The sequence below is a fragment of the Chenopodium album genome, chromosome 14, assembly GCF_948465745.1.
Source record: "Chenopodium album chromosome 14, dcCheAlbu1.1, whole genome shotgun sequence".
Taxonomy (NCBI): domain Eukaryota; kingdom Viridiplantae; phylum Streptophyta; class Magnoliopsida; order Caryophyllales; family Amaranthaceae; genus Chenopodium; species Chenopodium album.
Window position 1 is genome coordinate 25,259,648 of NC_137847.1, and position 72,089 is coordinate 25,331,736.

General features: G+C 36.1%; 3 protein-coding genes and 1 non-coding gene across 6 annotated transcripts; all 4 read right to left on the reverse strand.

The window, feature by feature from the left end:
• Nucleotides 1–18,851: 18,851 nt before the first annotated feature.
• On the reverse strand, nucleotides 18,852–19,697 carry LOC145577931 (uncharacterized). The gene is made up of 2 exons (XM_081635348.1): nucleotides 19,514–19,697; nucleotides 18,852–19,414 (listed from the first exon to the last, which is right to left on the reverse strand). The coding sequence occupies exons 1-2, from the start codon at nucleotides 19,695–19,697 to the stop codon at nucleotides 18,852–18,854; spliced, it is 747 nt and encodes a 248-aa protein (XP_081491474.1).
• Nucleotides 19,698–23,178: 3,481 nt separating this feature from the next.
• LOC145577932 (uncharacterized) lies at nucleotides 23,179–23,751 on the reverse strand. The gene has a single exon (XM_081635349.1). The coding sequence runs from the start codon at nucleotides 23,749–23,751 to the stop codon at nucleotides 23,179–23,181; it is 573 nt and encodes a 190-aa protein (XP_081491475.1).
• Nucleotides 23,752–25,378: 1,627 nt separating this feature from the next.
• LOC145580176 (uncharacterized) lies at nucleotides 25,379–45,338 on the reverse strand. Of its 3 annotated transcripts, none has more exons than XM_081637565.1 (20): nucleotides 45,051–45,338; nucleotides 44,805–44,883; nucleotides 42,904–43,007; nucleotides 40,070–40,156; nucleotides 39,888–39,963; nucleotides 39,723–39,797; nucleotides 39,511–39,564; nucleotides 39,358–39,417; nucleotides 37,398–37,514; nucleotides 37,215–37,309; nucleotides 36,725–36,927; nucleotides 35,141–35,238; nucleotides 31,807–31,910; nucleotides 31,568–31,733; nucleotides 31,358–31,483; nucleotides 30,531–30,613; nucleotides 29,788–29,926; nucleotides 27,363–27,392; nucleotides 26,634–26,704; nucleotides 25,379–26,263 (listed from the first exon to the last, which is right to left on the reverse strand). In XM_081637565.1, exons 2-20 carry the CDS (start codon nucleotides 44,841–44,843, stop codon nucleotides 25,648–25,650), a joined length of 2,343 nt encoding a protein of 780 aa, XP_081493691.1. In that variant the 5' UTR covers nucleotides 44,844–44,883; nucleotides 45,051–45,338; the 3' UTR covers nucleotides 25,379–25,647. The 3 variants fall into 3 exon arrangements, with proteins under 3 accessions (XP_081493691.1, XP_081493692.1, XP_081493693.1); XM_081637566.1 differs by having other exon boundaries at nucleotides 44,805–44,892; XM_081637567.1 differs by having other exon boundaries at nucleotides 31,358–31,480; nucleotides 45,051–45,337.
• Nucleotides 45,339–59,274: 13,936 nt separating this feature from the next.
• Nucleotides 59,275–59,379, reverse strand: LOC145580340 (small nucleolar RNA R71). Its single transcript, XR_014099405.1, has one exon. It is a non-coding gene; the product is annotated as a small nucleolar RNA R71 (small nucleolar RNA).
• Between the last annotated feature and the right edge of the window lie 12,710 nt (nucleotides 59,380–72,089).

The following is a 72,089-nucleotide window of genomic DNA, read 5'->3' on the forward strand; positions in this document are numbered from 1 at the left end:
GGTGGTGGTTGTAATGGGTGAGATGGAGTTGTGGGCTGCTTTGGGAGGTTGGTGTGAGGAGTTGTAGCAGGGAGCAGGGGAAATGGTGAGCAAAGGTGAGGTGCAGGTTTAGGAATTTGTGTGGTGAAGGTTTAGGGGATAGAGTGGTGATGGTTAATGGGCAGCAACAAAAGGGTGAGAGGTAGCGGCTTGTGGTTTGACACCTTTGACTCGAACCTCGGACCTCCGAACACAATCCTACACAACCAAATATACACAAAGGAGAATCAGGAACAAAACAAAAATAAAATAAAGATAAAATTAAAGTAAAATAAAATAATAAATTTAAAAGAAATAATAAAATCAAATGAAATTAAATAAAATAAAGAAAACAAACTTGAAAATAAAAGAAAATAAAAGGAGGAAAACGAGAAGATTATTATTAACTAGAACCAAGACATAAAACATTAGAGAATAAAAAACATAAATAAATTACAAAAATAAACTAAAATTTACTAAAAATTACCAAAATACTCAAATTAAAAGACAAATGACGAGAATAAGCAAATAAGTGAAATAAAGACTAAAAAGAGAGAAATTATTCAGAAAATAACTAGAAAACAACACTGAAAGGACCTCTAAAAGTGACATAAAAGTCACTTATCAAGGGTGAAACGTTGTACTCATCTTAAGTGTTGTACCAAAATTTTCCTGTACACTTTTCCAGAATTTCGAAAGAAACCTAGAATCTCTATCAGACACAATATCTTTTAGAACTCCATGTAACCTCACAACATTTTTGATGTAGCTTTTGCAAGTTGCTCCATGTTCCAAGTTTCTTTCATTGGTATGAACACTACAGATTTTGTAAGTCTATCCACCACTACCCAAATGGTGTCATTTCCGCTCTTTGACTTTGGGAGGCAAGTCACAAAGTCCATTGAGATACAATCCCACTTCCATCCAGGAATTTTCAATGATTGCACAGTTCCCTGTGGTCTCTTGTGTTTTATTTTCACCTTTTGACAAGTCAAACACTTTGCTACAAATTCCGCAACTTCATTCTTTATTCTAGGCCACCATGCAATACACCTTTTTCAAATCCTTGTATAGCTTGTCCCCTCCTGGGTGCACTGAATATGGTGTATTGTGAACCTCTTCCATTAATTTTCTTTTAACTTACTCACATTTCTGTGGTACACACCATCGACCTTTGTACCTTAAACTCCCGTCTTCATGAATTTTGAAATATGTAGCTTTTCCTTGTTTTATTTTCTCATGAATCCTATCCAACTTCACATCTCCTGCCTGATTTTCCCTTATCTTATCGAATATTGTTGGTTGGATGGTTAGGTTCGCAAGTATGCCTGCTGGCCCTCCCCATTCTATAACTTCTAGGTTCATTTTCCTCATTCCTCTACACAACTCATCGGCCACTATCAAAGTATTCAATCCATGACTGGTTTTACGACTTAGAGTATTTGCAACTACATTTGCTTTCCCTTCATGATACTGTATGTCTAAGTCATAATCCGTCTTATATTCCAACCATCTTCTTTGGCGTGAGTTTAAATCCCTTTGAGTGAAAATATATTTTAAACTCTCATGGTCTGTATAAATCCTACATTTCACTCCATACAAGTAATGCCGCCAAATCTTTAGTACAAAAATGATTGCAGCTAATTCCAAGTCATGAGTTGGGTAATTTACTTCATAAGTCTTTAGCTGCCTTGATGCATACGCAATCACCTTTCCATTTTGCATAAGCACACATCCCAAGCCATTCTTGGATGCGTCACTATATACATCATAGATCCCACTATCGTCTAGCAGTGTAAGCATCGGTGCTGTAATTAACTTCTGTTTCAAGAGTTGGAATGCTTCCTCACACTTGTCATCCCACTCGAACTTTTATCCATCTTCATTAGAGTGGTCATAGGTTTAGCAATCTTCAAAAAATCCTTCACAAAATGCCTATAATACCCAGCTAAACCTAGGAAACTCCGAACATCAGATAATGTTTTTGGCATAGGCCAACCCTTCACTGCCTTGATCTTTGCTGGATCTACTTCTACTCCATCTTTGGACACAAAGTGACCAAGAAATGCTACTTTCTCCAACCAAAACTCACACTTAGAGAACTTTGCATAAAGATGGTTTTCTCTTAGTGTTTGTAGAATTGCCCTTAGGTGTTCTGCATGTTCTTTCTTGCTCTTCGAATACACCAATATATCATCTATGAATACTACTACAAACTTTTCCATAAATTGATGAAATACCCTGTTCATCAAATCCATAAAGATTGCTGGAGCATTTGTCAATCTAAATGGCATCATTGTAAACTCATAATGTCCATATCTTGTTCTAAATGCAGTCTTAGGAATGTCTTCATCTGCTATCCTCAATTGATGATATCCAGACCTCAAATAGATCTTAGAAAACACTGTTGCGCCTCTCAGCTGATCAAACAGGTCATCAATCCTTGGCAATGGGTGCTTGTTCTTTATTGTTACCTTATTCAGCTCCCTGTAATCGATACACAGTCTCATACTTTCATCTTTCTTCTTAACAAACAAGACTGGTGCTCCCAAAAGGTGATGCACTTGGTCTAATGTATCCCTTTTCCAATAAGTCTTGCAATTACTCCTTTAACTCACTCAATTCTGCAGGTGCCATTGATGAGCGTCGTTTATGGCGCTCAAAAGAATAAGTTTTAGGTTCATTTTCTTTATTTTCTTTCATCATTTTCATATAATTCTCTTAGTTTTATTTTATTTTCCATTTTTATAATTTACTTTAGTTCTCTATTGGTTTTTACGAGTTTTTCATATTTTTAGTTGATAATTCATAATTTTAGTTTTAGTTTTACTTTTTTATGCTTTCTCTCTTTGTTTTATTTGTGTTTTGTAGGTGAATAATCAAGTCAATTTGCTCATTTTGGGACTGCCTTGTTCGCGGGTATCATCTCGAGTGCACTGATGATGGGGATGCTCGGGAGTGCGGAATTTGATCAAGTAAGCGAAGGAGCCAAGGCCTAGTGCACCGCACAGGGGTGCGTGCGTGCAGACCCAGCTGTGCACGCGCGCGGCTGGTCTGTGCGTGCGCACGGCCTGTGCGGCCCCCTTTGCTCGATTTTTTTCTTATTTATATCTTAGAGGACGACTTAACTTTGTACTAGAGAGAGAATTTTTCCAGAAATAGTAGAGAGAGAAGCTTAATATTTACTTGTTTGTACTTGAATTTGATCTTAGATTTCAATTTGATCTTGAAATTCCTTCTTCAATTCAATGACTGTTTGTAAGATTTCTTTCCCTTGATTTACTTTTAATGCAATTCCTTCTAGTTTCATGGATTTTGATTGAGATTACATTCCTTGCTTTAGAATTTGTTGATTGATTAATTTTCTTTTAATTAAGCTTTAAATGAATATGAATTTGATTGAATTTGTTTTGTTTCTTAATTTCACCATGTTTAGTGAGTAGATTAGTTGCTAGGGAGAAGGGGAAGCATGCTTGATTGATGATTTTTGCTAGTTGATGATGCTAAATTGATTTGAATGGTGCAATTAAATTGGTTGACATAGTTGTGCATGTGATTAATTAGACTAGGAGTGATCAACCTATAAAATTAATCTAGATTGCATTGCAAATTTCAATGACATGAACTCTTGATTTGAGAATTGCTTTAATTGATTGAATTTGATTGTGATTTTCCTAGTTAGCCATTCATAGTGAACCCTAGCTTGGATTATAGGAGATAGCCCTTGAACTCCTTTGATTGCAACTATTGTTTGTCCTTTGCAATGTTTGAATTGATTGAGTGATCCTTCAATTAGCATAATCATTAAGCTTGCATGTGGAACATATATCCCTGGTGTTTAGTATATTGAATTTCTCGATTTATCTAGTTTTCTCGATACCTTAGTTACCAATCGCATCTTCCCACAATCTTCGAAGTAGCTTGACCTAGGCTATAGCTTGCACCTACTCATTCCCTTGGGTTCGACCCTTGACTTACCATATACTAGGAAAGGGTAGAGAACGACCTACATTTTCCTCTTGTCAGCCATTCGATATGGTGCTTTGGAAATTGATGTTGTCCCTAGGACTAATTCTATTGTGAAATCAATTGCCCTCTTAGGTGGCATTCCAGGGATCTCTTCTGGAAACACATCCAGGAATTCATTCACCACTTCTATATCCTCTGGCTTAGTTGTCTCCTCATGATCCATGTTTCTTACACTACAAAAATACACTGGATGTCCCTTCTTAATGTACTTTGCCAACTTTGGCACAGATATCAACCTTGGGCACTTAGTCTCACCATGTTGGGTTTCGATGAGTCTAACTCACAGCGGAAGAAAACCCGAGCCAAGACCACAACCACAATTAATATAATCACAAGACATAATTAACTTAAACAACAAGAATTAAGGAAAGATTAATACCTTTGACGCGTGCTTCGCTCGTAACCCGAGCTCTTACTTGGGAAATCTTTTAGTCTCGCTCGCGCGAAGATCTCCTACGGAAATCCACCCGCAACTCGACCCCGACTAGGTCCAATGCTTAGAGGTTAGCTAAGCCCGACCTAATACTCGAGTAATTATGTGTTTAAAGGTTTTCTCAATAGAAATGCTTTTCTAACACCTTACTCAAGTGATTTTTCCCATACCCCAACTTGGGTATTTATAGGGAAAATCATGAGTGAGAATTTCTCTTCTATCAATGTGGGAGAATTGATTATTCCTTTTATTTTTAAATCAAAAATAAAATTAATTATCAAACAAGTAATAAATCAACAAGTGGCACATTTAGAAGAAGAGTTAGGTGAGGACCAAAAGGAGTGGAGGAGACCAAACTTGATCCCCAAGGAGCTCCAAATAGCAGGCCACCTACACCCTTCAATCACCAATAGCCGGCTGCCATGTGAAACCCCAAATGGAGCACCAAGGCAGCCGGTTGGGCTGCTGCCAAGGCCCAGCTAGCTGCTGCCTTGGCGCGGCTTGCGGCTACTACCGTTGGCCGGCTGCCGTGGCTAGCACCATGCTAGCCATGGTGCGCAGCACGCACCAGCCAGCCTAGGCTCGCCTTGGTGCGTTTGCTAGCCACCTCGGCTATACCAAATGCCCCTAGGCATCAGTTTGCTCGGGGCATTCCGATCCTAGGGGTATTTCGATAAATTATTGATTAATTAGTAATTTTACTGTCTCGTCCTTATTATTTCGACTCGACTTCCGACGCTTGAATTCGACGCTCCAAGCTCAAATTTCCGACGTCTAAATATTAATTACTCGAGTGACTCATTAATTACTTCAGAATTAATTCGTCGCGTCGTTTCGTTAGTTGCTTGGGTATGACCCAAACGGTTCAGTCAAGATTAAGCTGTAATATTAATTATACATTAACATTACTGATTGGAAGCGGACTCCACCTAGGCATTCCGATCACTTGACCTCACTGAATAATTAGCTTTCTAATAATTCCGAACCCTCTGTCGGAATAATACACTTGTTCAAAGGACACAATTCCTATCACACCATGCATCCAATGTGTTACCGACTCACTTTCGCTCGTACTTATTTTTACTTTCTATGATCGACAACTGATTTTCGTACTATACTTGCTCAACCAATCCATTCCCAGAATGAGATCAAAGTCACTCAATCCAAACTCGATGAGGTCAGACATAAATGCTTTTCCTTTGATTTCTAAAGGCACATCCCTAAAGGTTTTGGTATATTACACTACCCCACCCATAGGAATGGTTATAGGCAAGTCTACTACCTCTACTACTTTCAAACAATCTTTAAGTTTCGAAACAATGGTCTTTAAAATGAAAGAAAAAGTTGCACCAGAATTAAACAAAACTTAAACAGGAATAGAGTAAAAAGTACCAATGATGACATCTTAAGTGGAATCAGCCTCATGCCTACTCATTACATTCAACTTTCCTGCAGCTCCACCTTTCTGTTGGTTATTCCCATTGCTATTGTTGTTGCCCTTTGCTCCATTCTGCTGCACTCCTTTATTCCCAGAATAGTTGTTATTCCCTTGAAAGTTCCTTTAGGACCCTCCTGAATTATTATTCTGCTTATTTCGATTAGGATCCTTGGAGAAACACTCATACTCTATATGCCCCAGCTTATTGCAAGCACAACACGTAACCAGATTGCCATCACAATCTTACCCAGGGTGGTTATTCTTGCACCTCTTGCAAAAAGAACGTCTTCCATCCTTGTTATTCCCTTCGTTAAAGTTCCTAGCTCCTACTTTGAAATTTCGTCCCCCTTGACGATTGTTACCTTAGGAATTATTGTTGTTGTAGAAGTTGTTGTTGTTGTTATGGTGGTATTTCTGCTTCTTAAAGCCGTTCTAGTTATCCTGTTGGTTTCCAATATTTTATCCCACCTCTTTTCTCTTCCCCTTCCCTTCTATCTCAGCTAGTTCTTTCTTCTTCTACACTTCTAGTGCATAAAGGTGTGCGGCTCTCCCATACACTTCATCCAAGGTTTCAAATACTTTCCCACACAACTTTAGCTGCAAATCAGTAGTTAAGCCACTCTCAAATTTCCTAGCCTTTTCTTTTTCTGTAGCAACAGACTCCTCAGCAAAACGAGATAACTCGATAAACTTTGTATAATACTCACTGACTGATATCTCTTCCATTTTAAGGTTTTAAACTTCCTCAGCCTTTTGCTTCTATAAGAAACTAGGGTAAAACTTATCTCTCACTTTCTCTTGGAACTTAGTCTAATTGAATCCAAGTAATCCTTAATGGTCGCATCATTTTTCTGCCACCAAAGGTCAGCTTCACCTCTCAGGTAATAAGTAGCAAAACAAACTTTAAAATTCTCTGGGCACCCAACTACCTCAAACAGTTTCTCGAACTCCCTTAACCAATTTTCTAGTATGGTTGTGTCAGGTTCCCCCTAATAGGTTGGTGGCTTTCTTAGTACCATCTTCTTGAAAAGCTCTCCCTGAGCATCCCTATTGTTGGTTGAATTCCTTGACAACTGTTGGGCAACAGCTGCCAATTGCCTCACAACTTCACTCAACTCTCCTCCATCATTGTTGTTACCACTTCTCCCTGCCATCTTTCTTCGCCTGAATTAAAACAAGGGTCTATATTAAATATGTTCTTGGTTAGCTCTCAAGGTATACACTCATCTTGAGTGAGGATTGGCTCATTGGAAATAGTGACATGAAATGAATAATTTTGAGAATGAAACGAATTAATTGTTAACGAAATGAATTAATTGACAAACGAAATGAATTAATTGACAAGGAAATAAAATGGAATTTTATTAATAAGTAAGAAAATGAATAGTATACTGAAATAAAATGAGTTCTAAAAACTTATGCATCTAAATAAGCTCACTTACTCATTGTGGACATGCCACTTATTACTTTACTAAAACTGAAAGGAACAATAGGCAGAAACGAATCTAAGAATCCCTAAAAGAAATGAAACTACAAAGATCTAGTCCTTCCGAACATTATCCCTCTTATCTGTGGACTGTTTATAGCTTCCAGGATCGAATTCAGGATCATCTACCTCCTCCATTGGTTTAGGTGACTCCGGTTCAGGCTCTACTTGAATGAATTCTCCCTCTTCTTCATCATTAGATGAAATATCGATTATAATCGGGGTTGGAGGTGGATTTGGATCAGAAATTTCCATAATGGAACTGTCAAAAGTTTTGTTACTCTCTTCCATCACCTCTCCCTCTTCTTGCTCTCCATTCGCCCTTGCTTAGTTTCCCGTGGAAGAAGAACTACCTGACTGGTGGTTAGAAGAAAGGGAATTATTCCCTACTAGATTATCATAATAGTAGTCTGGATATGGGATATATATGCGCTGACAATGGAATTTCTCGACCTTAATGACATGAGTAATTAAATAGTGATAGTCCGGATACTATTGACCAAAATAATACTTACCCTTGTAGTAGTTTGGAACGTCCCTTGGAAGATAGAAATCAGAGAACCTTACTTTAACAGGGAGATATGGAGGCTCATCCGGAAGACAATGAATAATCATGGCAGAAATACGGTCGGGAAGGTCATAAAATTTGTTTCTTAGAACATTACTCATGTAAGAACAGTAGTAGCGAATTTTCTCTACATAATCATAGGGTGTTCATTGTCTTTCTTAATAAGAGTACTAATTTGGGTGTATTTGTTAGGAAGAATCGGCATCCTGCAAAGGAAAAGACTTAGAAAAGAATTCCCTTCCCAAAGAAAACTAAAATAATACAGTTCTTGCATGAATTAGGTTTAATGTTCAATCAAACAATCTCATCTATTTCTAATCATAAAATCACATACTTTTCAATCAAACCAAAGATTAAAAATCACAACCTAAATATTAATGCATACAAGAACATAATTATTTGTAACTTATATGCCCAAATTCTTTCCTACCCAAACTCACTAACATGCTTTTAAAAACTTTAAACACATAATACTTTTCTCAATCCTTGCTTTCCTGCAAAATGAACAAACTAAAAATATTTTTGACTCCTCTTCTTAAAAACAATGTCGAAAATAACCTTCGAAAAAAGGGCCGAGAAAAATCGGCCAATCACAAAAAAAAATTTCGACATCCTTTAAAAAAATTAAGATGTCCCAATTTATAAAAATAAAAAAAAAATTCGGACCTCATCCCCTAAAAAAAAATTCGGATTTTTAAAATAATTAAATAAAATATTTGATCTTCAATTCTTAAAAAAAATTAAATAAAAGAACTCACTTTAGAAATCACACAATTAAATAAGAACTTGGCCAAGTTTCAAAACAAAACACTTCAAAACACATTTTTGACTTTAGTGGTAATAAAATCTCAACCTGGCTCTGATACCACTTTGTAACACCCTATAAATTCATTTCCTTTAAAATACCTATTTTTCTCTTTTAAAACTTAAAATAGGAAAATCTAAGACATTACCGCCACCGTGAAAACGGCTAAGGCAACTATCAAAGACACACAGCGGAAGAATATCTTTAAAAACATTCAAAACAATACAACTTTAAAAGTCAACCAAACGAAAGTAAAGTCAAACCAAAATAAAACGAAGTCAATTTGCAACTTGGAACCATTGTAGGCCCTTATCAAAACCAAACCAGCTTAAAACCTTTGCGTTAGTCCCATAAATATATTATAATAAAATAATCAAAGCAATAAACCACATCATAAACTTATAGAAACTAAGCATGATTCGCTCTTCACTCATGTAAATCATGAATATGCTTCATCACATGAAAAGTTTCTCTCTACTTGTCCCCACTATTCTCCATTAGAAATGAGTCATCGTAGGGCCAAAATAAAGACATGGCCAAACAAACATACAAACACACAATCAGCAATGCTGAGTACATAAGCGTAATTAAAGCACACTAAATTGCTTTCACCTATCATCACACAACTTACCTTGTTGCACCTGTTTACAAGCATACAACATACAACACAACCCTCAAATAAATAAATAATTGATTCATTCAACATTTATTACACATCGAATGGGTTTCCCCCCTAACCTGCCCCAATAAAGGGGTATTAAAACGGGAGCTAACCGTGCCAGTATAAAAGAACCACTCGTAAGTGGCGGAATTCCTATGCATAATAATAAAAATATTCAACGTCCTGTACTCCCAGTATAAGTTATGGTTAAATATAAAACCCCATAACTCCCCCCATATGTTCATACTCAAGGTATATACTTTCCAAGAGTTTTGGTGTGTAATCTCTTTCACATTACATTATTTACATAATATTAGATTTGGTGATGACTCTCAAACCATAACACAATCAATCATAATATTTATTCAAACAATTAAACATACCAATTTAATTCTTGAATAATTAGTGAACACATAATATTTAATGATGAACCCTTTTTAATCTACCTCGGTGTCAAAGACACCTTAAACACATAATGCGCCAAAATTCCTATCTCTTAGTGTAAAAAACACCTTAAGTGCACTAATGCACCAATATATAATTTAATCCTCCTATATATATTCACTTAAATAGCTCTTTTCTCATGCTTATAGAATCAATAAAAATTATATGAACCTTAATAAAATTCCTTTTTAATATTCCAAACCAAATTAAACATTGAGTTTAATTAAACATGCTCTCTATCATGCCAATAATAAAAGTGTGGTTCATATACAACATACCAAATTAATTATTTTCATTCACTGATCCATCACAAATAATCCATGCTTCATAATTCAATCACCAACATCAACCAAATAATAAATTCCAATTAAAATCTATCATGATGCTATTTGGAATCAATTATTCAAAGCGTAGCATGTTCCTGCATCACCAAATAAATACCAAGTACGCGAACGTACCTTAAATACGATCTTAAAAGCGCTACAACTATATGAAATCACTCACTTGGAAGTCTCCTACAATCCAAAATTACAAAGAGGCATTAAAATCTACTCCACACAAATTTCCAGCAATATATACCCTCATTAAATCACTCATAATTTATTTAAAACAAGCTGAAAATTAATTTAAAACCCCTTACTTTAATCCCAATTAATGGGTAGTCGAAATTTCCTTCAAGAAACTTAATTATAACTTACTAACAAAATTTTCAGCTTTATCAAATCATAACCTTGTTGTAAATATGTTTTAAAACCCTCAAATCAAAGATATAAACCACCCTCAATCAAATTCCTTTAATATACAATAATTTAGAAACCTAGGGTTTTCAATTTGGGACTTTTTAATTAAAAATCAAATCTTAAAATTTATTTACATACTACCTATAATCAAACATCATTAAAATCATCACAAAACCCATAATTAATAATTAGATTAAGGAATTAAAGCAAAAGAATTAAAAAAAATATTTTTTTTTCGGAAACCGCAAGCAACAACAACCACCACGACACGCGGGTGGGCTGCCGCCGCGGCTGCTAACGCTTGTGCTGGTGGCTACGGTGGTCGGACGGTTGTGCGTGGTGGTGGTGTCGGCCGTGTAAAAAAAGGGGGAAGGGGAATTAAGAAAGAAAAGAAAAATAAGAGAGAATGGAGAGAAAATTACCTTGGGTATTCTCCACTCTGGGCAAAGTTTAATTTGTCCATGTGTTGAATATTTATACCCCCTTTTTCTCTAAAAACCCTCCTAGACTTAAATTCCTTTTCTATCCTTACTAATCCCTTTCCCATTCAAACTTGTTTTTGACTTTGACTTTATAAAAATTTCCTTTTATAAAACTTTCCTTTTATAAAAATATTCCCAAACTTAATAAAATAAATAATTAAAATGCCATAAATAATTCATTTCGAATTATTTAAATACTTCACAAAATACTTATATAAATTAAAATATGTATAAAAATACGGGGTATTACAAGTATAGAATTCCCTGTACCATTTCTTGTAATTTCTTTTCATAAAATAAAAAAAAAATTAAAAAAAAAAAAAAACAAGTTGCACACAAACAATCCCACCACACCTAGCCTACAATAACCTACTGCTACTCTTCCCTAAAAAGCCATGGAAACCCATCTATAGACATCTGATTTGTCTCCCAAAAACAAAACTAATCAGTGATGAGTACCTTTCATGTTTTGATTGATGAGTTTGATAAAGTGTTGTAGAGTCTCGCAAAGTTCTTTAAGCTTAGAAATAGGTGCACCACGCCTATTCTTTTGAACGTTTAGTGAAAAAAATCTGAACAATTGCAAATTTTGAACATTTAGTAAAAAAAAAAAAAAAAAAAAAAAAAAAAAAAAAAAAAAAAATCTAAACATTGCAAATTTTGAACATTTAGTAACAAAAATCCGAACAAACGCAATGTACCACGCCTATACTTTTGAACATTTAGTAAAAAAAAATCTGAACAATCACAAATTTAAACATGTAGTACACCAATTACAAGTATATAACACTATATAATAAATAGGGGTGTAAATGAACCAAGCCGATCAATAAACTACTCGGATTCGAGCTCGGTTGAAGCTCGTTCATGTTCGTTTACTTAATAAATGAGCCAAGCTTGAACAAAATTTAAAGCTCTTTTAATAAATGAACTTGAACACAAACATAGGTATGCTCGTTTAGATAAGTTCATGAACAACTCATTTATTTATGTTTGTGAACCACTCGTTTATTTATATTCATAAATAACTTATTTATTCACAATTGTTAATTTAATTTTTTTTTTTTTTTAATAATTAAGATTTAATCCCTAGGTTTATAATTAGGATTTAATTATTATGCTAATTTTAAGATTTTTCAAATACCAAAAGTACATAGCACAATTATTAGAGAAGCTCGTTTATTACTAAGCTCGTTCATGAAACGCTAGTTTATCAACTCGTTTAATAAATGAGTTGTTCAAGAACCATTCGCGAACATACAATGTGCTAAATGAGCCGAGCTTGAACAGATTTTTGAGCTCGCTTGAAAGCTCAGAATCATGCTCGAACTTGCCTAAGTTAAATGAACTTGAACATAAACACGGTAATCCTCGGCTCGGCTCGGCTCATTTACACCCCTAATAATAAACATCAATTTTTTAAAAGAAGTTTTTCAGACTTGTAATCATTCAATAGTTTTGTAATATAAACTAAACATTTACTGCATATAAAATGAACATGTCTTTATAAAATATGAACATATAAATTGCAAGTTTATCTTCAATTTTTGTGACGTATTCATATTTTTTAACTAAATGTTCATTTTTTGTAAAGTGTTCAAATGTTTTTTTACTAAATGTTCAAAAATATAGATGTGGTGCACCTATTTCTTGGTGCACCATGGTGCACATAATAACTATTGTAGAAGGTTGGGTAACCATTACCATTACCTAAGGGTTTGTTACCTCTCAAAAACTTAGGATAACAAATACCCTTACCCTCCTCACATATAAACAAATGGAGTAAAGTTTAACTAATTTCTTTCCATGGTTAAACCAAACAAATGAAAAAGTAATCATTAAATGATTCCTTTTCTCCCTCTTATTTATTTCCTTTCCATTTCATTTTCATTATGTGAACCAAACGCCCCTTAAAAACTTTTAAGATAACTTTAACCCGTTTTACAATGAATTAACATAAAACCGCTTTTTTGGAGAATTTGTGCAATGCAAAATCAACAATATTATTACGTTCACATATTTATTGAAACAAAAAACTCAAAATTACTTCAAATTTTACAATTGTGACGAAGATGATTACGATAAAAAATGCTACAATTGTTCATGTTCAGATCCGATTGCCCGTATCCGAGATCTGTGAAGACCCTATCGTCCGGCTAAGCACCAACACAGGAAGAGAAGATTAGCTAACCCTGGGGTGAATCCGGGGATAACCACTCCGATGATAAAGTTAGAATGTGTTTAAGAAAAAAGAGACGACGGTATGAAGAGAGAGAAATATAGAGAGAGAAAGAAAGAGAGAGACTAATAAATGCTACCTTTTTTATGGATAATCTTACCTATTTATAATAACTTCGATCGACAGATGGCTGCATGCCATGCAAACCCCTTTTATGCCAAGTGTCGATTAATCAACGTCACGTGCTCAGTTTTAAGAGGGGCCGATATGTATGACGTTATATGACGATGCCGATATTGGTATTATCACTAAAAACCCAAACCCGTTTAGTCTATCAAAGTTTGGTTATCGACACTATAGCCGTTATCGGTATCCTCCCATACAACTAGCCCCCCAAGTGAGGACGTTAGAGAAGTTAATGTTCTCACTTTTAAACGAAGCTTGTAATTTTTGATGGATTTGGACGAGCAAGCATGTGTCATATGTTTCTTGCACTCTGTTTAGCATTTTCGTGCTCGGTTTATGTTGTGCACACTTTGGTTTGTTGAAGTGTGATTGTGATTATGTTGATTTGTTTTTCTGGTGGACATTTTATGAAAGGAGCGAAAAACTCCGTTTTCCCCCTAAAGTGACCTTGTTTGCCAACTGCAAACAAGGTCTACTTAATACAGGAATAGGAGCGAAAAACTCTGTTTTCCCCCCAAAGTGACCTTGTTTGCCGACTACAAACAAGGTCTACTTTATACAGGAACGGGAGCGAAAAAATCCGTTTTCCCCCCAAAATGACCTTGTTTGCCGACTGCAAACAAGGTCTACTTAATACAGGAATGGGAGCGAAAAACTCCGTTTTCCCCCCAAGTGACCTTGTTTGCCGACTGCAAACAAGGTTTTCTTATTACAGGAAAGAGAAAAAAACTTCGTTTTCCCCCCAAAATGACCTTGTTTACCGACTGCAAACAAGGTCTACTTAATACAGGATTAGGAGCGAAAAACTCCATTTTCCCCCCAAAGTGACCTTGATTGCAGATTGCAAACAAGGTCTTATTGATACAAAAAGAAAAGTATGCTCAAATTTATTTTATGTTGTTCGCCGATTGCAGGCTGGAACATGAATCGTCCAAGTAAATGAGCGGGAAACCTAAAAAGCACTTTGACACGTGTCAACAATCTGACGCTCTAATTTCGAAATCACAAAATTACCCCCGCCGTTGGATTTCTGACGGGGTGGTCACATCAAACGTCACTTTTTAAAACCCCTTAAATTCTGGTTATCCTTACCTTGTTTTCATTTTTACTCTTATTGCAAAACGAAATTCAAGCAAGTTTGTGAGAGGTTTTCATCGTTTGCACAGCAATCACCGTTCTTTTGAAGCGAAATCGGATTTCATTCGGGGGACAATTGCATATCTTTGCTCTGGGCTAGTCGTCTAAGGTATTTACAAACCCTCAGTTTTTAATTTGCATGTTTTCGATTTTAGTTTATAGGTTGCTGCATTAGATGTCTGGTAGTAGTATTGAAGAAGAACAACCCACCCTTAGCACTGTTAGGCGCCATCTTATAAGGCAATCATTGGGAAAGGATATCGGCAAAAATAAAGGAACTGCTTCTTCTCTTTCTAATAATATTGACAACCCCTTTCAGTCGTTATCTGCGAAAGAACAAAAAGAAGCCTTTTACCGTCATAAGATATTGGTAGACTGGGAGAGAGCGGTTCGGCCCACTAACCCCAATTTGACGAACGATATTGAAGTTCTCGATATTGAGTCAGTTAGTGTTCGATATCATTTACGCAGTTTTGCTGACAGGCCCGTTATTCATCAATACGGCTCAAACGTTGGTAATATTCAAGTCTACACTACTGCAATGCCTAGGGTTAAGCAAACAAGTTATCAGCCTCAAGCTGCTGCCGATAGAGCTAAGCCTAGCAGAAGGCCTGGGCAAGCACAGGTTGTGAGCTCCAATAGCTCTGAGTCTGAGAAAGGTTCTAAATCTCCCGTGCATGAATCTGCCGTCAGGTTTGTACTTAACGATGAGGACAACCACGGTGAAGAGGTTAACCAGGAGGAGAATGCCGATATCGAAGAAAGGGCCGAAATGGTCGAGCTTATGGCACAGGTTACTCATGAGGAAATTCTTGACGAGGAGTATAAATCTGAGACTGATAATGTCGGTTATCGGCATCCCCTCAACATTCCTGCTAACAGCAAGGTTGTCGAAGCTAAGGTTAGCGACAGTTGGTTGCTGCTGGAAAAGGAGAAAGATTATTGTCGGCATGCTAAAAGGTTCTACAAGTTGCCGGATGGGTATGAGCTCACACTTCCTCCTTCATCTTCTACTGTCCTTGACTGCCCAGACGGTCATGTCGCCATCTATGCCAAGCATTTTGATTTCGGCATTCGTTTTCCTCTTCATCCTTTCATCGTTAAAATTCTTAGGGCTTGGAATGTCTGCCTTGCTCATTTTACTCCCCCTACTATCCGAGTTGTCATCATTCTAGTATGGGTTATGCTATTTAAAAATTTTCCGTTAACCCTGAATTTATTTCGAAGACTGCTATCTCTTAAACGTGATGGGTAATCCGAGGGATGGTGGTCACTGTACACAACATCACATAAATATACCATCAACCCAAAGCTCACAAGCTGTAAAGGTTGGCAAGATATGCGTGTCCCTTGTGATTTCCCTATCAGGAGAGCATTCTTTCGGCCCCACCCCCGTTTTGCACATATTTCCAATAGGGAGCTTAGCGTGCAAGAGCGTAAAGCTTTTGACTATTTTGACGCTGAGAAAATTAATATCGGGGGTGGCAAAACACAAATTGTCCCTAAAGTGTGGCTGCCGAATGTGAAGTATATTCTCGGTAATGCTCCGTTATCATATGTCAGTCTATGCTGGACTGATAATTATGGTACTTGCCTCATATTTTAACTTGCCTTCATACATTACGGCTATATCTCAGACTTACTTATCGTTATTATTTAACATGCATATATATATATATACTTTACTCATGTGTCTTATTATTTTTATATATATGTATATTATTTACTGCTACATATCGTCATTTATTTTTATTATTACCCCTCTTTTTTTTTACTCATGGACATGTTTCTTCCAAATGCAAGTGTCGATAAGCTAGATAAGAAAGCCCTGGGACTTTCTTCTGACGGCAAGAAGGTTATCAGGCGTTGTCCTCAGTCACCTAAATCCAGCTACGATACCTTGTGACATTTTGCACCCGTGCTCCTACCCGTAACCCAAAAAGGAGAGCTGAAGATATGGCCGACGAAAATGTTAGACGAAACAGACGTCTGGTATCTCTCGCCAATCGGTGCGGTGGTTGGACAGCTGTCGTTACCTCTAGAAGGGATGATGAGCAGCCATCTAAACGGCCTAGACCGAGCTCCGGGCCGTAAGAACCTCCATCTCCCTCCCCCCCTCCAACAAGCTAAGCATGTAAAAGATGACACTAATGTCGTGACGACAAGGAGAGTCGTTCCAACCGGCATTGTGGTAGAGGACATCACTGAATCTCCGCCTCAAGCCTAGGTTGCAGCCGGGATCCCTCTTCAGCCTCGAAATGTCGGTCCAGTCGGCTCCGATGTTAGCATCCCTGGTATTACTTACCGGGATAATCAATGGATAGAGCGGCCAGAAGGGAAAATTCCGGATAAGGTCGTTAAGAGAGTTGCAGCCCTAGAGGGTCGTTCTCAAGACCGGTGGCAGCCTGAGATGGATGTGCTCCGTAACGAATCTATTTTTACCGATGACCCCCTTCGAGGTGGAAACCTGGGGTATCGCCTTCTGCGGAATGTGGCCACTCCCGTTGATAGGCCCACTGGGCTTATCGGCCCTGTTACTGCATAGCACATGCACGACCTTATGAAGGTACTTGCTTAAACTTGTTTGACACCTGCAACTTGTCAACTCCATTTCATCCTCTTTCCTTTTTTTTTTTTATATGTTTCGCTTTTGGTGTTTTTGCTTGTTTTGTTTTGTTATCTTTTTATTTCTTTGCTTTTGGTGAGCAGGCCATTGCCTCGAAGACTGAGCTTGTTGAAATGTACTGGTATTACCAAGAGCAGCATCATCTGGCTTCTAAAAACCGGGAATCACTTCAATCGGCTCTGTGTAATGCCGAGCAGGCCCTTAACGGTATTAAAGTAGAAAAGGCCAAGGATGATGAGGAGCTCAAAACTTTGCGGGATAAGGTTAACAAAGTTACCAACCTTGAAGAAGAGGTGAAGCTCCTCAAAACCCAACTATCTGAAAAGAGCAAGGCTGCTGACCAACTTCCTACTGTGCAAAACGAGCTTTCAGATGCCAAAAATACCATCAGCACTTTGGAAGCTAAGATTCAGAAAATAGAGGCTGATAAGCCAGGCGTGCGTCAGAGGGTCGTCAACCGATACTTGAACTCTACCGCGTTTATTGAGAGATTGCAAGATCGGTTTGACGGCGGCTGGACTGTTGCTCATGCTGCCGGCTGGACCAAGTCTGATTGGGCTAAGGTCGAGGCTACTTCTATCAACAAGGCCCACGCAAAGCCTTCCGGCTTTGAGCAACAGCAATTTGCAGATGAAGATATCCTCAACACTATGCCGCCCGAGACTGATACCACAGTGGACCCTAGCATTTTGAATTCTCCAACACTGGAAAAGGAGAGGACTCATGTAGCTTGAAGGGGCGGGCAATCATCACTGACATCCTTATGTGGCTCTTGTGTGATTGGGCCTTATTTTCTTTTTTTAGTTTTTTAAAAAACTTGTAGTTTGTGGTATGCCTTTTTTGTGGTATGCCTGTTGATTGTCATTTCAACATTTTTATTTTCGTTAGAAGGTTGCCTAGAACTTTGTTACTTAAAAAATACACATTTGCTTAATCACTTTTACTGCCTGTTATATACGTATATGCCTCAACTTTTAAATTTTAACTTGTCTTCTGCTATAGTTAAAAAGGAATTAGATAACACTTATTTAAATGATGTGACTTATCGGCGTCTTTATCAGCATCTTAAAAATTGGCTTAAAACAACTCATATTTCCTTTTCATATTTCCGTTGTTGATGTTATCTGTTTTAATCTTTATCGGCATATACCCACAAGATGGGGTATACTACTTCCTGCCCCCGCAGTGTATATATTTGCTTTGCTACTATATACACTGTTAATCTTTACATGTGCGTATGCATATTTCAAACAACAATGTGACACATTGTTGCTGTTTCAGAGTATAACATTGGTCACTCACTCCACCTTATACTTACGGTGAGCTGAGTACCCTTCTCGGTGATCATAATTATGGCTACGCCTCAAATCGGCATATACCAGTACATGATTTTCCGGTATTATATCTTGAACCAGCAACCTCACAAGTTAATGAATACAACTGATCAGGTTACAAGAGCACTAACATCATGGAAGCGGTTTTAAGCTGTCCATCCCATTTAACGATGGACTGTTAAATGGAGGATGCCCAATCAACTTATATACCAGAATTCGTACCTTGTATTATTTATCGGTACTATCTAACCAAGATAATTAAAAAGTATTACATATTACATCATACTAAACATAATATCTTTTCAAGACTGCCGAGTTCCATACATTCTTCAATGGCTTTCCATCCATCGTTTCTAAGTAGTAGGACCCTTGCATAACCATTTCTCTGATTCGGTATGGGCCCTCCCAGTTTGCCGATAGCTTTCCATCAATATTCCCCTTTCCAGTAGCTTCCGTCCTTCGAAGGACTAAATCTCCTGTATTCGGCAGGCAATGGCTTACCCTCTTGTTATACGCTCTGGACATCCTGTCTTTATAGGCTGCTGATTTGATTGCTGCCTTTTCTCGAAGTTCTGGTAGGAAATCAAGTTGCTGCCTTAGAAGTAAATCATTTTGCTCTTCAGAATAGTGCTGAATCCTGAATGTCGGCAACCCTACCTCCGCCAGTACCACGGCTTCTGTTCCGAATACCAGATTGAAAGGGGATTCACATGTTGCTTCTCTGGTTGTAGTTCTGTTTTCCCACAGTATTTCTAGCACGAGTTCTGCCCATAAGCCCTTTGCATCTTCGATTTTCTTTTTAATTGCCGTTATTATCTGTTTATTTGCGCTTCTGCCTGGCCGTTTGACTGTGGATGACACACCGCAAAATATGCAAATTTTACCTTGTACAGGACCAGAAGGTCTTTTACTGGCTTGCAGTCAAACTGTGACCCATGATCGAAGACCATTGCCATTGGCAATCCAAACCTTATGAAGATGTTTTTCTAAATGAACTTCTTCACTTCCGCTGTCGATATCTTTGCAACTGGCTCTGCTTCTATCCATTTTGTGAAATAGCCAATTCCTACCAAAAGGAATTTCCTTCCTCCTGTGGCTGATGGAAACAGCCCTACGATATCCATCCCCCATTGCGCAAACGGAACTGGATTCAGTATCGGCATCAAGTCATTCGGAGGGAGATTAATGGCTGGTGCGAACTTTTGACATTTTTCACACCTTTTCACATATCGGATAGCATCTGCATTCATTGTCGGCCAGTAATATCCTCACCTCATTGCCTCTCGGGATAAAGCACGAGCCCTAAGATGATTTCCACATGTCCCCTCGTGAATTTCCTCAATGAGTCTTGCAGACTCAAAATCTGTGATACATCTCTGTAACGGAAGTGAGAAGCTTATTTTGTACAGCTGGCCTTGGTGTATGATGAACCACACACTATCTTTTCTCAGCCTTCTTGACTCTCCCTTGTCAAGAGGCAATGCCCCATAAAGGATGTACCCCAAGATTTTGTCATACCACTGGCTGCCGTTATCTACACACAGTACCTGCTCCGAGGTTGCATCTATACTCCTCTGTTTCAAGATTTCCACCATTACTGTTCTTTCCGGATCATTGAAACTTAAGCTTGCCAATTTTTCCAAGGCATCAGCTTGTGCATTTTGCGTCCTTGGGACCAACTGTACCTCAAAGTGTTGTAGTTGCCCCGTTAGCTGATTGATGTTTTCAAGGTACTTTATCCTCGCGCTTCGTAATCTCCACTGTACCGGCTTGATACTATCTGTGAGTCGGTTTTCAATATCAAACGTTTAGCTTCTGCCGCTATGAATAACTAAATTCCAGCTACAGCCGCTTCATACTCTGCTTCATTGTTAGTAGCTTTAAATTTTAATTTTAAAGAATACTTAAAGATTGTACCATTCGGCGCTGTTATTACTATACCAGCCCCTAACCTAGTCGATGTTGCCGATCCATCTACTGTTACCTGCCATGTTCCTAACGACTCCTCCTCATCATTGTAGGTTGTTTCCACAATAAAGTCTGATAAGGCTTATGCCTTAATCGACACCCTTGGCTTGTAATGCAACTCATACTCCGATAGTTCAACTGCCCATTTCAACAGTCGACCTGATGTATCCATTTTCTGTAATGACCTCTCCAGGGGATTATTAGTTAATATCTCTATTGGATGAGCATCAAAGGAAGGGCGCAGTTTTCTTGCCAATATCACTACAGCAAGTGCCATTTTATCTATCACTGGATATCTGCGCTCTGCTGCATTCAACACATGGCTGACAAAATATATCGGCAGCTGCTGCTTTTTTCTTTCTACCAGCAGCGCTACAGCCACTGTTTTTGGTGAAGCCGATATGTACAACTGTAACTGCTCACCTCGTTCTGGTCTAGCAACCGTTAGCAATTTTCTTAGGTGGTTCCTTACCACCTCAAAAGCTTCACTTTGGTCCTTAACCCACTGGAAAGTCTTGTTCTGCCACAAAACTACAAAGAATGGGAGTGCCTTATCAGCCGACTTACTTATGAACCGAGTCAACCCTGCCATCCTGCCTGTAAGCCTTTGTATATCACGAATTGTTTTTGGTTGCTTCATTTCAAGGATTGCATTCACCTTGTCTGGATTTGCATCAATACCTCGTTCACTCACCATAAATCCCAAGATCTTTCCTGATCGGACCCCGAATACACATTTCTCCGGGTTTAACTTCATCTGATATTACCATAAATTACTAAAGGTTTCTTTGAGGTCAGCTATGTGATCTTCCTTCACCCTACTCTTCACAATCGTATCATCCACATATACCTCTACATTTCGACCCTTCTGCTTCTTAAAGATTTTATCAAACAATTTTTGATAAGTCGCCCCTACATTCTTTAACCCAAATGGCATGACCTTGTAGCAGTAAACTTCGGCATCCGTTATGCCGTTTTTTCCCTATCTGATTCATGAAGGCTGACCTGATGATATCCCGAAAATGCATCTAAAAAGCTGAGCATTGCATGGCCTAGTGTGGAGTCCACCAGCCTATCTATTCGGGGCAAGGGATAACAATCCTTGGGGCAGGCCTTATTCAAATCTGTGAAATCTACACACATCTGCCATTTTCCTGTCAGCTTTCTCACCATTACAAAATTAGCCTGCCCCTCAGGATATGTGATGGCTCTATGAAATCTGCCACTAGGAGTTCATTGATCTCAGCCTGTATTGCCTCAATCTTCTCTGTTGAGAAGTTCCGCTTCTTTTGCCTCACTAGCCTAAATTTTCTATCAACATTCAGCTTATGTACCATCATGTCGAGGTGTATCCCTGACATTTCATCTGCCGAGAAAGAAAACACATCCGCATTCTCCCGCAGCAAACTTATCAGATTACAACTCATTTCCGAATCCATGTCGGCTCCTATTTTCACGTCCGGATAGGATCACCTGGATGAAGTTCAACTTGCAATGTTTTTCCTCCTAGTGCCGGCCTTGGTACTGCTGCCGGCCTTGTATCAAAGTTTTCCATTGACAAATCCCGAACCGACGGTTCCCTGCCCCTTTTCGGGCCATTGCATTTGAGCTTTCTCGCACCAGATTCTTCAAAGCAGTCACGTAGCAGGTCTTTGCCATTACCTGCCCCCCATGCACCTTCTCCACCTTCCCCAAATTTGATACATATGCAATGGTGAGATGATAAGTTGATACCACTGCCTGCACATCATGTATTATCGGTCTCCCAAGGATTGCATTGTACACTGATGGTACATCCACTATCAGGAATTCTGCCATGACATCCCTCGCGGCCGCGCCGTCACCAAATCTGACCGGCAAGACTATGTTGCCTTCCGGCCTCACAGTTGACCCATTAAAACCAATCACTAGATAAGACACTTGCCTCATATACTGCCTGCCTATCATCATTTCATTAAATGCCTACATAAACAGGACATTAGCCGAGCTACCTCCATCCACCAAGACTCGTTTGATGTCGGCCCCATTAATTGTCGTTATCAGCACTAGGGGATCATCGTGTGGAAAGACAATTCCCCTAGCATCCTCTTTTGTAAACGTCACATCAGGAATACCTGCCGGTCGGGGGCGGCTATCGAAATCTAATGCATTCACTTTATAGCGATGCTCCGACAAATGCTTTCGTGCTCCACTTATTGTTCCTCCGTGAATTGGCCCACCAGTTATCACATCAATATTCTTCCCAATTGACAATGGTGGCTGCCCACCATCTTCCTGCCGGCTTATTTGCACCTGCTGCCTTTTCAAGCCTTGCCTCTATCTGCTGTCGCTCTGGCTACCGATACGACGGTAGTTGATTTCCCCCCGCATGCAGCCGATATTGAGTCAGATGACCCTTTCTTATTAGCTCTTCAATGTTATCTTTTAGTTGCGTTCACTCTTTAGTGTAATGCCCGACATTTCAATGGAACATGCAGTACTTCTTAGCATCTCTTCCCTAGGCCTTCATGGGCATGGGTCTCACCCATCCCTCCTTGATTTGATTGACTAAGTATATGGCAGCCCTGGGCGTATTCAGCAGAGTGTATGTACTGTATCACATGGATTTCCTGACCGCTGACCTCCTGCCGATTTCCTCCTCTTCTCATTGAGGCCGGATTTTTCGGCATTCCACTTCCTGAGGCTGTCCCCTCAGACGATGCTGCACTCTATCGGCTGGGACAACCCGGCTGCTTGTTTTCATTAACTCTTCGCTCTTTATGTAATCATGAGCTTTGTTAAAAGCTACAGCCAATGTCGGCAAATTTTTCCTTGTTAGGTACCGCTTGAACTCAGATTCGTTCAGGCCATTCATTAATGCCATAACGGTTATCTCCTGCTGCAACTTTGGAATTGTGTTTGCCTCATTATTGAACCTCCTGATGTAGTCCCTTAGAGACTCATCCGCTTTTTGCCCTACAGCCATTAACTCCCCTGAGGTTCTCTGTCGAACATTGTTGCTAATATATTGCCCCACAAACATTTCCGTTAGCCTCTCAAAGCTATCCACCGTACCACTTCCTAGGTTATTGAACCAATCAGTTGTTGCCCCGATTAGGGTGGTCGGAAAGACCTTGCACCAAACCGCATCTGAGTTGGTGTACAAAATCATATGTCCCTCATAGGACGTTATGAACCTGCTTGGATCACCTCTTCCATCATATCTGCATGTTGGCATTTTAATCTTTTCCATCGGCTGATCCAATATTTACTGCGTAAACGGCAATGCCCTCAGCTGAACAGTCGTTCGGATCACCCCCTACCTTGCATCTGGCGAGCTTCTCTACCGCTGATTTCTGGTGTTAACGGCACGACTAGAGGATTGTGCCTCTGTCTCCTGGGAGGTTGCATGCGTCCCTTATGGCGACATTTCCCTACGAGGTTGCCTGGCGAGTTTATTGCTTGGTTGAATTGGCTATCCAGATTTACAATGGGCACCCCTCCTGCAGCCCTAGTAGTTCCAGCCTCGGCTTCCTTTCTTTTGTTGCTCTGACATCACACTGACTGCTATCTCCAAATCCTCCGAGGTAAAGTCGGCCATGGGATATGCCACTTCACCGATATGTCGTTCTGGTGTTAACGGCGTGTTAAACTGATTTCCCTCTAGAGTGTGGGTTTCATCCTTTATTTCCACCTCTGGCTGTGTTCCAGCTCCAGGGTTGATTATCCTACTTGCTCCATTGTTACTTCCAAGTGTTTCATTGTTACCGGCCATAACTTCTCTGCGTGAGGTCCTTAGGCGATAAAAGTGATCACTATCCCCTCCAAGCGCCAAATTGCTCCTATTCAGATCCGATTGCCCGTATCCGAGATCCGTGAAGACCCTATCGTCCGGCTAAGCACCTACACACGAAAAGAAGATTAGCTAACCCTGGGGTGAATCCGGGGATAACCCTCCAATGATAAAGTTATAATGTGTTTAAGAGAAAAGAGAGGACGGTATGAAGAGAGAGAAATATAGAGAGAGAAAGAGAGAGTAATAAATGCTACCTTTTATATGGATAATCTTACCTCAACTGCCAGATGGCTGCATGCCATGCAAACCCCTTTTATATCAAGTGTCGATTAGTCAAAGCCACGTGCTCAGTTTTAAGAGGCGTCGATATGTATGTTGTTATATGACGGTGCCGATATTAGTATTATCACTAAAAACCCAAACCGGTTTAGTCTGTCAAAGTTTGGTTATCGGCACTGTACCAGTTATCGATATCCTACCATACAACAATGGTGACAAATTGGAGAATATACGAAGTAGTAGAACAAAGATGTTTAAAGATAGGAGGAGTGAGGTAAGAAAGAAAATTAAACTTATTAGGAAAGAAAAAAAAAAGTGAGAATTTCGAATTGAGAAGAAAATAAAGGAGAGAGAAAATTAATAGAGGTAAAAAAGAAAAGAGAGATTAAAGATCTTAGGAGAAAAAATTGTATGTTCATTTTTAAAATACTACTTCCTTTGTTCTTTTTTACTTGACCTGTTTCTTTTATCACACTTGTCAATGCAAAACTTTAATGATCAATGACTTAAATTCTCCATTAGTAATAATTATAAAAGTTATATACTATGATAGTTCTTATTGAGACGAATCCAAAAAATCATACATGAATATATTTTTCCTTACATATTATTCACAAAAGACGGTCAAAAGAGGGGTGATGAATAGTGTAAAAGTCAAAGCGGGTCAAGTAATAAAGAACGGAGGAAGTATATGTTTATATATGGGCCCAAATAAGGTGCGCTACTACTATAAGTATAATCTAGTACACGACCAGCTCCATCAGAACCTTAAAGTTTAGTACAAATGCTCTGGAAAGAATGACTTATCATTAGCTACGGTACAAAAATAAAATATGAAAAATTAGCCCTTCCATTTTCTACGTTACAGTGAGAAGAAGACAAGTCTCCTGAGTTTTCTCAAAAAGAATCATTACTTTCTCTACTTAAGAATTTTAAACCAACTACGATGTACAGAAAATAAGCTAAGAATTACGAAGACATTTATCGAAAGGAAAATTTGACTAGTGGACAGGAAGGAAGAGTTTATCCTGCTGATTCTGTAGTTTTTCTAATGTACAGCTAGTTTCCTGCTTGAGCCAAACCAGGTTCCTCATGCCCGTCAGGGTTTGAAATCTGTTCTGCTTCAGGCAGCTTAACTTCATCCTGGGAAGTATTTGAGCTTGAGCTGGATAATGGTTCACCTATATTTTCAGCCACACCAGTTTCGCCCGAAAATTGTTGCACACCTACATCCTGGGTAACACCAATACTCTCTAAACCATCAACTGTCGAGGAAGACAGCTCAGGTGCACTTGGGCAATCCTCCTCAACCTTGTTCCCTAATTCCTCAAACTTTTTTGGTATTTCTTCTAGTTTATCTGCTTCATCAGATAAATCACTTGAATTAGATGTTTCCCTCCATTCAACCCAATCATTTTGCTCACTTGTAGCACCCCGTCCCACTTCCTCCTTAGCAGGAAGAGCAATAGGCTCATTAGTTATGGATTCTACTTCAGGCACTTGTGAAGTTGCAGTATCCATGTCATCATTGGAGTCCAAGCCATCACTTCTACTACTAACAGCACCAGGTTCCTCATCAGCAGGTGATGGAGAGGCAAGTGTATCAGTCAAACGCTCATTGTTAGCGCGGTCATCCTCAAAAGCAAACCAATTAGAATTAGTGAACAGCGATCCACTGCTCACAAGAAAATTATTACAAGCAGTCAATCAAATGATAACTTGACACGATATATGACTACCATAAATCAATCATCCACACCTAAGAACCCCAACACAAAATCAAAGACAATACAATGCCAATCAGTGACAACAGCTCTTAAAAAAATGTACAAACCATTCCAGCAAAAACATCAAGCCAAGCATTGGCACAAACAGCATATTGTGCAAAAGCTACTAAAATTTGGAACCGCAAGCAACATGCACAAATGCTGTAACTACAGCCATCAATACAATACAGATACAAAGCAATATGAATTTCTTCCACAGAAGACCACATCAAAATGTGGCTATAAATTCAATTGGAAAAAAAATGTTAGATAACAAACCTCTCTTGGTCATCTCCAAGACGCAATGAGGATATAACCACTTCAGCGGATTCATCATCAAAGTAAACATCCTAGCAAACGCAGCAGTGAAAATCGTCAATTCATTCATCAGCAAATATCAAAATTGCAAAATAATCAAACATGGAAATTACCAATCAGATCTACAAATAACACATGCAGACAACATGATTTTAAGCTTCCATTTCACTGAAGATATTCAGCCAACAAATTCAATTATTATAAAATTTATAACTACTTTACACCACAAATTGATACTCCATTAAGTAAAACTGTTGATACCGCTGGGAGAACTGTTATTCGATAAGCACAATTCTTTGTATATTCTGCTTCTATTCTAAGTTCTTTAATTTCATTGGACCCAAGACACAAACCAAAACATTACAAGTTACACAATAACCATCAAACAGTTTGGGGTGCGGGAATATATACAAAAAGTTTCCAATATTATAATAGCTAAGAAAACAGTAACTCGACAGCCGAAGAAAAACATTAACCCTTGTAGATGCTCTGACTAGACTGTAATAATCGCTAAATGACGTAAAAGAATATGCTTTTAAGTTTTCTATCAATCTAAAATATGAATTATCAAGCAAACCCAATTTCAGAGTAGCACATGAAAATACGCAGGAATAAATCAATAGAAAATGCCAAGGGCACTAAGTATGCTACCACTAAAGCTCTTTCACAAAGTAAGATAGAAAAGCATACCTCCTCATCTCGTTCAAGTGATGCTTGAACCTGCACAAATCAAGAAAAAAGATTCATCTACAGTTCACAGATTTGAAAAAAAAAAAAAGAAATTAAATGGAATAATATCAACTCAGGCAAGAAATAATTTTATATAAAGAAAATTAAAAAATTATCTAGGAGAATAAATTTTCTAGTTCCCTTTTCTTCTTTTCTTTGGCAACTGGGCGGTGGGGGAAAGGTGGTTTATTGGATAGGGTTGCCCAATTTGGGAAATATTTAAAAGGTTTTGACGTTTTTAGTTCTTACACGACTGGATAAAGAGCTTTGCAATAGAAGGGTCATTATAGGGTTTTTATTTGGCAGCACAATTATCTTAGAGTGGAGGGATAAAGGGCTTTGTGATAGAAGGGTCTCCTCTAGGGGTGTCCATTATTCGGACTCCAGTCTGAAATCCAATCCAATCCAGTCCAAATAAGCTATTCGGATTGGACTTTTTTTAATTTGGATTGGATTTGGACTCAAAAATTTTGAAATTTGGATTTTTGGATTGGAATTGGACTCAAATTTTTTAAGTCCAAAAAGTCCAATCCAGTCCAAATAGTCCGAATTTATATATATATAAACCTCAACCCATATAACATTATTAAGCCAAAATCCAATAGCCCATTATGAATTTTTTTAGGAATTTTTTTTTATTATTAATTCAGATTTGTTTTGTTTATTAGAGTTATGATTCTTATGAATTTCTTAGGAAATTTTTTTATTATTATTAATTCGGATTGGATTTGGACTTTGAGATTTTAATTTGGATTGGATTTTGAAAACTTTGGATTTGGATTTGGACTATAAAATGAGAGTCCAAATATATTTCGGATTGGATTGGACTAGGCTTAAGTCCAATCCAAAGTCCGAATGGACACCCCTAGTACTCTCCTCTACACTCCTCCATCCCTTTTCAGGCCTCCCCACCCCATAGCTCATTGCTCCTGACTCAATAAAGATTTCTAAGATAACCATCCTCTCCCTTATTTGCTTACTTCTCAAAAGATTAAACTAATTACTAGATGTTTATCTTCTAAAATTAATGTAGTGGGTTTTTTTATTCTTATCTCTGCTTATAAGTGGTTATATACTCACATCCCTTTTTACAAAAATTATTAACCTGATTGTTTAAATAAAAACAAAGGATGGAGTATAAACAATATCCAAATTGTTAAGCAGAATTTTATATTACAATCTTAACAAATTGCTATATTTTTCTAGCCCGTAAGAGACCCTTATTAATCAATAAATCTCTGACTCACAAATTTTAATTTCCCAACAAACCCCAAATACATAATATTAATTCAATTCGATAACACTAAACTTTGGGAGAGTCAAATTGTTGCAATAATAATAGAAATAAAATTTAAAAAAAAAAAAAAAAAAAAACAAAACAAAACAAAGGTACAAAGGGAATACTAAATAATATCCAAATTAGTGTTACCTAAAACATAATACGATCCAATATGTGGAACGAATACGAATTTGCAATACGCTAGGTGGGAGTACTGTAATAGGATCTTAACAAAGTTCGGTCTTGTCTTTTTCTAGCCCGTAAGCGACCCTTAGTTTAGATGGTACACATCCTGACCCAAGTCGCCTTTATCTTTATTGTACCCCATTAAAATTCCAAGCTGCTCTCAGCTAACCAGCCCCACTAATGACCCATACCGACCCACCCAATAACCGGCTCTAGGTTGGGGTAGCGATTTGGGAGTCCCCACAAGAATCAAGTGGTTCTCGTTGAAAATCATACACTATATGTGAGAAAACATAATGCATAAAAAAAAAAAAAAAAAATAAATAAATAAATTAATTAATTAATTTAGAAGATTATTGATTCCATATAGCTGCTAAAGGACGATTAAGATGACATTACATTCACGGGCCCACAATCCAATACCAAAAGACTTCACATGCTCGCACTTCTAAAATCAAGCGGGACATGAGGTTGGAAAGGGAACAGGCGTGCGCCTTAAAAGAAAGGTGAAAAAAATACAAGATACTCAGTCCTTTCTTTTAAGTGTTACTTTGACCGGCACATAGTTTTAGACAAATTTTAATTGACTTATATAATAAGATAAGAGCTAGTTGGGGTATTAAAAATTATAGAAAAGATAGTGAGTTAATAATTGAAAAAGTAAGGAATGTGGGAAAGAAATAATAATAAAAAATAGTAATGGGTGTGAGTGGGGATCATACGAGGAGAGATATAATATTCAAATGTAGTTGTTTGGAGTGCAGGATATGAGAAGCTCTCTGTATAAGCCGAAATATACAAGCACAGTTGGTATAATTTAGCAAAAAAAAAAAAAAGAAAAAGAAAATAGGGAAAAAACAAAAACTGAAAGCATTTAGAAGAGAACAAAAGACCATTCAGCAGTATAATTTAGCAACACACCTCTTCTAATTCATTACTATATATGCCATAGTGGAAGGCCTGGCTTAAATTGTTAGCAAGAGCTGCAACATCATAGTCTCTATCCTGGTAATCATCATCATCACTATCCCTGGTGCGATCTTGTAGAGCAGTTGGTCTCCTGTTACATAGAAAAGAAATTAGTCGTAACAAAAGTATTGTTTAGGGGACAAGGAGTGACATGAAAGACTCCCTAAGCACTTAGAATAGGCTAGGGTTGTTCAGATCAAATTGATTTTTCAAATCAGGCCATATTAGTCACAACATTTTTGGGTCAAGTTTAGTTCAGGCCTAAAATGGGGGATAAAATTTTGGGTACATTTCTGGTTTTTGTTGGGTAATTGACTACAGTTCTATTAATCAAGGTCAGTTATTAATAGGAGCAGCCCTACTAATATCTCAACCAGAACAGCCACATACATTATAATGCAAGGGATATCTAATACTTCTTAAGACATATACAAAGGCATGTTTAGGTAGTACAGATGGTAAATTTCCATTGTGTCTGTGTGTGTGTGTAGGTGGAATTAAATACACTAAAGTACCAACAAAATGAAACATAGAAAGGATCTGGTACAAAATAAACGCTACCTGCACTAATTTTTAAAAAAAGTCAATGAACAAAGTCAGTAATCACAAACTCTTTCTGATAACATCCAGCAATCAGGGTTGTAACTACAAAGATTAACTTTTTCATAAGCAAAGAAAAATCAAGAAAGGCCTACCCGCAGACCCATTGATAAACATTTTCCACAGCATTGCGCTTAGATAAGATATTTGAACACCAGTCGAGCCATTCAGTATTATCCTACATTGTTAAAAGAAAACATGTATCAGAAAATCAAAACCCAAGTAAATCACTCAAGATCAAAATCACTAGAGACCCAAGTAAATCAAAACCTATGATAAGGCTTTGTAAATGTTCTAAATTCTACCACATCACCCTAGCAAATAATTCAAATCATGTCAGCATGTTACTCACTATAAACATAAAGCATAGATGGTTATATAACCAATATGCTATATAAAGTATTCAAAGCCAGAAGGCTAGTTTATAAATCACAAAATATCCATTGTAAACAGGCCAAACCAATACAATGTTTTCTTGAACACATCTTTCCACATATGTACATTCAGATAACACATGCATATGTAAGCAAATGTAAAATGACAAGCAAGAATCAAAAAGAAGTTGAGAACAAAGAAAATATTTCACACGGGCCAGAGAAGGTTGTTTAACCATCAATAATCTGAAATCTCAGACAGAAGTTGTTGTGTACAGAAAATATTCTCTACGCTATATATATCCTAGTCTCCATATGTGAAAAAGCATACAGATTTATAAAAGTATGTTTCCCTTGAATCCTAGGACCTTTGGCTGCTTAATTGAACTTCTGGAAATAATATTAAGAGATAATTCAGCAAAATGGAACTTATGATTGATGCACAAGCAAAAAAATAAATAAATAAAATAATTTTAAAAAAAAATCATATAAGAGCACAAAAGTAGTCCTGTACGTAGGTCAAGGAAATCAGCAGCTAAAATACAGACCTGAAAAAAGGCCTGAATGTCAGAGTTCGTGTTACTAAGATGGACAAGTTTGTTAGATATGCGAGTCAGGTGACCAATATTTCCCACTCTGGGAGGGTCTCTTCCATCAATACACACTGTGGGCTGCTAGAAAATTCGCAAAACAAATGTCAGTGCTTTAGTAAATTACTCATAAAGGGATCCAAATGCAACTTATCGATTGTTAATCACCTTGCTTGAATCACTTGATAACAAAGGACTTTTTTCAGCTTCCATTATCTTTCCAACAAGATCACAATCATTCAGTAGATGCTCGACAAGGATAGAACTTTTGCTCTCAAAGCAAGACAGAATAATGTTTTCCACATGATGATGCAAAAAGTTATTGTAAGGGTACCTGCAGCGCATGCAAATATATGATTTTCTGAAGCAAATTAATTCCATATATTAGCATATCAAATCCAACTTACTCGAAAAACATATCTAAGATTCTTTTCACTGCACCAAATCGAATGACTTCCTTTTCAGCAGCTTCATTTCCACTTGAGAGTAAGACTAAAATGAATTCAATGATCTAGAAACAACAAAAAATACGTAAGTAAAAGATATAGATGATAAACATCAAAATAAAATAAAAGGCAACATCATGCATAAGCAAACATTGTTACTTAAAAAATGATTTAATAATTCATTGAAAAAAATATCAGTGTTGGGCTCATCATCATCATTAGCTTAAACTCAAAACACAAGTCCATATATACTCTATAGAGTTACAAGAGTATTTGAACCTTTAAGTAATACTTTGCTTCTATCAGACCCTTATCCGTAGGTCAACTTAATTAATTTCTTTATGGACATTTAAAATACATAAGCTGCCTAATCCTTCAAGCTATTACTCTTTTTGACATTCTTCAGAATCCCACCCAACAAAAATTTCAAATAAAACATATTAACTCTGTTTATTATTGATCTTAACATTTAATATTTGCACAAATTTTAAGAAGATAGGGAGTTGGTGGGTAGGGGGTTATAAAAAGGTGGCTATGGTAAAATAGAGAATGAAAAAAAAACCACTGGTGTAAGAAAAAGGTATATGAAGTAAAAAAGAGTGAGACAATGAAAATATGGTGGGGAAAGAGGGGTAATGAAATAGAAAAAAAAAAGTTGTTTCCCAAAAATGGAATTAAAGAGAAAGTATAGTAAATTTTAGAAACAAACCAAAATGGAAAGTTTAAACATCATCAGAAATTGTGGTAGTATTAAATGTTCCTCTAAGTTCATAAAAAATATCAAAAAAAAAAAAAAAAATCCACAGAACTTATGAGTTACAAAAATAAATAAATAAAAAATACAGAGGGAGATGCATCGTCATATCGGAAGACACTAAAAAAATGCTTCCGTATTATTTTTAGAATGAGTTAAAATAAGTCAAGCCATTTAAAGACATAAAACCCAAAGATTTAATTTTAAGGTACGGGAAAATGATAACATTTCCAGCAGTTTTGTTTTAAGTTACAAATTTTAGTCTCTTATGATTTACTCCCTCCGTTTTTAAATACTTGCTCCACTTTCCTTTTGCGGCCGTTTTTAAATACTTGCTCCATTTCTTTATTTAGAAAGCTTTTATAATATTTAATTCATTTCTCTCAACTACTGGGGCCTAATTTTATTACTTTTAGATTCTCCCTCCTCTAATTTACCTTCCACCAACCCCACTACCTCTATATTTTATTACTTTCTCCAAAATCTCCTAAAACTCCGCGCATGGAGAAATGGAGCAACTATTTAAAAACAGAGGGAGTACCACATTACGAATCAATATCAATCACTTTTCTTTCGTCTATCTATCACTCTGTTACCAAAAAAAAAAAAAATCCATCACCAAGATTGTCAATTCTAGCCATAAGAAACTGGATCATCCGGAGTCCCCATTATTAGTCAAACTTAGGCTAGAACCCGTGCGATACACGGTTTATATAAAACCTATTTTTAATTTGTACATTTTAAAAATAAATCACTATTATACATGAATATAAATAAGAATTACGTATACTTTGTAATTTTAAAATTTTATATTTTCACCAAAATTATGTTATAGTATTTGTTCAACATTGTCTAATTCATAGTTCAATATAGGAGGTCATTTATTAATGTGCTATTTAAAATTGTTTCAATTTCCTACGATAAATTGATAGGTTTTAGTTGTAATGTACAAGCTTTCAATATTTAAATTTCAAAAATGTTAAATAAGATAGCTCTACAAAAAAAATAAAAAAATAAAAAAGATAACATCCTCATTGCAATTAGGCGGGAAAACTTTTATTGAGAAAGCGAAACATGGGCAATGGCGACGTCAGCAACTTCTGTTTTAGTAATAGTTAATAGATATAACAATGAAAAACATACTCAGACAAGCATTCATCATTAGCATTAATTTAGCTGTGCTTTTGCCCCCATCTCCACAACACCCCCCCCCCCCGAACTTAGAATAAGAAACTATAATTTTTATAAAAAGGGAGAGTACACTACTGCAGGAGGCAGCCCGCAGCCTTAAAGCTGTGCCCTCTTGCACTTCCTTCTTTATATCCAAACTAATTTATAAAGAACAAAAATTTTAAAAAAAAAATCAACAAAACCCACCAATCCACCACTAGTTGACTCCTACACACATGACACACCCAACCACCCCCCCCCCCTCTCTTTTTCAAGATCATTTTCTGAAACATGCACTTCACATCTACCCCTTTTTCCAGCTTTCTTATATATCTGATTTGTATCAAAATGTATCCATGTTAAAACTCGTGCTGATTTGATATTAGTTTTAAAAAGCGAAGAGCCAAGGCATAGGCCAGAACGTCTTGGCCTTGCCGGGCATTGTGCAATCCAGCGCCTCTAGTATTAAAAAGTGTCTTGGCCTTGCTGGGCATTGTGCCGATGTGATATTAGTTTTAAAAAGCGAAGAGGGCCTCTACCAAGTCGTGAGGCGCAGCGCCTGTTTAGACGTGAGAGAAGATGAGATCTGAGTAAAATATTTTTTAAAAGACCAAAAATTCTTCAAATTACACCATACCCAATCTAAAATGTGCAAATTCGATCCAAAGCCTTCATTTAATTGAATAATTTAACTTCAATTTTGTCCCAATTAGTTTGCCCTATTTTTTTAAAACCCTAATTTGCAGATTGTGGTGCAATTGAGAAACTGGTGATTACTGCTATGACAGAGGTTGCCTGCAATAAATCCCCGGTGGTTATCAGCACCAGGTCTCGCACCAATCATCACCATTCAAGGCTTTCAGGTTACTTCTGTTAAGTCTCTTCTTCTTCTTCTGTCATTCTCTCACTTCCATCTACTATTCTACTTTCTTCCGCTCTTCATTCTCTCTCTCCTGTTCAACCTCTACTACAAACATTTAAAGTGGTACCCCCCCCCCCCTCCCTCTTATTCTGCAGTCACATTGGCCCCTCTCCCTCTTCTGAATTTTTAAAACGTTTCACTTTTGTTTTAAAGTAAAATTAATTGATAAAAGAGACAAATAACATCTACAATAGAAATCAAAACTACCAAATACAACATAAGCACCCATTAAACTTGTTTTTAATTTTCATTTTTTAAATTAACAATCTAGTAAAAAAATAAAATAAAATAAAAAAAAAACAGTAAATTAAAGATAACATACACACACAAACCAAAAAAAAATAAAATAAAATAAAATAAAATAAAAAATTAATAAATTTGCGAACTAAGGATGTGATGCTTTCATAACACAATGGATATTAAAAAGGAAATTACACAGCATAAAATACCTTCAAACGCTGTTTTCCTAGTGGTGGCTGCAATTTACCATACGTAGTAAGCAAGATACTATCATCTGATGAAACATCCAACAACTTAAGTAAACTACCTGCATAACAAAAGAAATCTCATTGGGGCATCACACATTTGCGAGTTGCGATGAATCCAACATCATTAATGAAATACCGCATAGTCAATAAATCACGCACCATAAACAGTAGGCGAACATTTGTTTATCATGAAAAAAATTAATTGTAAAAATAGAAAAATAAATACTGAGATTTTTTAAAAAGTAAAAATAATTATTTTCAAATGGCAACAAAGTATACACAAAAATTCACAATGAAAAAGAGAAGGAATATGAAAAGAGTATCATGCTGGAAGGATACCTTTGTTCATCTATATTAAAAAGATATACATATTTAAAATAAAAATATTAAAAATAAATAAAATAAATAAAAATCGATCATTCTTTTCTGAGGCTAAAGTTCAGAAAATTAGACCATTATTAAAATATATGGATGTAGTACATGTTCATTCTTTAAATCAGATAACAGTCTAATTTTCTGAAATAAAGAAAATTACTGATACAGAAAAAAAAATGAGCTTAACATAAAACTATAATGAACTGGTAATATAATGAACAGGTACTACATCATTATATTTTGTATCAGTAATTTCTAATGAACAGGTACTACATCAGTAATTGCTAGATCTTTAATCACCCTTTCTGATACAAAAAAAAAAAAATAAAAAAAAAAATAAAAAAAAAAAAAAAAAATTGAACAAAATAAAGACCTAAAGCACTCACAGAAAATTACTGTGACACAGATGTGAAATTATTTCAGTGTAGAATGATTATTCCAAGATATTTAACAGCTAAATACAGAGTCTGAGCTAACCATTTTTGTTCTCTTTAAGACTACCACCACCTTCCCCCACCCCCCAACCCCAAAAGGTATTTCACTGGAACAATAGATATATTAACAGCTCAAAAATAGATTTTCAGCTAACAATCTCTGTTCTCTTAGACTTAACCCCCCCCCCCCCCCCCCCTCTTCTTCTCTTCTTTCTTTCTGATAACAAATGTAACAATAAACCTATCAGGTAGCCCCATTTGACCAATTAGCTTATTACGGTATCCTTAAATCAGGAAACCTCCTTTGACCTATTATGGTATCTATTAAGTGGTCTACAGTTCTCATTTATTCGGCCTATTTTCAGTTTATTACGCTTTCTGAATTGAGAATACTATACAAACTCCCTAGGGTTCAACCTAGCATCTGCACTATCATCGAGGACGAGATCAATATAACTCTTCTCTCGCCTGCAGACGTAGCTAACTCATTGTTAGTGAACCACGTAAATTTTGTGATGGCTGTTAATTTTTTTTATTAACTTTCTTGCATCTGTTATTAAGAAACACAATGATCCAACAATACACTTACAACAAAGATTTAGGGAAAAAATTACATTGCTTTAAACTACTGTAAAAACACAATCCAATGGACACAGAAGATCAAGCCTACTTAATCCAACAAAGAATGAATCACCAATAAGTTATAGGAGCTTAACATAAAACTAAATCATCTTACCCAAACTCCCAAGCATGCCATCAACAGTTTCATGATTAGCAGTTATTGAGGGTCCTTGAGAAAATTGGCGATTGTATGTATGGTATGTACCAAAAGTTAGCCTCTTTGGATCTAACAAGGAGATGCATACAGAAAGGGAATTAAACAAAACTGATTTTGGCCGAGACTCTTCCAGAGCATTGTGGAACAGTCTTCCTATCAGCCTGCACAAATAAAAAGATCTTGTAACAAAAAGCAGACAACATTTATGTCTGGAATAAGTTTATCTAACATCAGGTATGTGCCCCAACGGAAATTCAAATGAGCCTCAAATAGGTAAATTAACATAGTCCAGCATATGTTAAATCTGTCCCTAATTATACTCTTCACCTGTATCCTAGAAGCAAAAGTAATTATTGACATTTTCCTAAGATATTTTTCTCCATTACAGAAACAGCCACATTAATAATACTCAAAAGAGCCAAAACAGTAAGAGAAAGCTTGAAGCTACCTTGAACTAGTAATTTTAGCTGATATGCCAGGGGGAGCATATCTAGTAATGGCACAAAGTGTCTCTGCAGCATTAGCATGGACTTCAGGAGAATCCTGTAAAACCACAGCATTAATTCTTCACACATCAGTCGAACAAACAGTAAACTTTCCACATCTACAAGCATGAGAAGAAATCACTCACAGAAGAACTAAATTTATCCACAATCATCTCCAAGACATCTGTATCTTCCAACCAGCGCATAGCTTCTGCATAGTTCGCATATATATGTTCATCAGCACCAATAAGGCGAACCAACACCTGTAAAGACAGAAGACAAAATGAATTCAGCCAGCCTAATCATATATCATTATGCCAATAAGTAATGTGCAAGGAAAATCATTTCCTAGTACTTTTCCTTGTCACCATTCACACAGGGAAATTTCTATCCAAACATGCAAAAAAAATATTGGGTTAGGGATAATTGACAAGCCTACTACTCCCTCCGTGTTTTAATAAGTGTTACACTTTGACCGGCACATAGTTTTAGGCAATTTATTTGACTTAAATAAAACAAGAGGTAAGTGGGTTAGTTGGAGTATTAAATAATTGTAAAAGAAATATAGTGGGTTAATAGTTTATTGATAAGTAATGAATGTGAGGAAAGAAATAATAAAAATAAATTAAATAAAAAAGTAGTAGCGGGTTTGAGTGGAGACCATGAAAGGAGATATATATATTTTAAAAATGTTGTTTTTTGCCAAAAAAGGAAGTGTAACAATTATTAAAACAGGGTTGCATTTGGTAAGTGTAACACTTGTTAAAACACGAAGGAAGTATTTGTAAACAATAACTTGATTGATACTATCACTTTAATCAAGGAAACAAGGGAGCATAAGATTTTGTAATAACATGCACGATTCCACGGAAAAAAAAATAAATAAAAAAAATAAAAAATAAAAAAATTATCAAAGGAAACTGATGAAGGGTAAAAATAAACCAATGTTACTTGGACTCGTTTATAAGTGTCGTGTCCGACAAGGTGTGTCGGGTGGGTCTGACACCTTCGGTCCTAAATTTTGGTCGACACTTCGATACGGTCAAGGGAGTGGCTTGACTAATATCTAGGATACGGCTACCGTATAAAGTGCCCAAAAAATTTAATCCGACACTTAAAAATAAAAAATAGATAAAAGTCAAAATAAAAAAAAAATAATACGGAGTAATACATAGGGAACATCTACAGTCTTAACATATTCCAATACAGTTTTTTTAGTCTTCTTTTGTTTCCTTTCTTCTCTTTCTACGTATTCTTTTGTTACAAATTCCAATACACTGTTTCAAACTATGGTCTTATCTTTCTATCTTCTCTCTCCTCCATTAAATCAGATGCATGCTTCAAACCCCTCTTTCTCTTCTCTTTCAAATTTCAAAGGCGGCATGTCACTTGTTTTTGCAAACACTTCTTTGTTCTTTCATTCAACAACCAGCCACCACAAATGGCAACCACAACTCGCCGGCGATCTGTTCAATGTGCCTGAAAATACATCGGTGAAATAGGAATTTTCAGGCGACCAAAAGCCCTATACTTTTATTGTCTGTATGTGTCCTTGCAATTCAGCAATTTACGAAATTTTGGTAGATTTTTGAACTAAACCCTAAAATTTTAAATTACAAATCTTGATTATCTGAAATCGGCGACACTTGTTTCGGACACTTTTCCAATCCCCGAGTCGGCACTTTCCCGGAGCCGTGTCAAGGGTCGTGTCGCGCGTCGTGTCGTGTCGACACACGACATCCATTGCCAAGGCAGGTGTCGGAGTAACACAGAAATAAACTATCAAATAGTTTAAGGAAATGAGGTCAATAAGTTGTGTCCCAAAAACAATGACGAAACAGAAATAACAATGTACTTGAAAATTAACATTATTGCTTATATGAAGGCACTGATAACTGAAATAGATGGGAGTGAGAAAGCTTGTAAAAACAATGCACAAAATCCCCCACAATGATATTAAAGAATGCAGAAGAAGAGTGAAAATAAACTATTGAGTACATGCTGTGATTTAGACAATCAAGTATATAACCTCAAAGATGACTTAGAAGACTGAGTAATGCAAGCAACAAGACCATATTGGCTAATAGTGCAGATAACAACACCAACCTCCATAATAGACGTAATTCCAATAAGATCAACCAGCTGTCTGATGATTTCTTGATGAGCCTGGGAAATTTTCATAGGTAGCCAAAGTAACAATTTATTAAACAAGACTTCTCAACCAAAAAAAAAAAAGTCATTGGCATCTTGCATACTCACCTGAATATATTCCATAAGTGAAACAGTCTTTCGCATCAAAAGGCAAATCACGACCTGGAAAAAAGAAAAATGAAAGGCTCAATTAAAAAGTTCGTAAGCAAAGGATAACAGAGGGAAAAGAAAAAAAAAAAACAAAACAAATATAAACTGAAGTTTTTTTTTAAAAAAAAAAAAATATGGATAAAGCACTACACATAAAAATAAGCATCTACCTTGCTAAAGTATCCCGCCAATAAGGTGCTATGTGAGTGTTCAGGATCCAAGAATGAGAATAACAGATTCATCAGCTGCCAAAAAGGATAAAACAAGCATAAATAAAGGATTAAAGGCAAATAGAAATGAAAGGAAAAGCTATAACCTCAGAAAATTAATAATACCTCCTCATCTTCTACCAAAGTTTTAAGAATAATGTCAACTTCACATGTGAAAATCTCACAAGAAATGAAAGGAAACCTAACACAGACAGAACAGAATATTAATGGATCAAAAAAAAAAAAAAAAAAAAAAGATTGTAAAAATTCTGCAGAAAAAAGTATTCTAAAAAAAATTGAAATCGCACTTAAAATTTCTCTGTCTTTCAGCATCCTCTGGAGCTTCCTCTACGATATAACGAATAAGTTGCTCAACCTGTGGTCTCTCACGCAAGCTGTAAATAGGAATAGCATTAGTATAAAAGCAGATTCATCTGTATGACTAATATACATGCACATCTCAAGCTCAAATAGCAACTTAGTATCTCGACCGTTTATTCCTTTATGGGAAACCCAACATTTAAGGAACAACAAGTCATATGAACTTACAATCAAGTTGTCATTACATAACAAAAAGTTCCAAAAATAAGTGAGTCGTGAAGCAAGTACTGAAAGCATTTTTCCCTTTTGGTCATGTGTATTCAAAAAATCTAAATCATTTGAAAAAAAGATAGAAAAGGTATTTAACACATTTTCATATAACCATATTTACTAAGCCAGAATTTTCTTATCCTAGCTCCTACAACCACTTGATCACTACCTTAGTGTATCATGTCTATTGCTTCCACTTCAAAAAATAAAAAATAACAAGTAGAAAGATCATTTTAAATACTAAACTCATACGGAAAAATTAACAAGCAAAGAGGACGATCCAATAAGTGAAAAACAGAATGACCCAGCTGACTAACATATACCAGGTTAAGGGATAAACAAAATTATTTCAGCAAGATATCCTATCAGGGAACACTAAAATAAAATGGAAAACAGGCGCTAGAAACTGTGGGAAACACAGCACAAAGCAACAGATCCAAGCACAGGTGCTAAGTAGAGGTATACCAAAGCATTTACCGTGCCATAGCCCAATAATCTGTCCGGCAACGATGTCCTAATTTGGACAGGGGCACAGGGACAGAGAACACTACTAAGGAATAAGGCTGCATACATCTAAACTTCCCAAGACCCATCTTGACTAGGTTTATACATATTTGAAGTTGTTGCAAGGACACAACATTAATTTCAAGAACTTCCAAATTTATCAAACTAGGGATTTCAAGCTAGCCCTTTGAAAAGAATTATTACCAATGTTCTTTATGCCCTATACCTGTTTGTGTAATATTGTATTAAAACTATTTGCATATAGAAGATAAATGTGTTGGATATAGTGTATTTGTGCAATGTTCTAAACTTTAGTTAAGCTACTTTGGTTTAGTGACGGTGAAAAAATATTGAGTTCGATGTACAAATATAAATGTCTAATAAATTCTAAATAGGAAAATTAAAACAAAAAGAAATAGAGAGAGTAATAGATGGATTTAAATATTGAAATAAACATAACTTTTTAAATCAATTTAGGAAATTCAAGAGACAATTAAAAGGTTTTTGAAATCAAATGGGGTCAAATATGTAAAAGAACATTTTTAGGGATATAAATGTCCATGCACTATTCATACGAGCTTTCTTAAACTTTATATAAGGTTGGGAATCACACTAACTTTAATGATAAAACAGATGATAAAATGAGGTGATATTGAATTTCTTTCGGTTATGTAATAAAGCTAAAAATAAAACACATCATATATTAAGGACTTTTTCTCGATAATTTTTACTTATTCTTGACAAAATAAAATCAGATCACATCAGATAAAGAAAAATTCAAGTCATACCAGAAACAGAACTTTTAATTCTCGTTTACTTATTACTAAAATCTATAATTGCGTGTTAAATAAATTTATGGAGATTACATGTTGAAAAGTACACGATAAGACCAATCTAACAAGATCCAATTTGATAAGATTTTTTATCTTATAGAGTAGTGTAAATATGCAGTAAAAGTTCAGTCAAATTAAGCCATCAAATCAGCCAGGACATTTCAGATCAGGCAGAGTCAGCAAAACAATCTAACTAGAATCAAACCAGATCACCTCAGTTAAGGCAAAGAGAACAAGTCGCCTCATAGTATTTACTCTATTCAACCTTTCTCATACCAATAAATATAAGAAAAGTACTACAATGAAGCCCTTTATTCTTTCAATTTCGAAGTGCACTTCCAAACCTTTTGTTAACCAAATACAAATGTGTTCAATGAAAAGGGAAAAAAAATACATGCTTATAACCTAAATATATTTATTCTCCCTTAAACCTTTAGCATCTCCTATGTCTCTCTCTTTGACCCTCAATAAACAAACACAACTCAAAACACTCGAAAATGTATGAAATCAATGGTTGCAGCTTCAATTTACTTTCCTCCACCTCTGCAAAGTTTAAACCTGCACTAGCAAGGGTACACAGCCTGCTAGCAACATTGGCATCACGTGCTTTCCAAATGTGACTACCAGCATCAGAAATCAGACTCTAACGGCCAAAAGTTCACTGGAGATTTACTTCACAAGTTGGCTACAGACATATTATGTCTTTCCTCCATCTCAGTGATACTGAAATCAAACACCAACAGACCAGCAGTAGAGAGAGTACACAGCCAGCTAGTACACAGGCTATCCCAATGTCATTCCCAGCAACAAAAATTAGACTCTAACTGCCAAAATTCACTGGAGTCTGGAGATTGATCCCAGGAGCTGGCTACAGAGATTTCATGCCTTTCTACCCCATTCTCCTCCAGCATCTTCCTTTACCTCTCTGACTGCCATATCCAACTGGAAATTTAGAGGATCCAACTCGGATAGGCCAGGACTCTAATTTTAAGTTCACATGGGTAAGCCTGGGGAATCTACGAGTCTAGGCAACATAAGCACACGAGAACCATAAATAAACCACTGCTGTCAAGCATATGGAAATACGACAATGCTAATATAACAAATAAAAGGTAATTTATTAAACATCAAAGAGGAGATGGCTGACAGAACATGAAAATTAAAGCAACCAAGCCATGAGCACTAGGAAAACCTAAAAGGAGTAGAAGCTTTACAAATTAATAAGCCGAGCATTCAGAGCTTTGCATTCTTGTATTATTTCATCCTCATCAAGAAGCTCATCCAGTGTAAAGTTATCCTTGTCCAAAATGGTCTCCACCTGGAACCACATGCATGATAAAAAGCTCTTCCTTTTAGCTCAACCAATTAAATTTCTATGCTGATGAAACCGAAAAGAAAGCAGAAAGCCTAGTATAGGATATATAATAAAATGCACAAAAGAACTCACACACAACTTGTCCTTCCCCCTTTCAAGGAAGAGAATCACAAGGGTGGGGTGTAAAATCTTGATAAATGAAAACGAGAGGAATTATTTTAGTTTTTACAATATATATATATATAAAGAAAAAAGAAAAAAAAAAAAAAAAAAAAAAAAAAAAAAAAAAAAAAAGCGCAAAAAATTTCCAGTATGTCTTCTTCAATCAACATAATCAATTGCAGACTGCAAAAGGTTATAATTTCAAAAAAAAAAAAAAAAATCTATCAAAATCTTAAGAAGGTTCTACAAATAAATGCTTGCACCTAAAGAACATTCCTCTTGACACGCTAATACAACTGTGATAATAGCATCAGTCTAAATTGCTTCCTATTGCTTTCAAATTTCAAATTTGAGTTCACACATAAACAGTTAAATTACACTCACAACTTCTAGACAAACTTCCTTGAAAAAAGGTTTTCCACACATGCAATATATTGGATGTACAGACTAACATAGGAAGCCAAATCCTCACATGATTGCAGATTAAATCACTAGGAGAATTCATAAAACTGAATAATTTGGCGCAAAGAAGTACTTAAATATACAACACTCTGAGTTATTTTGGGTCACACCATCCCTAAACCCTCTATTGCTCTATAAATAGGAGTTCCATAGGTACCCTTGGTAACCATACTTTACAAATATACTACCTACATATTCCTAAGGTAATCTTTAGTGTCACTACTACACTATAGTTTCTACAAAAAAATATAAGCCATAATTTAGGCATTCAAAACACAATAGCAACAACGAACAAAAGGAAAGTTCAGCATTGAAATAATTTTTTTTCAAAGTAAATAAGAGAAGAAAAGAAAAGGTAGCGCCTCAGAACTGTGTAGCAGCTAGAGTTGAAGTTTGCAAAGCAGTTTTATGACAGCAGAAGATAATCTCTTGCCATGAGTCACAAGATCCCAAGGTATAAAGTAGGTAAATCATTAACTGCACTCTCCATCCAACTCAATTGAGAAATAAATTAAATTTTTTGTAGAAAAGCTATAATGAGAGGTTTCTGAAGTGCGCGAAGATAATAAGAATTAGAGGTTAACCATACTTTACGAATATACTACCTACATATTCCTTATTTGATTGGTCCATAGCACAACGGTCCTGATTAACCGATCACAATATGCAGATATATACTGCATTGTGGAGCAGGCCGATTAAAATGGAAATATGTTCAGCTTTTGATTGAAAGGAAACCATAGCAGAACGATCTTAAATTACTTATGCATTCCCATAAAAATTGGGAGAACCGAAAACATACTTCCTAAGTCAACAAAACGAAAAAGAACCAGCTGGGCAGGGCTACTGGCTACAAGCCTACTATTCAACTGAGTCCTGCGAGCAATTGATAAATATGAATCGAGTAGTCGAGTACCGAACTTCTGACAAATTTTAGCAAAATTATACCACATAACCACACACAATAGAATTATTTCGGGATAGCGACACGTTGCTTCAGCAAGCAAAAGTAATTCACATTAGAAATTCAACCACAAGAATAAGGTGATCAGAAATACACTAGGTCGTCTGATTAACAGATTCAATAAGTTTATCAGCTACTAGCAATTCACAAGAATCAAGTACAAAAAAATATGAAAAAATACAAAATTTAAAAAATGGATCTAAATAACTCACCGGAGATGCAGTGGACAAACCCGCCATACGCCAAAACATCTTGAATTCGCCTTTAAAAACGCGGTTCCCAAATTCAGATCTAAAACAACTAAAAACCCTAATTAAATTCCCAAATAACAAGTAAAAATAAGAAATGAATTTATACAATAGTAATGGAACCCTAAAATCAATGAAACTCCTTCTCCTAACCAAAATTAAAGCCAAAAAGATCAACAGATACGTATCAAACCTGCGAAATCAGATTACCTGGAATTGACAGTAAAATCGAATACAATCAACTATGATTTTGGGGAAGAAATTGAGGGAAACAACACAGAAAAGATTCAGGGAATTGCAGGTAAAGGAGAGAGAGAGAACGAGAGAAGGGTTGCTAAGCGCCGATCTCGAACTCAAGAGCGCCTTGCAAAATCTGAACTTTGGTTTTCGTTGTTGTTATGATTGCCTTTTTTTTTTTTTAATAAATTTTTTGGGGTCTGTTTTTCTCAATCACAACTTGATCGAAATGAATTTTAAGACGAAAAGGAACGATCAGTTAACCTCTCTCACTAGATTATAATTTGTGTTTTTTTATGGTTTTTTGAAAAATATATTCTAATATTGGGCAATTCCAAGTTCCTCTTTTTGAGAAATAAAAATTGTTTCTCAAGGGGATAATATCGGGATTTCGTCTTTGTTGTCGGGGGTATGAATGGGAAGGAAAATAATCAGTTATCTGGTGTATTGGTTTAAAGTGTATTAAAATATGACAGATCATGTTTTCATTTACGAATCCATTTGACGGAATTAAGTAGATCAGTTAACTTTTCTTTTTACTGCAATTCGAAGAATTACCCAAAATCAAATAAAAAGCGAATCAACTTGTTCGTTCTTGGTTTGCTATTCAAATTATTTTCGTAAGTAATGGCGAATTGAATTAGGATTCAGGATTGATGTCAGTGTGTGGATTATTTCGGGTTGGTTGTAGTTTCAGTTGAAAGAATTGTTTTGACGTGGATTGTTTAGGATTTGCAGTTCCAGTTCGGGTGGGAGTACTTCTTATCGAGGACCAAAGGTAATTGTATTTGAAAGTATAGGGTAATATTAATTGGCTCTGCAATATGCAATTCAATGATGTAAATGTAATTGTATTTGAAAGTATAGGGTAATTAGTGCGACTCTAGATTGTTATTAATGGAATTAGGGTAGTATTACACCTTATTTGGATAGACGGAAAAGAAGGGAGGAGAATGGGAGGGGGACAACTCTTTTGTTTGGGTAAACGATTAAGGAAAGGAAATGAAAGCAGAGGGAGGGATCCATTTTCCCTCTTTTTAATAAGCATAATCCCTCCAAAATTGAAGAGATTTGGAGGGAAAATGAAGTTCAACTTCCCCTCCCTTCTTTCCCCTTCCCTTCCTCCTATTCCCCTCCCCTTCCTTATTTGCTATCCAAACGAAGCGCTAATTAGTTGTAGATTCATGCAACTATGTTGCTCATTCTTTAATTGGAATGTTATTAAATGAGGTGAACTATTCATTCTTTGTAGTTCATTATTCATTCTTTCTCTGTGTTATTGTAATACCTATTAAACTTATTATTTATTAAAATATTATTTTACAATTTTCATATATTTAAACCTATTTTATTAGTATGATAACTCTTTTTTTTTGGTAATTAAGCACCTACACGTATGTATATATTCATTAAACCCTAACTTTTTATTTTTTAACCTTAATTTTATTTTGTAGTTTTTTCGTATTCTTATATATGCAATCATATGACGTTGTGCGTGAGGGACTATGACATATTTCTTGTACAAGCCTCAATAATCAAATTCAACCTCTCAATTCCTTTTGTACAACTTTCAAAAGAGGAAAAAAAAAGGCTTCGACAACCATGGATTCATTCCCTGATTATCAAGCTTTTCAGTGGAAGACTTGGTTATATGGGATTGATGAGAAGACTCAAGAAGAAATGGAATATTAGAGGTGAATTGTCCCTGACTGACATTGGGTGTAGCTTCTACATTGCACGGTTTACCAATTAAGCTGATTATAATTATGTTCTCACGCAAGGCCCTTGGATGATTGATGACAACTACTTAACTATTCGGAAAAGGGTACCTAACTTTGTGCCTGATGAATCTCCCATTAAGGTACTCATAGCTTGGGTTCGTATACCCAATTTGCCTGTGGAGTATTTTGACCTTAATTTTCTTAGCAAAATTGGGTCAAAAATTGGCAAAGTGTTACGTGTTGATAAGACTACTACTCAAGTGGAAAGAGGTCAATTTACAAGGCTTGGTGTTGAGATTGAACTTTCAAAATCACTATTGTCTAAGTTTTGGCTTAAGGGTAAGATTTGGCGCATACAGTATGAAGAATTAAGATGGTCTGTTTCAAATGTTGTAAACTAGGCCATATCGAGGATGAATGTCAACCTGCTGTTATTGAGGGACAATCCAAAGAGATGATTGTGCATGATAATCCCTTGCATATGCAAAATCACAAGCCTGAGGAAGTTGAAGACTTTGGCTCTTGGATGCTTGTTAAGAAGCCAGTACGGAAAAAAAAATCCAAAGGTGAATAAAGAATCAGAGGCAGGTCCTCAAGGTGCTCAGCATGGTCAGAAGGGTCAGGACAAACCGATGTCTGGTGCAGCTCAACCAAGGGTGGATAAGGGAAGAATATTCAGAATATTGAAGTTAACAAAAATCAAGGAATTGGTTCCAGATTTGCGGCCTTAGAAATTGAAGAGATAGAATGTAATACCCCGTATTTTTATACGTATTTTATTTAAAATAAGTATTTTGAGAAGTATTTAAATAAATTGAAATGTTTTATTTAACGTATCTTAATTATTCATTTTAATAAGTTTGGAAATATTTTATAAAAGGAAAGTTTATTTAATTAATTATTTTATTTAAGTTGAGGTTTAATTTAGGAAAGTTTTGTTTTAGTAAAGTTTTATTAGGGAAGGGATTAGGAAAGATTAAAAAGGGAAAGTTTAGGAGGAAGGGTTTCTAGAGAAGGGGTATAAATATTCAACACTTGAGGCAAATCAAACTTTGCCCATAGTGGAGAAAACCTAAGGTAAACTTCTCTCCTTTCTCTTTATTTTTCTTTTTCTTTTTCTTTCTCTTTTTCCCCCTTCCCCTTCTCGGCTCCCCTTCACTGCCGACCACCACCAACAACGGTGGTCGCCGGCCGCCAGCAGCGCCAACCACCGGCGCTGGCAGCAGCCGTGGTGGCTGTAGCTGCCACCCCCCAAAAAAAAATATTTAAAACTTTGTTTTAAAAACTAGTTTAATTGTAGATCTAATTATTAATTATGAGTTTTGTGATTTGATTTTTGATGTTTGATTATGAGTATTATGTAAATTAATTTTCAGATTTTATTTTTAATTGAAAAGCCCTAAATTTTGAAACCCTAGGTTCTTGAATTATGAATTATTGAAGGATTATGATATATAATGGTTTAAACCTTTGATTAAAGTGTTTTAAGGCTAAATCACAGCAAGTTATCATTAAAATATAATGCTGGAATTTTTGGTAGTGCATTAAAAATCAAGTTTCTTTAAGGAATTTCAATTACCCATTAATTGGGATTAAAGTGTGATGTTTTAAATATAATTTCAGCTATTTTAATTAAATTATGAGGGGTTTTATAATAGTATATATTGCTGGAAATTTGTGTAGAGAGGATTTTAATACTCTTCTATGATTTTAAATTGTAGGAGACTTCGAAGTGAGTGATTTCTATTAGTCGTGGCGATTTTAAGAACGTATACAAGGTACGTTCGCGTACTTAGCATAATTTTATTTGTGTAGTAGCATGCTAAATGAGTTAAATTGATTACAAGTAGTATCATGCTAGATTTGGAATGGAAATTATGATTTGGATGTTATTGGTGATTGAAGTATGAAACACGATTTATTTGTGATGGATTAATGGATGGAAAATTATAGTTTGGAATATTGTTTATAAACCACACTTTTATTTATGGCATGTTAGAGAGCATGTTTAATCAAACTAAATGTTTAATTTGGGTTGGAATATTAAAAGGGAATTTTATTATGTTTCATATAATTTTTATTGATGCTTTAAGCATGGGAAAGGAGCTATGTAAGTGTCTAAGTACACGAGGAATAAATTATATGTTGGTGCCTTATTGCACTTAAGGTGTTTTTAACACCGAGGATAGGATTTGTGGCGCTTTATGCGTTTAAGGTGTCATTGGCACCGAGGTAGAATTAAAAAGGGTTCAACATTAAATATTATGTGGTCACTAATTAATCAAGAATTAAATTGGTATGTTTGATTGTTTGAATAATTATTGTTGATTGAATGATTATGGTTTGAGAGTCATCACCAACTTTAATACTATGTAAATAACGTAAAGTGAAAGAGATTACGCACCAAAACTCTTGGAATGTATATACCTTGAGTATGAACATATGGGGGGAGTTATGTGACTTTGATCATAACTTCTACTGGAGTACAGGACGTTGTACATTCCTTTTATTATTATTATGTGCAGGAATTCCGCCACTTACGAGTGGTTATTGATGCTGGCACGGTTAGCTCCCGTGTGAATAACCTCAATTTATTGGGGGAGGTTAGTGGAGAAACCCATTCGATGCGTAATCAACGCTAAATAAATTATGTAGTTGTCTAGTGAAAAGTTTTGTTGAATGTTGTATGCTTGAAAAACAGGTGCAACAAGGTAAGTTGTATGTTGATAGGTAATTGCATGTTAGTGTGTTAATTACGCTTATGTACTCAGCTTTGTTGATTGTGTGTTTTGTGTGTTTGTTGGCCTTGTCTTTATCTTGGCCCTATGATAACCCATTTTTAATGGAGAGTAGTGGAAACAAGTGGAGAGAAGCTTTTCAGGTGATGAAGCATATTCATGAATGGGCATGAATGAAGAGCGAATCATGCTAGTTTCTATAAGTATATGATGTGTTTAATGCTTTAATTATTTATGATATTATTATTATGCATGACTAACGCAAAAGTTTTGAAGTTGGTTTGGTTTTAATAAGGGCCTATAATGGTTCCAAGTTGTAGGTTGATTTTATTTTACTTCGTTTGACTTTGGTTTGACTTTACATTCGTTGATTGACTTTTCAAGTTGACTTGTTTTGAATGGTTTTGACATTAGTCTTCCGTTGTGTGTCTTTGATAGTTGCCTTAGCCGTTTTCAAGGTGGAGGTAATATCTTAGATGTTCCTATTTAAAGTTTTAAACAGGGCAAAACATGTATTTTAAAAGAAAGGAATTTAGGGTGTTACATAGAAAGTATGGAGCAAGAAGTGGAGCAAAATAAGGAGAGGGAAGATATTATTTCCAATTCTCAAGATAAAGATGGATTTAAATTTCTATCTATCAATCAAGGAGATAATTCCCAATTCAATTTGCTAAAAGATAACTTTGTGCCCAATTTTCGAATCAATAATATCCCTTTAAATCAAGCAAAATCAAAAAATAAGAAGATTGCTACTAAGACTTACCAAGAAAAAGGTAGGAAATACTCCACGCAAGATACTACAGGGTCGCTTAAGGAAAAAGAAGTCAACACGAGTGAGTCCATACCTAAAGCTAGCAAAACTGTAGGGCAGGGCAAAGAAAATTCCTTTTTTCTCTTTGAATCACACCACAAGCAAGTAAATAAGCAACCCTTGAGCAAACAAAAGGAACTGAGAAGTCGAACCAACTCAACGAGAAAGCTACACAAGCCAGTTAGGAGGTGTCTCTTTCCATAGACCATGTCTCAAGTTCCATCCCCGATCACTCTGAACATCCCCCGGAGAAAACTCTATTCATTGGACACGAAATGGAACAGCCTTATATGATGATCACGAACCCCATGTCTCATGTACTGGAGATGGATGTGGATTTGTACCTACCACCAATCTCAATTCCGAAGGAATTGGTGGCAACTTTGAAGATCCTAATGGAATTTCAATGTCTGTTGAGATTCATTAGCTAAGCATATCTATCAACCCTCTCTAACATACCGGTTTCTATGGAAGAAGTTTACCAATTTGGCTCTAGATACTTTACCAATCACGTGCATGGTATGGAATGTGCAAGGTGCAAGGAGTAGGAATTTTATTACTTCTCTAAAAGATTTGACTCGTACTCATAACCCCAATGTTTTGGCTTTAGTTGAGACGCATATGGGAGGTGAGCAAGCTAAAAAAGTTGCTAATATTATTGGCTATGATGGACATAAAAGAGTAGATGATGTGGGTTTCAATGGTGGAATATGGGTTTATTGGAGAACGAATATCGTCACTGTCAGTCCTATTGTTAAGCACAATCAACACATCTCTATGGAAATCTCTCGAGTTGGAGCGATGTCATGGTATTTTTCAGCTGTATATGCTAGTCCAGACCCAATGAAGAGAAGAGAGGTTTAGGAAGAGTTGTGGCTGTTTGCTAGGCAACATAATAAACCTTGGCTTGTAGCTGGGGATTTTAATGATACAAGGTTCCATTCGGAACGAAACTCTTCTTGTAAGGAAACAGATCGAAGGTCAGTTCTGTTCAATAATTGGATAGAAGACATGGATCTTCTAGAGGTGGAATTCTCTAGGGCTGCACATACTTGGGCTAGAGGGTGTTCCCTTGAAACAAGACAGAGTGGAAGACTTAATCGTGCACTGTGCAATGAGGATTGGGCCTTGAGGTTTGATAAAGCTTCCATGAAACATCTCACGGCCATTCACTCGGATCATTGTCCTATATTCATTTCGCGTAATGGTTTTGTTCCATTGCAAGTTGTCCATAGACCGTTCAGATTTTAAGCAACATGGATGTCTCATGAGAATTTCACTGATTTTGTGACAGAAAAATGGGATAAAAATAGCTCCTTGATGCCTGCTCTTTCCAAGCTTTCGAGTGACTTGCAAACCTGGAATCGAGATACCTTTGGTAACATATTCAAGAAAAAATGTACTCTTGTTGCTGGAATAGGAGGAATACAAAAAATTCTTTCAACTCGACAGGATAGGGGGTTTGCTCAAATTGGAGAATAAGCTTCGACGAGATTTAAATGAAGTTTTAAGCCGAGAAGAAACTTTGTGGTATCAAAAGGCTCGAATGGATTGGTTTAAAGATGGGGATAGGAACACGACTTTTTTCCACCTAAGTATAATAGTACGAAGATGGAAAAATTGTATTCAAGAGATCAAAGCCAATGATGGAGAATGGATTAAAGAGAAAAATGCAGTTAAAGATCATATGGTTAGGTATTTTGCGAACTTGTTTGCTGAAGAAGGAGAGCCTAATTACTTCGATGTCCCTCAAGATGTCTTTCCCGAGCTTCCAATTACAGATTGGAGGCTTCTCACTTGTCCCTATGCTAAGCTAGAAATCGATGAAGTGGTGAAAGACATGGCAACCCTCAAAGCTCCGGGTCCGGATGGCTTCCAAGCTTTTTTTTACCAAAAAAATTGGGAGCTAGTAGCAAAGACAGTCTATGATACTATAATACCAATATTAGAGGGAAAAGAGATGCCAGAGGGAGTCAATTCTACTTTTCTTGCACTAATTCCTAAACTTGAGAAACCGGAGCTTGCTTCTCAATTCCGTCCCATAGGCTTATGTAATGTCGCTTATAAGATCATTACAAAAGTCATTATTAATCATCTCAAGCCCATCTTGCCGAATCAAATTTCCAACACTCAATTAAGTTTTGTCCCGGGTAGACAAATCACGGATAATATTGCGATAATGCAGGAAGTTCTTCACACTATGCGGATAAAACAAGGTGCTAAGGGTTACATGGCTCTCAAAATTGATTTCGAAAAAGCCTATGATAGGCTTATATGGTCATTTATTCGAGATAACCTTGTCCAAATGAATCTCCCTATCACTTTGATTGAGATCATTATGGAATGTGTCACCACGGCCTCTTTACGAGTATTGTGGAATGGTGAACCTTCAAGGAGTTTCAAACCAAGTCGTGGAGTTCGGCAAGGTGACCCTTTATCACCATACCTCTTTGTTATGTGTATGGAAAGATTTTACCAAGTTATTGAGGCGGCTATAGTGAATGGGTATTGGAAACCAATACGTGTTAGTAGGGATGGACCCCTCTTTTCTAATCTCTTTTTTGCGGATGATGTGGTCTTATTTGCTGAAGCTTCAGTTGATCAAGCTTTAATTATAAAGGCATGTATGGATAGATTTTGTAATGCTTCTGGTCAAAAGGTTAGCAAATCAAAATCCAGAATTTTCTTCTCGAAGAATGTTGACAGTGGGCTGCAACAAGAAATAAGTGAGGTGTTGGAGATGGAAGTGACCACCGACCTTGGGACTTATTTGGGAATGCCGACTTTGACAAGTCGAGTCACAAAAGACACTTATAGCCATCTTTTGTGAGAAGATTGATAAAAGACTTGCCGGTTGAAAATCAAAGTATCTATCTCTTGATGGACGCATTACTTTGGTTAAATCCACTTTATCAACTATGTCGCTATATTCCATGCAAACAACAAAAATCCCTCGTTTAATTTGTGATAATATTGATAAGAATACAAGGAGGTTTATTTGGGGTGGAGATGAAGATAAGCGCAAAGTTCACCTTTTGGCCTGGGAAACATTGCAAAAATCGAGGGAACATGGTGGTATTGGAATCTACTCGGCTAAACAAGCTAATGCAGCATTTTTAACAAAGTTAGGGTGGAGGGTTCTCACGCAACCTCATTCCCTATGGTCGAGGGTTTTACGATCTAAATACTGCAAAGGTCGTTGTGACATTGATATGTTCGAACCCAAAGCTGGTATGTCGAATGTTTGGAGTGGAATAACCGAAAATGCTAAGTTGCTTGGAGAGGGTATGCATATTGCGATAGGAAATGGAAACAATACTCTTTTTGGGACCATAAGTGGGTTGAAGACAAGCTTTTAAGCAACATGGCAGTTCAACCAATTCCCATCGAGTTATCTAGGGCTACTGTGGCTGATATGTGGGAGGATAATTGTGGTTGGAGATGTAATATTTTTGCAGAATTTCTTCCTGAAGATGCTTTAAAGCTAATACAGAATCACGAGCTTCGAACTGATCCAAGCATAGGGGATTTGGTCTACTGGAAAGGTGACTCAAAGGGGCGCTTCACCATCAAATCTACTCTACGTATCATGATGCATGAAACGGATGTATTAGATGAAGACCGCTAGAATGAGGTCTGGACAACTCCAGTTTAACAAAGAATTCGGGCCTTCCTATGGCTAGCTTGCCATAATCGAATTCTTGGTAACATGAATATGTTTAAGCGAAAGATGCGTGATGATGCAAAGTGCTATGTGTGTGGAGATGATGAGGAAACAACTCTGCACATATTAAGGGTTTGCCCTGCTGCTAAGATGGTTTGGAGAAAACTTGTTAAGCCTACACAATTCTTCCAATTTTTCCATGGATCGATTAAGGAATGGATCACATTGAACCTTTTGAATTCTGGAAATATGATGGATGAAGACTGGCCAATTATTTTTGGCACTTCTCTTTGGTGGATATGGAGGTGGCCTAATTGTCGAGTTCATAATAGGAAGGATGAAATTCCAGTGGATTTGGGGGCCTTTCTTCGAATGAGAGTTGAGGAAATAAAACGAAGCCTATGTCGTGGCCTACCGAGTAACCTATACCATCTAAGTAATAGAGTGGCTATCAATGTGGCGTGGCAGGCTCCTCAATTGGATTGGTATGTCCTGAATTGTGTTGGGGCAGCTAAGGGGAATCCTGGTGCAGCTGGAGGAAGTGGCATCATTCGAAATTGTGAAGGTCGGTTTGTATCGGGTTTTACAGTAAGTTTTGGTGTTTTCTCAGCATTTCGAGCTGAAACCTTAGCCCTTTCTAAGGGTCTTAAGTTAGCTCAAAACCTCCAAATTAAGCAACTGGAAGTACAACTCAATAATTTAGCTTGCATCCAAATTTTGTGTAAAGGAGAAAGGGGTGGAGGTGAGAACACACATGTCATAAGTGAGTGTATGAATATGCTGCGAAGTAATAGTTGGAAGGTGAAAGTGGCTCATATTTACAGAGAAAGTAATCGCGCAACGGATTGGTTGGCCAACTGCGGAGTCTCTCAAGACACAAATTTTAGCATTTAATTTTATTCCTTTAGAATTTCGTAGGATCTTAGAAGAGGATGCAAGAGGGGCTTTATAGCCTCGATTTGTACCTCCCTAAGTTTTTGTTTTTCGTTTTGGTTTAGCTTTTCTTGTATTTTCTTTTCTTGGATTTCAATCCTCTTCTGGATAAAAAAAATTCTTTGTGTACATCATCTTTGATTATTTCCCTAGCACTTGATTGTCATGCGGGAAATCATCATTATCATAAAGGAGCTCTGTTAAACTCCCACCATATATAGATCTTCTTATTTTACAACAATCATACTTGTCTCATGCGAGTACACTATTTGTGTCAATGCAGGGTCTCGATCGGATAGGTAATCACACGATTTTATATAATTGTTTTTATATAATTATTGTATGATTTGCTATTTATAAGTATGATTCATGTATATAGTTATTATATGATTTGATCTGATTTAATTGTCTTGTTACTATTGGTGTATATGATTGATTATGTTATTATGCTAGGGTTTTTAATGTTGTTGCTCTAAGGAGTATTATTTGAGGTTTTAGGGTTACTAATATAATCTTGGGTTGAGAGTTAATTATATTTGGGTATTAGAATTATTGCCCTATAAGAGTGGAGATATTTTGTCAAAATGTTGAGAATTATTATTTTGTTATTGGTTTGAGGCTTAGCATTATAGACCTTAGTCCTTGGCATGTTGGTAAGGAGATGATAATCATGAGTTAAGAATGAGATACAATCTTATTATTTATTTTTCTATGGTCCCCTATAGTGGGATTTGACCCATATTGGTCATGGTTAGAGGTGTTTTCTGGTTATTGAGAGTATTCAAAATTTTATACTTGTTTGTTATTCGAATAACCTATGTCCAAGGCTAGGTATAGAACAAAGTGCATGACACACTTATGGGATATATGAGTTAATTGAGTAAAGGTTCATATTATTATTTCAGGTTGTGTTGACGAAAGTTATTTTTCAGAGTACAATGTGTAATGTACTTTTGAACTACATTGTTTAATTGAGCTAGCAATGTTAATTATTCTATTATTATTTGTGTTCTGATATGCGGTGATTACTCAGCTTTTTACTGACATGTGTGTTATTTTGTTCTGCTACTTGTGTTTGCGGCCATGTCTTTTTCTTATGGTGGCCCTGCGACGATCTATTTTAGAATTTGTCCTTAATGGTGAGCTGTCAAGTTTGTCTAAATAGGTTGATCAAGTGGTCGTAGCTAAAGAGCTTAAGTGTTTCGATTAGTTTGTTATAACGAGTTTGTAAAGTTGTATAAATAATTCACTTAGATTTATTGGGTTGTAATTATTGGGATTTTTGTAAGCCTTAGCACTTGACAGGTTGTTGAGTGTGGCAGTAACACCTCCAATTTAGGTGTATGCTTCCGCAGTTTTATTTAAATGTTGTTTATTTTTCCTTTAATTCTTATTTATTATTAGTTAGTAAATCGGGGGTGTTACAGTTATGGTGTGAAACGTATTGAGTTTGGATTTGTTATGATGGAATTGGGTATTAATCTCATTGCAAGGGTAGATTGATTGTTGTGTGTAGATTGAGTATATAATTATGTGCATTGTAGTTAATAAAAGGAATTTGATATATTTGTTCTCTACAGGATTATGAAAATGTTAGCTGGGAATGGTAATCGTAAATGTACAATGGTAAGGGTTTCTTAGAAATATTCATTTACATTAGGTTTAATGTGGAACAAGATTATGTTTGATTATGGTTTGATGATTTGGTGGGTATGTTGTGGTTATGTAGGTGATATGACTATTTTATATAGTGATTTACCCCCATCCCTTGGTCATAATTAGGAATATTTTTAGCTCTTTAGAGCCACTTTTATTACTAATACTTCCTCCGTTTCTTTTTAGTTGACACGTTTCTTTAGTTACGTTTGCCAATGTACAAATTCAATCATTAATATCTTTAATTACCGATAAGCAATACAAAAAGTTGATATTTTGAAAATATACATTGCGCCGAATCTAACAAGATTACTTGACTATATTTTTCTTCACATATGAATCACAAAACATGGTCAAAGGGAGATGTATGAATAGTGCTAAAGTCAAAACGTGTCAACTAATAAAAAATGGAGGTAGTATGTGTTTTCTAGTGTTTTCGTAATTTTGGTATTATTTTATAGGAAATTACTTATTTTGAGCATTTTCCCAGATTTATTTGGAGCTACTATGAGCATTAGAGAATCACGATCGTCTTTCGAAACCCAAGGTCGGTTAGAATCATCAAACTGGTGATTAAGGGCTCAAAATAGAAGGAATGTGGCAATGGACCGAGTGATTAAAGCCCCAAGGAGGAAGTCCGGAATGGGCTAAGATTTGTAGCCCAATCGAAGTCCAAAGCTTGCCCATGAGCTCCGCCCGACTAGATGGAGGCTCGCCCGAGCGCACCCGACCGGGCGGGGAAGGAGAGTGAAGAAGTCTCGCGCCCTATGTTGAGCCCGACCGGGCGCGAGAGAAGCTATCCCTCAAGAAAAGGTAGGCCCGGCCGGGCGAGATGGCGCCGGATCGGGCGCGTGATTTGGAGAAGTATTTTTGACGATTTTACTTAGGGTTCATTTGGCATCACCGTGGTTCTGTTTTTTGGTTTTTTGTTTTTTAAAAGTATATTATATATGTCACATAATGAATCAAAAATTATTTAGACTTATTAAAATCATGATAATTTTAAAAACTGACAACAGAAAAGTGGAAACACCTTTTTCTTGTTTCCTATTTTTGGTTTTTAGTTTTAAAAAAAAATAGGAAACTAAAAACCAAAAATGATGCCAAACAAGCCCTTAGTTTCTAATTAGGATTTTAAGCTTTTGTTTAAATACGTTTTGTTTAGTTTGAGACGATTATCTCTTTCATTAGCAAAAACTCTCATACTTAGTTTTTAAGCTTAGACTTTTCTCTTGTTTCTCTCTCTACAACTCTTGATTTATACAATTCATTATTTCTGCTAATTTTGGTAACAATTTCTTCCCTTTTTATTTTCAGTACTTTAATTGCTTTGATTCATCATGTCTTGTTTAATTGCTTTGTTTAGTTTAGATTTAATTACTTGTGAGTAGATTATTTTCTAGGGTTGTGGGGATCCATAAATAATATGAAGGGGTAATTTATTATTGTTGATTGTCAATGCTTGATTAATTTCCTATTAATCGATCTAATGTTATGCAATTAGATTAGGCCTGGTTTAATTGTATGAGTTATGCAATATTGATTCGAGATTCGAGAAATGAGAATTGATGTTTAGGCTTAGTTTCAATAGGCAGGTTAATTTATAAATGGTTAAGTCAAGATTCGAGAGATGCGATTTAATACCGGCATATTAATGCTGTGATTGTAATACGTAGCGAAAGCCCTTTATGATCTGATAAATTATTGCATTGGTGATGGATTATTATGTTTTACCCTGAAATATTATTTATTTGTGAACCTATACCCTAGGCTTTTATTTATCGATTTCTCTCTACTTTTATCTCCCTTAGTTTAATTCATCATATCTATAATTTAGTTATTTAATAATAGATTATTTTAATTAATTAGGAGTAGAAAGACTTGTTTCCCTGTGGACTCGACCCTACTTCCCTATCTGCTTTAGCTAGCGGACTTAGGAATTATTTTTGATCAGGTAATACGACTTTAGCCTGTCAAAATTTGGCATCGTTGCCGGGGAAAAAGTTTTATTTTTTATTTCTAATTGTTTTATTTTCTCTCATCTTAGAGAACGTAAGTTCTTTAGGACAAATTTCTCATATTTGTTTGTTTAGTTATGTGTTTATGCCCAGGGGTTCTAGATCAGGTTACATTCCATTCTATCCTTAAATCGAAAGATCTTTTCATAGACAGAAGAACTTTTCCAGACAGATACAAGCTTCTTCCAAGGGTAATACACCTTTAGAACCCCCATCTGATTCCAGCGATTCGGAAGTTTCTTCAGAACCAGAATAAGAGATGACGGCACCACCACCCCCTCCACCTCGCAAGCTTAGCGATTATTCGCAACCATCCCTACAAAATTTTCCTTATCTTGCTCCTACACCTAATCTTGAGGGAGTGGAATTTGAGATTAAACTCCAGTTTATTACTATGATTGAAAGGAAGCAATTCAACGGAGCTAAGGGTAAAGATCCAAATATTCATATTTTAGATTTTTGTCAGTATTGCAATACTATTAGGCAAGCTGAGGTCACTCAAGACCAAATCAGGGAGATTCTTTTTCCCTTTTCTTTGTGTGGTAAAGCTAAATTGTGGTATAATGGATTGAATAGAACTGCACTTGGTATTACTGACTGGGATACCCTTACTTTTAATTTCTATAATAAATATTACCTGCAGAGAGGACAACTTTATTAAGAAGTTCAATCCAAAATTTTGCCCAAGAAGCTGATGAAAGTCTATATGATGCTTGGGAGAGATTTAAGGATTTGCAAAGGGAATGTCCCCATCATAGATTAGTGCAACGGCAGATAATCCAAGCCTTTTACAATGGGCTTGGAAATTCATCTAGATCAATCCTTGACTCAACAGCTAATGGAAGATTTATGAATCTTCAAGTAGATCTAGCAGGAACAATTATCGAAGAGATGGAAATTCACAATTCCCAATACGGGAATCCTAGAGGCTTTGCAAACAAAGGCAAACATAGTGTCGATTCCGTATCCTTTTTGCAAGCTCAATTAACTTTTTTTTGTCAGAAATTAGATAACCTTAGTGCTGTTTATCCTGCTTCTGTAGCTAATACTTCCGCTGTCAATAATACTAATGAAGCTTTTTGTGAAATTGTGGAATTGTAGGTCATTGGGAGCAAGATTGTAGGAGTTCTATGGAGCAAGTTAATGCCTTTCAAACCTACAGGAAAAATAACCCATACTCTAACACCTATAATCCTGGCCTCCAAAGTCATCCATACCTATCTTACCGGAGTACCAATGTGCAAAATCCTCCAACTCCATAACCATCACAACCACAAGCACCACAATAACCACAACAAAAATACTACCAAACCCCTCATCAAAGGACCCAATCACCGACTCCACAACCATCCACTGACACTGCCTTGTCAGAAGTTAAAACGATGTTAGCTAGTATGTAAAAGCACATGCAGAGAGTAGGGATGCACAAATTGATTCAATCTTAGCACTAAATAAAATCATGGATAATCAGATTACGCAACTTTCCTCTACTCTACAAACTCGCCAGTAGGGAGCTCTACCATCACAGCAAGTACATCCTACGGATCATGCTAATGCAATTAATCTGAGGTGTGGTTCACACTATTATGGGCCTTCTATGCCCAAAGATGATGAACCTGTTACAACAACAATTGCTAATCCTGATTCCCTTGTACCAAGTGGTAATGTTACTAACCATGCAGGGCCCTAGGAGAAAACTAACTCATCTAATGTTTCTTTGCAGGGTAAATCTTAGGATAAGGTTGGAAATGTGCAGGGTCCAGTTATCAAACTTCCATTCCCTAATAGACATTTGAAGAGTAAGTTTGATAAGCAATTTGGTAAGTTTTTAGAGGTTGTGAAAAATCTGCAGGTAATAGTTCCTTTCATTGATTTAATCACTCAGGTTCTTGCATATGCTAAATTTATGAAAGATATTTTGAGTGGAAAAGGGCCTTTAATGAGGTAGAAACTGTAGCTTTTACTAAGGAATGTAGTGCCTTATTGCAAAATAAATCCCTTTCTAAATTAAAAGATCCTGGTAGTTTTTCTATTACTTGTTGATAAGTGTCATTTATGACACATTTTAGGGCGTTTTTCTCCTTTTATTTTAGGTTTATTTTGGTCTTTCTCGTTATTTCTTGTATTTAGTCTCGTTTTAGTTAATAATGCTTTAGTTTATGTTTTCAGGCCTTAATTTGTAATATTTTGCATTTTGGTCGGTTTCTAGCTTGTTTTGCGTGATTTTGTTTGTGATCTTTCACTCTTTCTCTCGTGTTCTATTTTGTCTAGGTAATTGGAATTTTCCTTGATATTTACGACCAGAGAGAAGGCTGGAGTCTTCATGAGAAAAAGCGTTGAAGCAAAGAAAGCTATGAAGCAAGCACGAGCATCACCAAGGAGCATCATGGCAGCGGCCCTCGAGCAGCCAAGCAGCGAGCCCACAACAGCAAGCAGCGCAGCCGCGGGCGCGGCTCAGCCACCCGCGGGCGCGCCTTAGCCACCGCGGGCGCAGCCCCCTACACTCCCAGCCACTCCAAATTTTAGTAGATGGCTGGAGATGCCAGCCAGCGAGTGCGGCTCTCCGGACACCGCGGGCGTGGCTTTCTGGGTTTTTCTCGTGGTTTTGTTTTGTTTTTGCTCGGTTTTTCGGGATGTATATATGTTGTACGACCTTCTTAAGACATGTTTATCTTCCAATTTCTTAGTTTTGGTCTTACTTTCTCTTTCATCTAATTAGGATTAGGGTTAGATTAGAGTAATCTAGAGAGAAGTAGTAGTGTAGATTAGGATTTTCTCCATTGTTGCACTTTGATTTTCTTCAAGCTTTGTCAATTCAAATCTTCCATTAGTAATCTCTTCTTCCATATCTCTTTACTTTAGTTTATTGCTTTCATTTTGTTTACTTATTGTTTTGTTATTTCATTACTTGCTTAATTGTTCTTGCCTGTTTGATTTTCATGTTCAACCTTGTTAATTATGCTTTCTTACATTGTTTAGTTTTCATGGTTAGTTTCTCTTCCCTAGGCTAAGACTTTAGCTAGGGGATGGGGGTGAAAAACATGTGTTAATATTGATGATTGATGATGATTTGATTGAACTCATGCCATAAATTGATGAAAGATATGATTTTTGATAGCTTGAGATTATTAGTAGCACATTATTTGATGTTCCCTAATCTAGATGCATGAGAATGATTTGAATTAGGATAATATCACCTTTAATTTAATGATTGCATGAAAATGAATTCTTGAAATAGAGTTTTATGTATTGTGCACTCTTAATCTCTCAATTTTCTTAGAGTCTAATTGGATGCGCGAAAGTGATCTCGATTAGGCCAAGACCTCATTCATTGATTTGCTTGGACAATAGCATGAGAGTGAGTTGTTTAGGTAGAATTTAGTATTCTATAGCATGTTCTTCATGATAATCATCGTTGTTCACCTTTGTTTAATCGTGTTTGACACCCCCGTACCCCTTAGCGTCGTTTCCCTTTGGTTTAATCCTTCTTTATCTTTCTTTCTTAATTGTTTTAGTGTTTTAAAACAAAGAAACCCAACAAATATATACTTTCCATTGACTCTTGCATTAGTGAATATGGTGTTTAAACTGGTGTGCTTCCTTTTGGGTTCGACCCTTTACTTGCCACTAACTAGTTTAGTGTAAGTTTAGGTATTATAAATATCTAATTTGATTAGGGTAGTAGACCAACGACCTACTTCACCTTCGATCACTTGTCATATTGGTAATGTCTTCATTGATAAAGCATTGTGTAATTTAGGTGCTAGCGTTAGTGTTATTCCATCGTCTGTGTGTTCAAAGCGTAATATGGGTGATTTAAAAGTTACTAACATTACCTTGCAAATGGCATATCGTTCTGTTAAATACCCCTTAGGTATTTTAGAGGATGTTCCTGTTAGGGTAGGTAAATTTTTTATCCCTGTTGATTTTGTTGTTTTAGACATGGCAGAGGATACTCAAATTCCTATAATTTTGGGTAGGCCTTTCCTCCAAGAGCCGTTATTGATGTTAAAAATGGAAAACTAACCTTTTCTGTTGGAGATGATAATATCACTTTTAATTTAGGGACGGTTTTGAAAGGACCTATGTTAGAGGAAAATTGTTGTCTGATTGATGTTATTGATGTCATGGATGTTATTTGTGAAGATAGTTTACCACATGTTCTTGCAAGGGATCCCTTGGAGGAAGTTCTTTGTGGTGAATTAACTACAGGTGAAGCAGGCGTTTGGAGCAAAGAGGTGGATGCCATAGAAAGAGCTCTTGATATAGATGAACTAGATCCTACAGAGAGTAATAAGGTAGTAAAATTAGTTCAAGAATTAAAGCATGTAGAGGTTAAGAAACCTGAAATAAAACCTCTTCCTTCTCATTTAAAGTATGTTTTTTCTTGATGAGCAGGAACTACACCCTGTGATCGTTAGTACTGCACTTGATGACCCACAAACTCCCCAACTTCTAGAGGTTCTTTGAACCCATAAAAGGGCAATAGGGTATAGTATTGATGATCTCAAGGGTATTAGTCCTGATTTTTGTATGCACAGGATACACTTAGAGGAAAATTACAAGCCATGCATTCAACTCCAGAGGAGGTTGAATCCTAACATGCAAGAAGTAGTCAAGAAAAAGGTTATGAAATTACTTGATGCAGTTATTATCTATCCTATTTCTGACTCAAAGTGGGTAAGTCCTGTACAGGTGGTTCCTAAAATGGGTGGGATGACTGTAGTAAAAAATGATAAGAATGAATTAATTCCCACTAGAACTGTTACAGGGTGGCGTATGTGCATTGATTATCGTAGATTAAATATCGCCACTAAAAAAAGATCATTTCGCTCTCCCTTTATTGATCAAATGGTTGAGAGGTTGGCTAATCATAAGTTCTTTTGCTATTTGGATTCGGTATTCTCCCAAATTCCAATTCATCCTGAAGATCAGGAAAAGACTACATTTACATGCCCTTATGGTACTTTTGCATATCGTAGAATGCCCTTTGGTTTGTGTAATGCCCCTGCTACCTTTCAACGTTGCATGATGAGTATCTTTTCTGATTTCATAGAGTCTATCATGGAAGTCTTTATGGTTGATTTTAGTGTTTATGGGTTTTCATTTGATGGAAATTTTGTCAACAACTACCAATTAAAGCATGTGTTTTGAAAATAACTACCTATTAAATGTTTTTTTTAAAAGAACTACCACAAAGTTGTAAAAAGTTTAAATAGCACTACCACTCTAACAATTTTGGCTAAAATTTTCGGCATGTGGGTCTCACTTTTCATCAATTTTTAACCTTTTTGAAGGGTAATTTAGTCAATTTAGATGGTGATTTTATGAGCTAAAGGTAAAAAGTGGAACCTACATGCCGAATATTCTAGATGGAATTATTAGAGTGGTAGTGCTACTTAAACTTTTTACAATTTTGTGGTAGTTCTTTTAAAAGAAATTTTTAATAGGTAGTTGTTTTCAAAACACGCGCTTTAATTGGTAGTTCTTGACAAAATTTCCTCATTTGATTCATGTCTTGGTAATCTAGCTAAAATCTTGAAAAGATGTGAGGAATGCAATTTGGTTCAAAATTGGGAAAAGCGTCACTTTATGGTGACAGAGGGAGTAGTTCTTGGTCATATTGTATCTGATAAGGGTATACAAGTAGATAAGGCTAAAGTTTCTGTGATTGAGCAATTACCTCCACCAGTTAATGTTAAAGGGGTTAGAAGTTTCTTAGGTCATGCGGGGTTTTATCGTCTCTTTATCAAAGGTTTTTCTAAAATTGCTAAACCACTAACTCAGCTTTTACTCAAGGATGCCCCATTTGATATTACTGACGAGTGTCTTGAGGCTTTTAACAGGATTAAGCAGGCTTTGATATCGGCACCTATCATATGTGCTCCCGATTGGAATCTTCCTTTCGAGATCATGTGTGATGCCAGCAATTTTGCATTAGGAGCCGTGCTAGGACAGAGAAAGAAAAAAGTTGCATGCTATTTATTATGCAAGTAAAACTTTAGATGAAGCCCAAGTTAATTATGCCACTACGGAGAGAAGGAGTTTCTTGCTGTGATTTATGCTTTAGAAAAATTTAGATCATATCTAGTTGGTTCTAAAGTTATTGTTTTTACTGACCATGCAACTTTGAAATATTTAATAGCCGAGGCGTAATCAAAGCCTAGGCTCCTCCGTTGGGTTATCTTGCTCCAAGATTTTGATGTGGAAATTAAAGAAAGAAAGGGTGCAGAGAACGTAGTGGCAGACCACTTGTCACGAATCAGGTATGACGAGGGTAAGGATTCTCTTCCTATAGATGATTCTTTCCTTGATGACCACTTGTATGCAGTTGTAGAGCAACACCCTTGTTATGCCGACTATGCAAATTATTTGGTGGGCGGTACTCTACCTTCTAATGTGTCCTACCAACAGAAAAAGAAGTTCCTTTATGATGTTAAACATTATTTTTGGGATTATCCTTTTTTGTTTCGTGAGTGTGCAGATGGATTATTTCGTAGGTGTGTTCCCGAATAGGAAGTTCACGGTGTTCTCACTAGATGCCACAACTCACCTTATGGAGGACATCATGGTCCCACCAAGACGGTTGCAAAGATCAAAGAGTAGGGTTTCTATTGGCCTACCATGTTCAAGGACGCTCACTCTTTTGTTCAAGCTTGTGATTCTTGCCACAAGACTGACAACATCTCGCGGTGGCATGAAATGCCTCAAACAGGTATATTGGAAGTTGAAATTTTTGATGTTTGGGGTGTTGATTACATGGGACCTTTTCCTTCTTCAAAAGGGAATCGCTATATCCTTGTCGCCGTTGATTATGTATCCAAGTGGGTTGAAGCCATCGCCTCACCCACCAATGATGCCAAGGTGGTCCAAAAGCTATTCAAGAAAACAATTTTTCCTAGATTTAGAGTCCCTAGAGCAATTATTAGTTGTAATACCCCGTATTTTCATACGTATTTTCTAATTAATTAATTAAGAATTATTTTATAAAAAGGGTATTTTAGTAAATTTATTATTTGGAGCCAAAATAATATTTGAATTTTGGCGCCAAAAGTATTTTGAAAACTAATCATTATTTTGGATAAGATTTATTATCCATTTATCCTATTTTAAAAACCGGATTATTTACATATTTCGGATATTTTAATTAAAGCAAAATAATATTTTATTAATTATTTTATTATGGCCGAAATTTTCCAATAATTAACTAGGATTTTCGGATTTTCTATGTATGGAAAATCTGATTTTTCTTGATTATTTATTGGTAAATAATTGGTAATTAATTAATTAATTATTTATTTTATATTATTTATACAATTATTTTATTCCTTAAAAACCGAGAAAAATCTTCCTAAAAATATTTAAAGGCGCCCGAAAATTTGAGCTATGGTAAGCTCAATATTTTCGGCCTATTGAATTATTTTGGGGGAATTTAATAGGTAAAATTATATTTTTAATCATCTCCCAAAATCTCTTATTTTCCTTAATTCTAATTCTCCATCTTTTTAATATCTAATCATCATATTTTCTTGCCATTCATTCTTCTTAATTATTCCCCAAGTAATTCCGATTTCCTTATTATTTTTCATGACATACATACATTCCATATTCAATTATACACAATCACCTTAATATCCAAACTTTCCTTAATTCTTTTACTCACTTCTCCAAGTAATCCCTTAAACCCTACTTGCCATAATTCTTCCCACATTCTCTTGATATAATTCTTGCATGAGCTAGCCTATAAATACCCCTCCATACCTCTCACATTCTTCACACCAATTCTCTTCTTTTCTTCTCCTCTTTTTACACAAATCATCCCGTTTATCTTTGAAGCCAATTTTCAGGCACTTTTGGTCAGTGTTTGGGGTATTGACGTACCACAGAAGATTGTTCCTCTCAAAAACTCCTTGAGGTTAGGCTCAAGAATCACCCAATTTGGAGTTATATCAAAGGAGTTATAGACTCTGCAAGTTCTGCCTATTCTTTCCAATGCAAATTCAATTCTTCTCTTTTCCTTGGTTTCTTATCTTTTCTTCTTCTCTTCTCTTATTCAATTATTATTATTATTATTATTATGGGGGATTTATAAAAATTATTATGAGTAGTTTTAATTATATAAAATCAGATTTTTAATGATGTTTATGAAAATTAATTTGAAAGGTTCATGTACATATAGTTGGGGTTTTTTTATTTTTTTTTATTTTTTTATTGTGATTATTTGTTAACCTTATATTGATTAAGGTTATATTTATTTGTAGGGTGTGTTCGATCAAGATTCTTGAGGTTCCTTTTGTGTGTTTTTGCTAAGCAAGGATCAAGGTACGTTAGGTGGTTAGATACCTTGAAAAAAAAAGATTGATTTGAATGAGCATATGTGAATGATTTCTTGGATGATTGAATTAAATTGAATTGAATTATGATTATGAAATAAAAGTATGTTTAAATAAATTGGTTTTGATAAATAAATTGGAGTATTGATTTTATATCATATTTTAAATAATTAAAATTATTATTCATGTTTAAAAGGTTTGATTTTGAAAGCATGTGGAATTAAATAAAAAGGAGTTTGAATTATTATTAAAAGTAGGAATTATTGGATTTAAAGAGGATTTATTGAATTATTATTATTAATGCTTTACAAGCATGTTGGTAATCCCACTATGCGGATTTGGTTTATTGATAAGGCCTTGGACTTTGTATGACCGGGTCTTTCCTCAATAATAGCCTTGTAATATAAGGAGACTAGCTTGGGGGGTGTGCACACTTGGGTGAGGAATTGGTTTTAAAGGAATTGGATTAAAAGTAATTGGTTTTAAAGAGGGATTGGTTTATTGAATTGACTATTGATATTGATTATTGAAATTGGTTTTGGAATTTTGAGTTGGAATTATTGGTTAAATCATTGGAAATGATGGAATTGATTTCAAAAGCATGTTTGCTAATAAATTGAGTTTAATTATTTTTCACTTATCGTACTTAGCATATTTTGCTAATCCGTATTTCTTTTTTTGTTTTGGTTCGCCCTGTTTACCTTAATGGTAAGCAGTGTTGACTAATTTCAGGTGGAGTCAATAATTGAGCATATGGAGTCCCGGGAATGGTTTCACCTAGATTAGGAAGTGTTGGTCTTGTGTTTTATTTTGAGTACTCATGACAATGGTTACTATTTATAGTCTATTATTAAATAAAGAAGAGTTTTGAAGTTTCCGCTGCAAAGTATTGGTTTATTTAGTAAGTTTGAGTAGCCTTGCGTAATCACTCGGCGGTAATACGCTTAAGTCTATCTCTACGGTATAATTATACGTATTACACTAGTATTTCCGTACAGGGAGATTTGGGGGTGTTTCATTAGTGATGGAGGATCTCACTTTCATGAGCGGAAGTTAGATACCCTTCTCAAGAAGTATGGTGTATGCCATAGGACGAGTTTAGCTTACCATCCCCAAACCATTAGCCAAGTTGAAGTTTCTAACCGTGAGATTAAGGCCATTCTAGAGAAGGTGGTAGCAAAATCTAGGAAAGATTGGAGCGATAAGTTAGATGAAACCCTTTGGGCATATAAAACCGCATTTAATACCCCAATTGGTACTACCCCTTCTAGACTTGTGTATGGGAAAGCATGTCACCACCCGGTGGAATTAGAGTACAAAGCATATTAGGCTATTAAAGAGCTCAATTTGGATGCTAAGCTAGCGGGAGAAAAGAGTCTTCTACAACTTAACCAATTAGATGAGTTTAGGTTGATAGCCTATGATAGTGCACGCGTCTACAAGGAGAAGACCAAGAGATGGCATGACAAGGTGGTCCTTTCAAGAGAATTCAAAGAGGGTGACAAGGTTTTGTTATTTAACTCTATACTTAAACTTTTCCCATGAAAGTTGAAATCAAGATGGTCGGGTCCTTTTACCGTGAAGAGGGCAAACAAATTCGGTTATGTGGAATTAATTGATGAACATGGTGGTGAGTTTAAGGTAAATGGCCAAAGACTAAATTTGTACCACGAAAGGGCTACAATTAGTGCGGTTGAATTACTTCACCTATTCGATTCTGTTTCATCTTGATCGACATATGGTAAGAAGGTCGTGCGGGACCTAGATAAATGTAATACCCTATATTTTTATACGTATTTTATTTAAAATAAATATTTTGTGGGGTATTTAAATAATTTGAAATGAATTATTTATGATATTTTAATTATTTATTTTAAACAAGTTTGGAAATATTTTATAAAAGAAAAGTTTTATTTAATTAATTATTTTATTAAGTTGGAATTTAATTTAGGAAAGTTTTATTTTAGTAAAGTTTAATTAGGAAAGGGATTAGGAAAGAGTAAAAAGAGAAAGTTTAGGTAAGAAGGGTTTCAAGAGAAAGGGGTATAAATATTCAACACTTGGGCAAATTAAACTTTGCCTAGTGTGGAGAATACCCAAGGTAAATTTTCTCTTCCTTCTCCTTTATTTTTCTCTTTTTTTCTTTCTTTTTCCTCTTCCCCTTTTCGGTTCACCACCGCCGGCCACCACCACCATCGGTGGGCCGCTAGCCATCACCAGTACCAGCTAGTAGCAGCGGCGGCACCACTAGCAGGCTAGCAGCAGCTGGTTGTGGTGCCGGCCTGCTGTTCGGCCACCTTCTTTTCGAAAAAAAAGTCCGGCCACCTTATTTTAAAAAAAATTAATATTTTTGTTTTTCTTTTGTTTAAATCCTAGATCTAATTATAAATTATGGGTTTTGTGTTAATTTTATGATGATTGATATTAAGTATGGTGCAAATTAATTTTCAGATTTTAATTCTAATTAAAAAGCCCCAATTTTGAAACCCTAGATTCATAAATAATTGATTATTGAACGATTATGATTTAGGGTGGTTTAAACCTTTAATTTAAGGGTTTTAAAGCATAATTACAACAAGTTTTTATTAATATATATTGCTGGAATTTTTGGTACTATGCTTAAAAATCAAATTTCTTGAAAGAATTTTAATTACCCATTAATTGGGATTAAAGTATGAGGTTTTAAATAAAATTTCAGCTTGTTTTAATTAAATTATGAGTGGTTTAATAAGAGTATATATTGTTGGAAATTTGTGTAGAGTGGATTTTAATGTCGTAGTATGATTTTGGTTTGTAGGAGACTTTGAAGTGAGTGATTTCTATTAGTCGTGGCGATTTTAAGATCGTATTCAAGGTACGTTCGCGTACTTAGCATATTTTTGATGATGTAGTAGCATGCTAGATATGATTAATTAATTCTAAGTAGTATCATGCTAGATTATTGTGATTTGGTTGATATTGGTGATTGAATTATGAAGCATGATTTATTTGTGATGGATTATTGATTTGAAAATAATCGTTTGGCATGTTGAATATGAACCACACTTTTATTTATGGTATGGTAGAAAACATGTTTAATTAAACTAAATGTTTAATTTGGTTTGGAATATTGAAAAGGAATTTTAAAAAGGAATTTTATTATGGTTCATATAATTTTTATTGATGCTATAAGCATGAGGAAGGAGTTATGTAAGTGTCTATGAACACGAGGAATAAATTTTATGTTGGCGCCTTAGTGCACTTAAGGTGTTTTTAACAACGAGGGATAGGATTTGTGGCGCATTATGCGTTTAAGGTGTCTTTGACACCGAGGTAGATTTAAAAAGGGTTCAACATTAAATATTATGTGGTCACTAATTATTCAAGAATTAAATTGGAATGTTTAATTGTTTGAATAGTTATAATGATTGATTTCATTATGGTTTGAGAGTCATCACCAAGTTTAATAATATGTAAATAACGTAAAGTGAAAGAGATTACGTACCAAAACTCTTGGAACGTATATACCTTGAGTATGAAAATATGGGGGGAGTTATGCGACTTTATATTTGACCATAACTTCTACTGGGAGTACAGGACGCTGTATTTTCCTTTTATTATTATGCGTAGAAATTCCGCCACTTACGAGTGGTTCTTTTATACTGGCACGGTTAGCTCCGTGTTAGTACCCCTTTATTGGGGCAGGTTAGGGGGGAAACCCGTTCGATGCGTAATCAATACTAAATAAATTATTTAGTTACTTAGTTGAGAAGTTTTGTGGTGTGTTGTGTGCTTGTGAACAGGTGCAACAAGGTAAGTTGTGTATTGATAGGTAAAAGCATGTTAGTGTGTTTAACTACGCTTATGTACTCAGCTTTGCTGATTGTGTGTTCTTGTGTTTGTTGGCCTTGTCTTTACCTTGGCCCTATGATGACCCATTTTTAATGGAGAGTAGTGGAAACAAGTAGAGTGAAGCTTTTCAGGTGATGAAGCATATTCATGATGGGCATTGAGTGAAGAGCGATTCATGCTAGTTTCCATAAGTTTATGATATGTTTATCGCTTTAATTATTTTATGATATTAATGTTTGTGAGACTAACGTGAAGGTTTTGAATTCGGTTCGGTTTTGTTAAGGGCCTCTGATGGTTTCAAGTTATAGGTTGACTTGTTTTACTTTGGTTTGACTTTACTTTCGTTGGTTGACTTTTTAAGTTGAGTCGTTTTAAATATTTTAAAGGAGAGCCTTCCGCTGTGTGTCTTTGATAATTGCCTTAGCCGTTTTCACGGTGGCGGTAATGTCTTAGATTTTCCTAATTTGAGTTTTAAACAGGGCAAATTAGGTATTTTTAAAGAAAGGAATTTCTAGGGTGTTACAATAAACCATCGCTTTACGGGAGGCAACCCATATTTTCTTGGTTTTTAGAATAGTTTGTTTCTTTCCTTTTATTTTGTGAGAGGAGAGAGGAGGGAATTTAATGTGTTTTAGAGTATTTTGAACAGGTAGGAGAAAAAGATTTAACAAAATTTAGAGAAAAAGAGAAGAAAATTCGGACTTAAGTGATGTAGCGCGCCCGACCGGGCACGAAAAGGAGTCCGTATACGAAGAAAATTGCCCGACCGGGCGCGAGACTAAAGAAGAATTCGAGGCAAAAATTTGCCCGACCAGGCAAGCCCTGCCCTACCGGGCGCGAGAAGTGAACTTGGAAAGAGACTAGTTTTCGAACGATCGGGCGATGGTCCGCCCGACCGGGCGCGAGAGGAAGCCAATTAAGTATATTATTAATCGCCCAATCAGTCGATAGAACGCCCGACCGGGTGCGAGCCTAGAAATCCGAAACCCCTCAGATCGCCCGATCGGGCGAAAGGGCGCCTGACCGAGCGCGCCATTATGTTAACCGGGCACCTCTTTATTTTCTTCCTCTTCCTTCTTCCTTTTCTCCTTATTTCCCCTTTCCTCCATACTTTCTCTCTCTAAAACCTTCAAATTCTCTACCTTCTCTATAAGATCTCCTCTCCAATTCTCACATAAATCCAAAATTTTTTACATATTCTTTCTCCTCTCTTCATCCTTTACAATCCTACACCAATTTTGTTCACTTTTGAACAATTTTTTTTCTAAACCCACTTCTCAAATGGATTCAAAGAGGGCAAGGATTCT

Coding starts and splice junctions, on each gene's coding strand:
- LOC145577931 (XM_081635348.1), bottom strand. CDS start 19,697: ATGGGGGATGGATATCGTAGGGCTGTTTCCATCAGCCACAGGAGGAAG. Junction 19,415..19,513: donor TTGGATTGCCAATGGCAATG/GTCTTCGATCAT, acceptor TGTCATCCACAG/TCAAACGGCCAGGCAGAAGC.
- LOC145577932 (XM_081635349.1), bottom strand. CDS start 23,751: ATGCCAACATGCAGATATGATGGAAGAGGTGATCCAAGCAGGTTCATA.
- LOC145580176 (XM_081637565.1), bottom strand. CDS start 44,843: ATGTTTTGGCGTATGGCGGGTTTGTCCACTGCATCTCCG. Junction 30,614..31,357: donor ACATTCAGGCCTTTTTTCAG/GTCTGTATTTTA, acceptor TTAACAATGTAG/GATAATACTGAATGGCTCGA. Junction 26,705..27,362: donor CACTTGAACGAGATGAGGAG/GTATGCTTTTCT, acceptor TGCGTTTGCTAG/GATGTTTACTTTGATGATGA.